The sequence below is a fragment of the Coregonus lavaretus genome (assembly GCF_964263955.1).
Source record: "Coregonus lavaretus genome assembly, chromosome: 27".
Lineage (NCBI taxonomy): Eukaryota > Metazoa > Chordata > Actinopteri > Salmoniformes > Salmonidae > Coregonus > Coregonus lavaretus.
In genome coordinates, this window is record NC_140014.1 from 39,840,052 (window position 1) to 39,911,764 (window position 71,713).

Consider the following 71,713-nt stretch of genomic DNA (forward strand, 5'->3'; position numbering starts at 1 on the left):
ATGAGAGTCTATGAGAGACTCCTGGGCGATTTTCAACCTGACTGAAATCGCCCCAAAAGGGGCGGGGCCATTTGAAGCACGACTTTAGCCTGATTGGACATTTAGTGGCAGATCAGACGTCTAGATTAGAACACTGAAAACTACTGTTGCCGTGATATAATTGATTAGAAAAAAAATCCCTTCCTTTTCCCGTTTGGCAGTGCGTCGCCCATATCGCCCTAATGAACACACCGCCCCTGCTGCCCACTAGTCATTGGCATTGCCATTCAACTAGGTGGGGCGGGTCTTAACCGATGACGCGGTATATTGTGACGCCCGTATGGGTTCTTAGTTACAGTACTGCGGGAATTGGTTGCAGCCATTGCTAGGCCTGACCTTTTCATTTTTTAATGGGAAGTGTTAGGCTCGGCAGGGAGTACTTTTTGGAGCGCTACGCTCCGCCTTAAACCACTTAAACCACTCCCCTATGGGGCGGAGCTCCACGATATAGAACGATTAGTTACCGGAGTGTAACTCCAGTTCTATGAGTGGAGCGGAGCCCCATAGGACTTAAGGCCCTGCCGACCCTCTCTAGTCTCGCTGAAGATAAATATCTCGGGAGGCTGATTGAGGGGAGGCATCCCCTCTTATAGGGACACCTGTGCTCCTATTGGCTGCAGGTGTGTGCATAATTTTGTCTCAGGCTGTTGCTGCCTTAGGGCAGAGGGTAAACCACTAGGAGCAGAGCTCCCCTATGGGGCTCCGCTCCACTCATAGAACTGGAGTTACACTCCGGTAACTAATCGATTCCAGGTGTTTGTGATGCTCGTCATTTGGTCCGACGCAGACAGGGTGGCGTGAGTGGTGAAACAGAAGAGTCATTGTCTGTTCTTTTTAGTTTTGATGTTGATTCTTTGCCCGACAAAGTGAACTTAGGATATTTCAGTTATCCCCTATGAGCTTTTGTTGCCGAATACATTACGTTGTTACAGGTGTGAAGCTTATGGACATGTGGCAGCAGTGAGTAGGAGGGAGGTTCCTAGGTGTGAGAAGTGTGCAGAAGGGCATGAGACAAAGGAATGTGTAGTATTGCGGAAAGAAGCGGTATGTGTTAATTGTAAGGGTGTCCATGGGGCTGGGGATCAAAAATGTCTGGTGCGAGAGAGGCAGGTTAAGGTTACCATGGTTAAAGCAGTGCAGAAGGGTGTCCTATGCCGAGGCAGTGAAGAAAGTAGAAGAAGATGGGTCAAGGGGAGGGATCCTGAGAGGATTCATGTGAGTAGTAGAACTGTGTCAGTACCGAGGGATAGGCCAAAGAGTGATATATGCTACAGTAAGATTGTCTTTTTAGCGTTCATAGCAATGGTTATCATCTGTACCGCAGGGATGGAACATAAGTCATAGAAAATAGAGGTTCTGGTGGCAGCTGCTGAGAAGTATTTGGGTATGCGAGATATGAGGGCAGAAGAGTTACAGGGTGTGTTGAGTGGTGGTGTCCCATCCTTCCAGGCTGTTGGCCTGAGGTAGGACTAGATAGGTTTAGATAATAGAATAGGGTGGTGGGTTTTTAATGAGTGTAGGGTTAGATGTAAGGGTATTTGTTTCTTTATGTTTTCATAAGGGATTTATACATAGCCCGGAAAGTCGTTTGGGGGTGCTGCGATTTGTTTCTTTGACATGCTGCAGAGGGCTATATAAATTAGGTCCTCTAGCACATGACTATTAAAGGTCCAGTGCAGCACCCTCAGCGCCCCTACTTCCCGATGCTATGGATTTATAGCTCAGTCTAGTTGGTGGCCAATTATAGCTCAATTTATTGGATGCCAACTGCGGTTAAACCTCATCAAAGAAGAAGAAGATGACACTCCCGCACAACAGGTGGCGTGTGTCTACATTTGTGTAGTTTGACAAAACGCCTAGTATGTCGAGAAAGAAAACGAGGAAGTTGCCATTGCGTTTGTTTTGGTTCTTATTTTAGAGGAGATATTAGGGCATTAATAGCATTTAAACAGGTAACAATAACTTCAACCAGTCCACAAAAACTATTTTCTGATTCTATTTTTGCGAAACAAGGCCTCCGGTAAGAACGGGTCTGTTGCAGGGCAAATGGCCAGGGAAGGCCTAGCTAACGTTTAATGAGACTCAACTATTAGCTAAAGCTAACAAACAAGGCATTGAGAAACAATGTCGCCACGTAACGTTTTTCACCCCCGCAAGTAACGTTAAGCAACATAGGAAAATATGTAACGTTAGCTACCTACCTAGCTAGCTAAACCAAATATTCTGTAGCTGCTAACCTAGCTAGCTAGATATCGAAATATATTGGCTAAAACCCAAAACCAAAATAGCTAACGTTAGCCAGCTACATTGCAAATGTAGACTTTATTTCGTAGCTTAGCCACCCAAGGCCCGGGACAGGAAACTAAGTTTGCGTTGCAACATTGAATAAATCAGAAAATAAGGGATATGTTTTTTAATCAACGGAGGTGTGTGCTAACTAGCTATATAGCGAGCAAGCCACCAAATGACATAACTGTCCTGCATTTCATACAGACTTTTATTTTACAGGTTGTTTGTCTGAACTTCGTTTTGGAACCGTGAGGATAACGATTCTGCCTCTTTCTACCGCTTCTCCACACTGAGCCCAAGACTATACAGACTGGGTCCTGACTGACAAAGTTCACTTGGCACCGCAGGAGAAATGGCATCAGTGAAAGACAGCAGTCAAACACTCCTGCTGAATATCATCACGAAAGATGAAGAGGAGGAAGTGAAGATTTGGGAATATGATGATTACCCAGGTAAGAGAGCATGTTTTATCAACAGCGGTTAGACCAGTGGTGTTCTGGTCCTCGAGGACCACAGTGCCAGCTGGTTTTCATACTTGCCTTTTAGTCAGAGACATTAATTTCATGATAATTTTTAGGCTGTTGTTGATCGAGCCAGGCAGATTTAAAGTACATACCTGGGTTATTTAGATGCTCGCCAACCACTTTGTTACATGGTTTTAGTATTTATTTTATTCCCTCAAGTCAATGCAAGATGATGTAGTTTCACCGTTTGACATATTTTTATGTCCTCATTCACACAGGAGAGAGTCCAGAGATGGCATCGGTGGAGCCGTCAGACAGCAGTCTGAATGTCATCATAAAAGAAGAAGAGGAGGAGGAAGACATTGGGGAATCAGTTGATGATGGTAAGAAGTGACAGGAAATGTAGCATTATAGTTTCTACCAGAGAAACCTACTTAGCCCCACTTCAATAGTACTCCCCATACACTAGAAGGTTAGTTCTCCATACCCATTTTCAGCACTGCTTTATTGGACACATTTTAATTTTATCCAATGATTATGGATGTGTGCTGCACCTACTCACCTGTTATGTTGTCATTCACCCAGGAGAAACCTCTAACTCCTCTGAGAAAGTTGAGACATTTCCTGCATCAGGGAAGCAACATCAGGAGGGTAGCAAAGCTAAGGGGTCTCACCACTGCCCGCACTGTGAGGAGAGTTTCCCATTCCCATCATATCTTGAAAGACACCTGCGAAAACATTCTGGAGAGAAGCCTTATGCCTGCTCTGTCTGTGGGAAGCGCTTTCCTGCATCACATCATCTAACAGTTCATCATCGAGTGCACACAGGAGAGAAGCCTTACCACTGCTCTGACTGTGGGATGAGTTTCTCTCAACTGAGTGGCTTGAAAGGTCACCAACGAACACACACTGGAGAGAAGCCTCACCACTGCTCTACATGCAGCAAAAGTTTCTCCTATCTGCGAGACTTGCAACGTCATCAGCTGATTCACACAGGACAAAAGCCTTACTCCTGCTCTGACTGTGGGAAGGGTTTCACCTCACCAAGCCATCTAACTGTTCATAAGAGAGTGCACACCGGTGAAAAGCCTTATAATTGTTCTGAATGTGGAGAGAGTTTCTCTTATGTGGGTAGCTTCAAACATCACCAGAGAAGACATACAGGAGAGAAGCCATACACCTGTCCTGACTGTGAGAAGCGCTTCACCTCATCGAATCAGCTAAAGGTTCACCAGAGGGTGCACACGGGAGAGAAACCTTTCTGCTGCTCTGAATGTGGGGACTTTTTCTCTCAACAAAGTAACTTGAAAGCACACCAGCGAACACACAGGAGAGAAGCCTTACCACTGCTCTCACTGTAGAGACCGTTGTTCTCGTCATACTAACTTCAGTCAGACATCACCAGTAGGGAAGCTTTACATATGACTGATGCACATTATTTCAACATTCAAATCATTGTTTAAATGGATCAGTGGGCACAAAGAGAAGCCTTATCTGTAATGCTAGACCTGCAGAGATAAGTCACCCCAAAATGGCATTCATAGAAGAAGTGGGGGACATTCTAAAATGCTTGTGGTGATCTCCAATGGCTTAACCTGACTTAAGGACATTAAATCAAAATGGCAGAATTAGAGAGAGAAAATCCAGGGGTAACTGAGTAATGTTGCTAAAGGTATGTAAAAGGGCAAGAGTAAAATAATACATTAAAGTATTGATACATATTGGAATTATATGTAATAAAGATGCTATATGGAACTCTATAAAGTTTGTTAAATTCTGTAATAATTTGATATGCCTATTTTTTCGTTATGTAGGCCTAACTGTATTGGCTATGAGTTATACTGATAATAAAGTCTTTACCCTGAATTCAGATTTTTCCCTCTTTGATTTAGGATACATTTCAACAGAAAAAAATACTCTTATTAAAGTTGCACTGAAGCTAGTAGTAAATCAATGACACCATTTGTTTATGTGAATAGATCTTTCAGAGTCAGTATGAAATATGTTTTTGTTATGTAACTATTGGATAAGACAACACAGGAGGTTGGTAGCACTTTAACTGGGGAGGATGGGCTTGTGGTAATGGCAGGAGCGGAATCAGTGGAATGGTATCAAACACATGGTTTCTATATGTCTGATGCCATTCCACTTGCTCTGTTCCGGATATTATTATGAGCCGTTCTCCCCTCAGCAGCCTCCACTGGACAACAATAAAGGCTTTACCATTCCATTTAGCTAATTTGATTTTCAATTGGTGGGCATAGTTTAGAGGACTAATTTGTGACGGGAATACAGACTCGTGGTTGGGCAAATTCGTGTGGATCTGGGTTATTAGGAATAAATACTGGCATAAATCAGCGCAGCGAGTAATGAAACCAAAACGGTATTCTCATACACATACAGTTGAAGTCGGAAGTTTACATACACCTTAGCTAAATACAATTAAAACTCAGTTTTTCCCAATTCCTGACATTTAATCCTTGTAAAATTCCCTGTCTTAGGTCAGTTAGGATCACCACTTTATTTTAAGAATGTGAAATGTCAGAATAATAGTAGAGAGAATGATTTATTTCAGCTTTTATTTCTTTCATCACATTCCCAGTGGGTCAGAAGTTTACATACATTCAATTAGCGTTTGGTAGCATTGCCTTTAAATTGTTTCACTTGGGTCAAATGTTTTGGGTAGCCTTCCACAAGCTTCCCACAATAAGTTGGGTGAATTTTGGAACATTCCTCCTGACAGAGCTGGTGTAACTGATTCAGGTTTGTAGGCCTCCTTGCTCGCACACGCTTTTTCAGTTCTGCCCACACATTTTCTATAGGATTGAGGTCAGGGCTTTATGATGGCCACTCCAATACCTTTACTTTGTTGTCCTTAAGCCATTTGCCACAACTCTGGAAGTATGCATTGGTAGGAGCAGGAGCTTGGAGCAGGAGCTTGGAGCTTGGCGTCGGCAAGTGGCTACTGTGCTTGAAAATTAGCAAGCTTGTTGCAACCTGGATAGCTACTTGTAAACAATAGCTGGAACGACCGAGCGAACAGACGCGAACTGGCTGAGTCAATTCAGTGGCTAGCTTTGCACTTGGCTAGCTAACAGTAGCTGCTAGGGGTAAGTCATAACCTACACTTGTGTTTTGTTTTTTACATATTGATAGCCCGAGTCGCTCAAGGAATTCGGGACATGGGTGACTAGTTAACGTTAGTTTGGCTCTCTCTGTGTGTTTGTGCCGTGAAAGGAGGGGTTCTTATTTGTCTGAAAGCAATGACTAGCTAGTTTGCTAACTATTCTAGCTAACTAACTGGCTGAATAAGTTGACGACGGACTCGCTCAAGCTGTCGGGACTAACCCACAACGTTAGACACGAACACGAACGATCTGCTTGTGTGTTGATACACTGGTGGTTGTTGTGGCTGAGTATTGGCGCTAAACCCTGCTGTTGGAGACCGGCATGCTAGCTGGCTGTGGCGTCTTATGACGAGGTGCCCGGATGTTTTTCACGGAATAATACTGCACCTAGTTAGCTAGCTGAATAAACTAGGTTAGTCTATTCCTAGAAAACATTGAACCGCTGTAGTTTACAACAATTATAGTTTCTGAGGTGGAAGTTGGGAGAGTTATATTTGGGAGTTGTGGTGAGGGAGGCCCCGCTCTCTCCTTTCCCAGATGTTTAGTTCATTTTATTCCGATCTCCTCTGCGTTATTGTAGCCATCTGCTGCAGCCTGTCAACTATGCCTCTGCCTATCCCTGTTCTCTCCTCTCCGCACAGGCTACACAAACGCCTCACACCGCGTGGCTGCTGCCTCTCTAACCTGGTGGTCCCTGCACGCACGACCCACGTGGAGTTCCAGGTCTCAGGCAGCCTCTGGAACTGCCATTCTGCTGCCAACAAGGCAGACTTCATCCCAGCCTATGCTACCCTCCAGTCCCTCGACTTCTTGGCGCTGACGGAAACATGGATTACCACTGAAAACACTGCTACTCCTGCTGCTCTCTCCTCATCTGACCATGTGTTCTCGCATACCCCGAGAGCATCTGGTCAGCGGGGTGGTGGCACAGGAATCCTCATCTCTCCCAAGTGGACATTCTCAATTTTTCCCCTGACCCATCTGTCTGTCTCCTCATTTGAATTCCATGCTGTCACAGTCACTAGCCCATTTAAGCTTAATATCCTTGTCATCTATCGCCCTCCAGGTTCCCTTGGAGAGTTCATCAATGAGCTTGACACCTTGATAAGTTCCTTTGCTGAGGATGGCTCACCCCTCACAGTTCTGGGGGATTTCAACCTCCCTACGTCTACATTTGACTCATTTCTCTCTGCCTCCTTCTTTCCACTCCTCTCCTCTTTTGACCTCACCCTCTCACCGTCCCCCCCTACTCACAAGGCAGGCAATACGCTTGACCTCATCTTTACTAGATGCTGTTCTTCTACTAATCTCACTGCAACTCCCCTCCAAGTCTCCGACCACTACTTTGTATCCTTTTCTCTCTCCCTCTCCTCCAACACTACTCACTCTGCCCCTACACAGATGGTAATGCGCCGTCGCAACCTTCGCTCTCTTTCTCCCGCTACTCTCTCCTCTTCCATCCTATCATCTCTTCCCTCTGCTCAATCCTTCTCCCTCCAATCTCCTGATTCTGCCTCCTCAACCCTCCTCTCCTCCCTTTCTGCATCCTTTGACTCTCTATGTCCCTTATCCTCCCGGCCGGCTCGGTCCTCCCCTCCAGCTCCGTGGCTTGATGACTCATTGCGAGCTCACAGAACAGAGCACCGGGCAGCTGAGCGGAAATGGAAGAAAACTAGACTCCCTGCAGACCTGGCATCTTTTCACTCCCTCCTCTCTACATTTTCTTCATCTGTTTCTGCTGCTAAGGCCACTTTCTACCACTCTAAATTCCAAGCATCCGCCTCTAACCCTAGGAAGCTCTTTGCCACATTCTCCTCCCTGCTGAATCCCCCCCCCCCCCCCCTCCTCCTCCCTCTCTGTGGATGACTTCGTCAACCATTTTGAAAAGAAGGTTGACGACATCCGATCCTCGTTTGTTAAGTCAAATGACACTGCTGGTCCTGCTCACACTGCCCTACCCTATGCTTTGACTTCTTTCTCCCCTCTCTCTCCAGATAAAATCTTGCGACTTGTGACAGCAGGCTGCCCAACAACCTGCCCGCTTGACCCTATCCCCTCCTCTCTTCTCCAGACCATCTCCGGTGACCTTCTCCCTTACCTCACCTCGCTGATCAACTCATCCTTGACCGCTGGCTATGTCCCTTCCGTCTTCAAGAGAGCGAGAGTTGCACCCCTTCTCAAAAAACCAACACTCGATCCCTCTGATGTCAACAACTACAGACCAGTATCCCTTCTTTCTTTTCTCTCCAAAACTATTGAGCGTGCCGTCTTTAGCCAACTCTCTTGCTATCTCTCTCAGAATGACCTTCTTGATCCAAACCAGTCAGGTTTCAAGACTGGTCATTCAACTGAGACTGCTCTTCTCTGTGTCACAGAGGCTCTCCGCACTGCTAAAGCTAACTCTCTCTCCTCTGCTCTTGTCCTTCTAGACCTGTCTGCTGCCTTTGATACTGTGAACCATCAGATCCTCCTCTCCACCCTCTCCGAGCTGGGCATCTCCGGCGCGGCTCACTCTTGGATTGCGTCCTACCTGACCGGTCGCTCCTACCAAGTGGCGTGGCGAGAAGCTGTCTCCGCACCACGTGCTCTCACCACTGGTGTCCCCCAGGGCTCAGTTCTAGGCCCTCTCCTATTCTCGCTATACACCAAGTCACTTGGCTCTGTCATTTCCTCACATGGCCTCTCCTATCATTGCTACGCTGACGACACACAACTAATCTTCTCCTTTCCCCCTTCTGATAACCAGGTGGCGAATCGCATCTCTGCATGTCTGGCAGACATATCAGTATGGATGACGGATCACCACCTCAAGCTGAACCTCGGCAAGACGGAGCTGCTCTTCCTCCCGGGGAAGGACTGCCCGTTCCATGATCTCGCCATCACGGTTGACAACTCCGTTGTGTCCTCCTCCCAGAGTGCGAAGAGCCTTGGCGTGACCCTGGACAACACCCTGTCGTTCTCCGCTAACATCAAGGCGGTGACCCGATCCTGTAGGTTCATGCTCTACAACATTCGGAGAGTACGACCCTGCCTTACACAGGAAGCGGCACAGGACCTAATCCAGGCACTTGTCATCTCCCGTCTGGATTACTGCAACTCGCTGTTGGCTGGGCTCCCTGCCTGTGCCATTAAACCCCTACAACTCATCCAGAATGCCGCAGCCCGTCTGGTGTTCAACCTTCCCAAGTTCTCTCACGTCACCCCGCTCCTCCGCACACTCCACTGGCTTCCAGTTGAAGCTCGCATCTGCTACAAGACCATGGTGCTTGCCTACGGAGCTGTGAGGGGAACGGCACCTCCGTACCTTCGGGCTCTGATCAGTCCCTACACCCAAACGAGGGCACTGCGTTCATCCACCTTTGGCCTGCTGGCTCCCCTACCTCTGCGGAAGCATAGTTCCCGCTCAGCCCAGTCAAAACTGTTCGCTGCTCTGGCACCCCAATGGTGGAACAAGCTCCCTCACGACGCCAGGACAGCGGAGTCACTCACCACCTTCCGGAGACATTTGAAACCCCACCTCTTTAAGGAATACCTGGGATAGGATAAAGTAATTTTTGTAAAGTGGTTATCCCACTGGCAATAAGGTGAATGCACCCATTTGTAAGTCGCTCTGGATAAGAGCGTCTGCTAAATTACGTAAATGTAAATGTAAATGTAATGCTTGGGGTCATTGTCCATTTGTAAGACCCATTTGCGACCAAGCTATAACTTCCTGACTGATGTCTTGAGATGTTGCTTCAATATATCCACATAATTTTCCTTCCTCATGATGCCATCTATTTTGTGAAGTGCACCAGTCTCTCCTGCAGCAAAGCACCCCCACAGTATGATGCTGCCAACCCTGTGCTTCATGGTTGATATGGTGTTCTTCGGCTTGCAAGGTACCCCCTTTTTCCTCCAAACATAACGATGGTCATTATGGCCAAACAGTTCTATTTTTGTTTCATCAGACCAGAGGACATTTCTCCAAAAAGTACGATCTTTGTCCCCATGTGCAGATGCAAACCGTAGTCTGTCTTTTTTATGGCCGTTTTGGAGCAGTGGCTTCTTCCTTGCTGAGCGGCCTTTCAGGTTATGTCGATATAGGACTCGTTTTTCTGTGGATATAGATACTTTTGTACCTGTTTCCTCCAGCATCTTCACAAGGTCCTTTGCTGTTGTTCTGGGATTGATTTGCACTTTTCGCACCACAATATGTTCATCTCTAAGAGACAGAAAGCGTCTCCTTCCTGAGCGGTATGACAGCTGCGTGGTCCCATGGTGTTTATACTTGCGTACTATTGATTGGAAATTCCTCCCAAGGATGAAACAGACTTGTGGAGGTCTACAATTTTTTTTTTGAGGTCTTGGCTGATTTATTTTGATTTTCCCATGATGTCAAGCAAAGAGGCACTGAGTTTGAAGGTAGGCCTTGAAATACATCCACAGATACACCTCCAATTGACTCAAATTATGTCAATTAGCCTATCAGAAGCTTCTAAAGCCATGACATCATTTTCTGGAATTCTCCAAGCTGTTTAAAGGCACAGTCAACTTAGTGTATGTAAACTTCTGACCCACTGGAATTGTGATACAGTGAATTATAAGTTAAATAATCTGTCTGTAAACAATTGTTGGAAAAATTACTTGTGTCATGACAAAGTAGATGTCCTAACCGACTTGCCAATATAGTTTGTTAACAAGAAATGTGTGGAGTGGTTGAAAAACAAGTTTTAATGACTCTAACCTAAGTGTATGTAAACTTCTGAAAAAAAGGGGGTGCCTTGCAAGCCGAAGAACACCATCCCAACCGTGAAGCACGGGGGTGGCATTATCATGCTGTGGGGGTGCTTTGCTGCAGGAGGGGCTGGTGCACTTCACAAAATAGATGGCATCATGTGGAAGGAAAACTATGTGGATATATTGAAGCAACATCTCAAGACATCAGTCAGGAAGTTAAAGCTTGGTCGCAAATGGGTCTTCCAAATGGACAATGACCCCAACCATACTTCCAAAGTTGTGGCAAAATGGCTTAAGGACAACAAAGTCAAGGTATTGGTGTGGCCATCACAAAGCCATGACCTCAATCCTATAGAACATTTGTGGGCAGAACTGAAAAAGCGTGTGCGAGCAAGGAGGCCTACAAACCTGATTCAGTTACACCAGCTCTGTCAGGAGGAATGGGCCAAAATTCACCCAACTTATTGTGGGAAGCTTGTGTAAGGCTACCCGAAACGTTTGACCCAAGTTAAACAATTTCAAGGCAATGCTACCAAATGCTAATTGAGTGTATGTAAACTTCTGACCCACTGGGAATGTGATGAAATAAATAAAAGCTGAAATAAATAATTCTCTCTACTATTATTCTGACATTTCACATTCTTAAAATAAAGTGGTGATCCTAATTGACTTAAGACAGGGAATTTCTACAAGGATTAAATGTCAGGAATTGTGAAAAACTGAGTTTAAATGTATTAGACAAAGGTGAATGTAAACTTCCGACTTCAACTGTACATACTATATACATTTTATGGACAGTCAATTTTACAATAATATACATTTGTTTGTTTTTACTCCTGAACTTCCTCTACCCTCAACCTCTCCGATCATTTTCATGATGTCCATCCGGTTTGCTTCTATATGCCAGGAGGCGAGATCAGGTGGACCATTTTAGCCAATGGCCTGTTGTTCAAGCATGTGAACAACAGGCCACAGCGATAAATAGAGTACTCATCTTTGTATCTGTGCCATTACAGCGTCTGTGACAGCATGGGCAGCGCCATTGAGGCCATCTCAATTTTAAAGTTACGAAATAAGCCTCACGTAGCAAATCATCTATTACATTTTTTTGTTGACCAAATTCTACACTAATTGACTTCAAAACAAAAAGTCCTAACTTGGCCTTATTTTTGTGGACAGATTTTGAGCGGAGTAAAACCTCTCGCTTCGCCTCTTTTTCCTCTCTGTAGTAACCCATTCACAGACGCTAACTACCTTTAGCGCCTATTGACAATAGTGTCTTCTGACTGGGGAGTTTTGTTAAGAGCCCCGACGCTCGTTCTGAACCTTGAAACGCATCGCTTGCAGAAACATAAGGAACGTGTCTTTCATATCAGCGAGAAATCATTTTCAAAAAACTACATGTAAAATTCAGGGGTTGGAACGTTCAGGGAATAGAACCGAAAACCGGAAAATTTCATTTTTCAAGGAACAGAATCAGAACCGGGAACGGAAGTGATCTATACTGTTCTGGAACAGAACCATTATTTTAAAAGCAGGGAACTGGTTAATAACTTATTTTAATAATAATAATAATATACCATTTAGCAGACGCTTTTATCCAAAGCGACTTACAGTCATGCGTGCATAATTTTTTTTTGTGTGTATGGGTGGTCCCGGGGATCGAACCCACTACCTTGGCCTTACAAGCGCCGTGCTCTACAGCGGAGCTACAGGCTTCTCCGAGTATGAACTGTAAGGACTGCATAGAAGTTGTGCACAGATGCTACAGATACAATGTGTAAAGTGTGTGAAAAAATTGGCGAGAGAGGATTGGTATCAGAGCAAACTCCATACATGCATCTGTAGTGGCAGGCAGTCAAGTAGTAGAACATACAGCAGAATAGGAATCAACTGTCAGATTTGGTTTATAAAACTATGATTACTTTGACATCACGTTCAGCAGAATATTGTTGATTTCATTTGTTAGAAAAATGATCTACCTTTGTTCATCATTCTCATATATTTGTCAGCATTTATTCCAACCAGGTTTTACAAACGTAACTTGCATATGGGATATCCATTAAGGAATGTAAGGAATAGTGTTTGCAGCTGCACAGTTGCTGTGCATCAGATCAGTGTGACAAGACACCAGTAGGATTAGATTAAACAGTGTTTACCCAGTGATAGTAGACATTAACCAGCTAGTGTCAAATATTATCATAATAATAATAATAAGCCATTTAGCAGACGCTTTTATCCAAAGCGACTTACAGTCATGCGTGCATACATTTTTTTGTGTGTATGGGTGGTCCCAGGGATCGAACCCACTACCTTGGCGTTACAAGCGCCGTGCTCTACCAGCTGAGCTACAGAGGACCACCGTACATGTCCGTGTGGTTGGTCCTATCAGTACTCAGTCAGTGTGACCAAACTCCTTTTCAGTAGAGTAATAGAGTATTAAAGAGTACCATAATAATTACAGTATTAAACAGTACCACAGAGTATTGAAGAGTACCACAGTGTAATTCTGCGTATTAAAGAGCACCATAGTAATTACAGTATAGTAGCATACAATAGAGTACCACAGAGTAATGCTGATATTGAAGAGTACCATAGTGTTTTACTGTTCAGTCCTGTAAGTCAGTCAGTAATATAAGTCAGTCAGTCCTGTAAGTCAGTCAGTAATATAAGTCAGTCAGTCCTGTAAGTCAGTCAGTCCTGTAAATCAGTCAGTCCTGTAAATCAGTCAGTCCTGTAAGTCAGTCAGTCCTGTAAGTCAGTCAGTCCTGTAAATCAGTCAGTCCTGTAAGTCAGTCAGTCCTGTAAATCAGTCAGTCCTGTAAGTCAGTCAGTCCTGTAAGTCAGTCAGTCCTCTAAGTCAGTCAGTCCTGTAAATAAGTCAGTCCTGTAAGTCAGTCAGTCCTGTAAATCAGTCAGTCCTGTAAGTCAGTCAGTCCTGTAAGTCAGTCAGTCCTGTAAGTCAGTCAGTCCTGTAAGTCAGTCAGTCCTGTAAGTCAGTCAGTCCTGTAAGTCAGTCAGTCCTGTAAGTCAGTCAGTCCTGTAAGTCAGTCAGTCCTGTAAGTCAGTCAGTCCTGTAACAGTCAGTCCTGTAAGTCAGTCAGTCCTGTAAGTCAGTCAGTCCTGTAAATCAGTCAGTCCTGTAAGTCAGTCAGTCCTGTAAGTCAGTCAGTCCTGTAAGTCAGTCAGTCCTGTAAGTCAGTCAGTCATGTAAGTCAGTCAGTCCTCTAAGTCAGTCAGTCCTGTAAATCAGTCAGTCCTGTAAGTCAGTCAGTCCTGTAAATCAGTCAGTCCTGTAAGTCAGTCAGTCCTGTAAATCAGTCAGTCCTGTAAATCAGTCAGTCCTGTAAGTCAGTCAGTCCTGTAAGTCAGTCAGTCCTGTAAATCAGTCAGTCCTGTAAGTCAGTCAGTCCTGTAAGTCAGTCAGTCCTCTAAGTCAGTCAGTCCTCTAAGTCAGTCAGTCCTGTAAATCAGTCAGTCCTGTAAATCAGTCAGTCCTGTAAGTCAGTCAGTCCTGTAAGTCAGTCAGTCCTGTAAGTCAGTCAGTGCTGTAAGTCAGTCAGTCCTGTAAATCAGTCAGTCCTGTAAGTCAGTCAGTCCTGTAAGTCAGTCAGTCCTGTAAGTCAGTCAGTCCTGTAAGTCAGTCAGTCCTGTAATCTTTTCCCCTGTGTGTGTGTGTGTGTGTTGGCTACCTGCTGCTCCCCCTCTGAAACATAGGCTATATAAAGTGGGTAAAACAGTATGTAAACATTATTAAAGTGACCAGTGTTCAATGACTATGTACATAGGGCAGCAGTCTCTAAGGTTGAGGGCAGGGTACTGGGTGGAGGCCGGCTAGTAACAGTGACTAAGGTTGAGGGCAGGGTACTGGGTGGAGGCCTACTAGTAACAGTCTCTAAGGTTGAGGGCAGGGTACTGGGTGGAGGCCGACTAGTAACAGTGACTAAGGTTGAGGGCAGGGTACTGGGTGGAGGCCGACTAGTAACAGTCTCTAAGGTTGAGGGCAGGGTACTGGGTGGAGGCCGGCTAGTAACAGTGACTAAGGTTGAGGGCAGGGTACTGGGCGGAGGCCGGCTAGTTAACAGTGACTAAGGTTGAGAGCAGGGTACAGTTTGCCACACTATCTGGTTCCCCTAATTAACATACAGCTGCAGGCTCCACTTTATGCCCCTCACACCACCCAGGACCTCCAAAACAGGAACTCCACTGTCTCCTTCTAACCACAAAATCGACTCTCCCTCCCCCCTGATGGATCAGGCTGCGACACATGCCGCTTCCTTGGTGGTGCCCCTTGCTTAGTGGTGCTGCAGACTCTGGGGCATTTCAGAACAGGTATATATCTATATATATATATACAGTGAGGGAAAAAAGTATTTGATCCCCTGCTGATTTTGTACATTTGCCCACTGACAAATAAATTATCACTCTATAATTTTAATGGTAGGTTTATTTGAACAGTGAGAGACAGAATAACAACAAAAAAATCCACAAAAACGCATGTCAAAAATGTCATAAATTGATTTGCATTTTAATGAGGGAATAAGTATTTGACCACCTCTATATCAGAAAGATTTCTGGCTCCCAGGTATCTTTTATACAGGTAACGAGCTGAGATTAGGAGCACACTCTTAAAGGCAGTGCTGCTAATCTCAGTTTGTTACCTGTATAAAAGACACCTGCCCACAGAAGCAATCAATCAATCAGATTCCAAACTCTCCACCATGGCCAAGACCAAAGAGCTCTCCAAGGATGTCAGGGACAAGATTGTAGACCTACACAAGGCTGGAATGGGCTACAAGACCATCGCCAAGCAGCTTGGTGAGAAGGTGACAACAGTTGGTGTGATTATTCGCAAATGGAAGAAACACAAAATAACTGTCAATCTCCCTTGGCCTGGGGCTCCATGCAAGATCTCACCTCGTGGAGTTGCAATGATCATGAGAACGGTGAGGAATCAGCCCAGAACTACACGGGAGGATCTTGTCAATGATCTCAAGGCAGCTGGGACCAGTCACCAAGAAAACAATTGGTAACACACTACGCCGTGAAGGACTGAAATCCTGCAGCGCCCGCAAGGTCCCCCTGCTCAAGAAAGCACATACACATGCCCGTCTAAAGTTTGCCAATGAACATCTGAATGATTCAGAGGAGAACTGGGTGAAAGTGTTGTGGTCAGATGAGACCAAAATCGAGGTCTTTGGCATCAACTCAACTCGCCGTGTTTGGAGGAGGAGGAATGCTGCCTATGACCCCAAGAACACAATCCCCACCGTCAAACATGGAGGTGGAAACGTTATGCTTTGGGGGTGTTTTTCTGCTAAAGGGACAGGACAACTTCACTGCATCAAAGGGACAATGGACGGGGCCATGTACCGTCAAATCTTGGGTGAGAACCTCCTTCCCTCAGCCAGGGCATTGAAAATAGGTCGTGGATGGGTATTCCAGCATGACAATGACCCAAAACACACGGCCAAGGCAACAAAGGAGTGGCTCAAGAAGAAGCACATTAAGGTCCTGGAGTGGCCTAGCCAGTCTCCAGACCTTAAACCCATAGAAAATCTGTGGAGGGAGCTGAAGGTTCGAGTTGCCAAACGTCAGCCTCGAAACCTTAATGACTTGGAGAAGATCTGCAAAGAGGAGTGGGACAAAATCCCTCCTGAGATGTGTGCAAACCTGGTGGCCAACTACAAGAAACGTCTGACCTCTGTGATTGCCAACAAGGGTTTTACCACCAAGTACTAAGTCATGTTTTGCAGAGGGGTCAAATACTTATTTCCCTCATTAAAATGCAAATCAATTTATAACATTTTTGACATGCGTTTTTCTGGATTTTTTTGTTGTTATTCTGTCTTTCACTGTTCAAATAAACCTACCATTAAAATGATAGACTGATCATGTCTTTGTCAGTGGGCAAACGTACAAAATCAGCAGAGGATCAAATACTTTTTTCCCTCACTGTATTCTACGGGTGGCTACATACAGCCATAGGATATATTCTACGGGTGGCTACGTATAGCCATAGGATGTATTCTACGGGTGGCTACGTACAGCCATAGGATGTATTCTACGGGTGACTACGTACAGCCATAGGATGTATTCTACGGGTGACTACGTACAGCCATAGGATATATTCTACGGGTGGCTACGTACAGCCATAGGATGTATTCTACGGGTGACTACGTACAGCCATAGGATGTATTCTACGGGTGGCTACGTACAGCCATAGGATGTATTCTACGGGTGACTACGTACAGCCGTAGACATATGATGGAAGACTAAGGTATAATAGGCTCCTGTAATTCATTTTTATTTGGAATGCAAGAGGTTTTTGGCAAGCATGCTGTTGGAATTGTTGATTTAAATGAATTAAAGGCCCAACCTTTCTAACAATTAATAGGATAATTTTGCCAATTAGACGGGCATGTCGGTCTGTTAGTGCTTCATCAAAGCCAAACCAGATTTCCATTGTGTCTTTGGCACCATTAAGGCAAGTAAGAAACATGTTCAAGTCTTGTGTGCAGAGCTGCGTGAAGTAGGGGTGCTGAGGGTGCTGCGTGAAGTAGGGGTGCTGAGGGTGCTGCGTGAAGTAGGGGTGCTGAGGGTGCTGCGTGAAGTAGGGGTGCTGAGGGTGCTGCGTGAAGTAGGGGTGCTGAGGGTGCTGCGTGAAGTAGGGGTGCTGAGGGTGCTGCGTGAAGTAGGGGTGCTGAGGGTGCTGCGTGAAGTAGGGATGCTGAGGGTGCTGCATGAAGTAGGGGTGCTGAGGGTGCTGCGTGAAGTAGGGGTGCTGAGGGTGCTGCGTGAATTAGGGGTGCTGAGGGTGCTGCAGGAAGTAGGGGTGCTGAGGGTGCTGCAGGAATTATGGGTGCTGAGGGTGCTGCAGGAAATAGGGGTGCTGAGGGTGCTGCAGGAAGTAGGGGTGCTGAGGGTGCTGCAGGAAGTAGGGGTGCTGAGGGTGCTGAAGGAAGTAGGGGTGCTGAGGGTGCTGCAGGAAGTAGGGGTGCTGAGGGTGCTGCAGGAAGTAGGGGTGCTGAGGGTGCTGCGTGAAGTAGGGGTGCTGAGGGTGCTGCGTGAAGTAGGGGTGCTGAGGGTGCTGCAGGAAGTAGGGGTGCTGAGGGTGCTGCGTGAAGTAGGGTGCTGAGGGTGCTGCGTGAAGTAGGGGTGCTGAGGTTGCTGCGTGAAGTAGGGGTGCTGAGGGTGCTGCGTGAAGTAGGGGTGCTGAGGGTGCTGCGTGAAGTAGGGGTGCTGAGGGTGCTGCGTGAAGTAGGGGTGCTGAGGGTGCTGCGTGAAGTAGGGGTGCTGAGGGTGCTGCAGGAAGTAGGGGTGCTGAGGGTGCTGCAGGAAGTAGGGGTGCTGAGGGTGCTGCAGGAAGTAGGGGTGCTGAGGGTGCTGCAGGAAGTAGGGGTGCTGAGGGTGCTGCATGAAGTAGGGGTGCTGAGGGTGCTGCAGGAAGTAGGGGTGCTGAGGGAGCTGCGTGAAGTAGGGGTGCTGAGGGTGCTGCAGGAAGTAGGGGTGCTGAGGGTGCTGCAGGAAGTAGGGGTGCTGAGGGTGCTGCAGGAAGTAGGGGTGCTGAGGGTGCTGCAGGAAGTAGGGGTGCTGAAGGTGCTGCAGGAAGTAGGGGTGCTGAGGGTGCTGCGTGAAGTAGGGATGCTGAGAGTGCTGCAGCACCCTCTGAAAAATAAAAAATACTTTGTTTAGTGTATATACAGTGGGGAGAACAAGTATTTGATACACTGCTGATTTTGCAGGTTTTCCTACTTACAAAGCATGTAGAGGTCTGTAGTTTTTTATCATAGGTACACTTCAACTGTGAGAGACGGAATCTAAAACAAAAATCCAGAAAATCACATTGTATGATTTTTAAGTAATTAATTTGCATTTTATTGCATGACATAAGTATTTGATACATCAGAAAAGCAGAACTTAATATTTGGTACAGAAACCTTTGTTTGCAATTACAGAGATCATACGTTTCCTGTAGGTCTTGACCAGGTTTGCACACACTGCAGCAGGGATTTTGGTCCACTCCTCCATACAGACCTTCTCCAGATCCTTCAGGTTTCGGGGCAATACGGACTTTCAGCTCCCTCCAAAGATTTTCTATTGGGTTCAGGTCTGGAGACTGGCTAGGCCACTCCAGGACCTTGAGATGCTTCTTACGGAGCCACTCCTTAGTTGCCCTGGCTGTGTGTTGGGACCGCCAACTAATTCGAATGTCACTCAACAACTGTAGGATGACATCAAGTGACCTACAAAAAGAATGGCAAATGGCAGCTGGGGTGAAGTGCATGGCGAGGACGGTTCGAAACAGGCTCCTAGGGGCAGGGCTGAAGTCGTGCAAAGCTAGAAAAAAGCCCTTCATCAATGAGAAGCAAAGAAGAGCCAGGCTGAGGTTTGCAAAATACCATAAGGAATGGACCGTAGAGGACTGGAGTAAGGTAATCTTCTCTGATGAGTCCAATTTTCAGCTTTGCCCAACACCTGGTCGTCTAATGGTTAAATGGAGACCTGGAGAGGCCTACAAGCCACAGTGTTTCGCACCCACTGTGAAATTTGGTGGAGGATCGTGATGATCTGGGGGTGCTTCAGCAAGGCTGGAATTGGGCAGATTTGTCTTTGTGAAGGACGCATGAATCAAGCCACGTAAAAGGATGTCCTGGAAGACAACTTGCTTCCTTTTGCTCTGACATTGTTTCCCAACTCTGAGGATTGTTTTGTCCAGCAGGACAATGCGCCATGCCACACAGCCAGGTCAATCAAGGTGTGGATGGAGGACCACCAGATCAAGACCCTGTCATGGCCAGCCTAATCTCCAGACCTGAACCCCATTGAAAACTTCTGGAATGTGATCAAGAGGAAGATGGAGGGTCACAAGCCATCAAACAAAGTCGAGCTGCTTGAATTTTTGCGCCAGGAGTGGCATAAAGTCACCCAACATCAATATGAAAGAATGGTGGAGAGCATGCCAAGACGCATGAAAGCTGTGATTGAAAATCAGGGTTATTCCACCAAATATTAATTTCTGAACTCTTCCTAAGTTAAAACATTAGTATTGTGTTGTTTAAAAATGAACATTAACTTATTTTCTTTGCATTATTCGAGGTCTGACAACACTGCATATTTTTTGTTATTTTGACCAGTTGTCATTTCTGCAAATAAATGCTCTAAATGACAATCTTTTTATTTGGAATTTGGGAGAAATGTTGTCAGTAGTTTATAGAATAAAACAAAAATGTAATTTTTACCCAAACACATACCTATAAATAGTAAAACCAGAGAAACTGATAATTTTGCAGTGGTCTCTTAATTTTTTCCAGAGCTGTATTTATCAGATGTTATTGCGGGTTTAGCGAAATGCTTGTGTTACTAGCTCCAACAGTGCAGTATATCTAACAATTCACAACAATACACACATCTCAAAGTAAAAGAATGGAATTAAGAAATATATAAATATATATAAAAATGAGCAATGTCGGAGTGGCATTGACTAGAATACAGTATATACAGTGTATTCAGACCCCTTGACTTTTTCCACATTTTGTTATATTACAGCCTTATTCTAAAATGGACTCAATTATTTGTTTAGAAAAAATTAAGAAACGTTTGAAAATTTATAAAAAATAAAAAACATACTGTAGTGTATTAAGATTATGACTTTCTTAATGGTTTTAAGTGGAACCTTTGAGGATGTTTATTTTAGTGTCAAGAGGGAATGTTTTAGTGTGACGCCACATACAAAATACAGGAAGTGTGTGTTGTAGACAGGGGATTGGACAGTAGAGGGAGCCACCCATATCTTGGGAAAATTATATATACTGGGTAAAAGCGAAGAAGAGGTTAGAGCGGCCATTGCAATCTGGGAAGTCGCTCTCCGGGTGGTCATGACATCTGTAAACTTATGCTGGAATCTTGTGATATGAATAAAACTTATGATCAAGGTTCAGTATGAGCGGACTCCTTTGTTACAGCAATGACTAGCAACATTTTACTCGACACAACAGAATGGCGTCACGAAAAGGGACGGTCTGCGTCTCTTCAGTGTTATATTCATGAGCAACGACGTGACTCTCGCTCAAGGCGCTGGCATAAGGTGAGATTTCTCACGGTCTTGTGTGCGTTTCGTTCGTCTGGTTATGGGTATGTGCGCTGGGGAGATGTACCGTGTCAAGGACCGATATGTGCCTTGTGTTGCTTTATTGCTGTTGACTATAAGGGGTCTGGCTTAACCATTCTAAACTTGTTTGCACTGGTAAACAGCGCAAAAGGGGGGAGAGTACCTATAGAGGGTCTATAGAGGGAATTTGCTTGAATAACAGTTCAAGAACAATCGATTGAGAGAGGAATAAGGAATGAGGCCTAGGCAGAAATGTATGTAACTTAGAGCCGCTGTAAATCATGGAAAAGCCCTGGTAGACAGGCGACCTATTAAAGGTGGGCCAGAAAATCCTGATACGCGTTAGATGTGTTTTAGGTGAGTCCTATGGACTGGAGACCGTGGTTTATTGATGATGTATGTTGCCTCTCAGCTGGCGGTTGACGAATGGCTTGTTTGATGCAATCTCTCGTGTCGATTCCACAGATCTCGTGGTAGCATAAATTTAGCTAACAAATGGTATTTTACGGTACGGCGGAGGGAGAAATGCTAACGTGGCCTGCTAATTATGCTTCATGCTACATGCTAATGCTAAATGCTAATGCTAATCATGCTACATGCCAATTTTTGATGCGGGTTATGACTAATATTTCTTCCTATGAGGTGGTCTATAGGAATGGGACGAGCCATCAGAAATGTGTTTAGTTAGCTTGGGCTTGGTGCCTGGTGTCTTGTGAACTGTTAAGTGTTATTGTTTGTCTATAAGGGGTAAAAGAGAGGAGCTATAGCGGAATGCTAACGTTCTGTTGTCTGGAGCTGCTTCCATGGTGAAATCGTGGTGATGAATGTACTGCGCATGCGTGTGATTTTACGACACTAGAGTGACGTAGGGAGCATATGCTTCTGACACAGACGAAGGAACAAAGAGGAGAGATTTGAACACGAATGGAATCTTCTAGTTGTTACATCGGCTGTTGGTTAAAGATGAAACTGTTTTTGTGACCTATTGAATTGATAAATGAGAGAGAGATGTTGACGGAATAAAAATAAAAATAATTAAATAAATAAATAAAATAAAAATGTTTTTGAGCTATCTATAATTATTCCTGAGTTGATTCTTAGAGCGAATGTGACTGGAGGAATATTGAATGGTTGAAGTGACTCAGTGACTGCATAAACTGCTAAATTCTTTTTCTGTGTCTCTGCTCTTTTGTCATATGAGAGGAAATAGGAACGATGGGACGAGAGGACAGAGAGAGAAAGAAAGGGAGGTGCTGACGTATACATCACGTGACAAGGTGTGACGCGACAGAGGATCGAGTCAGATATCAGGCTGGTTCTGTTTACAAAATCTTCCCCTACAGGATATTTGATGTTATGACAATTTCACAGAGGCTTGGCAAAATACTGATTCATTAAAAATTGCATTTTGGAGTTTCTGTGCATGAGTGGGTTTGATTACAGTTCTGTTGGAAATCGAGTACTGACATTCTGTAAAATTAAGATAATTAGGTGCTTATAGAGCAAGGGGGTTTATGGGAATTGTAGTGTTGTAGGATTAGAAGTCTTTGGTTTTTGGGATTGCTCTGAAGTTGACTACTTGCATTTACTTTCCGGATGGGTTGTGGTAAGATAGCCACTAATTGATAAATTGGTAAAATAGGATATAGAAATAAAAAATTGTTTTTGATTATTCATAATTTTTTAATTGATTTTTTAATTGATATTATTTTAATTAAAAATAAATTTTTGAATAAATTCTTTTACTAGAATTTTTTTATATTCATATTTTTGTTGATTGATCAAAAAAAATAAAAATAATTCACAATAAAGGAATATAAAAGAGTTGTTACAATGGGGAAAAACGACATCAAGGCTATGAAGGTAATTACACCTGTTGATATAGGTGAAAATATTAAACATTGCAATACTATTAACTAAAGTATTGCTAGGTTATCCGGCAAATGAAACAAAAGTTGGCCTGACATTGAACAAACCATAGCTAGTAGAGGGAATCTTAACCCTGACGTCATCAACATAATGAAAGTGCTTCTGTCAATTCATAAAGCAGCTCAAAAGAAGGGAAAAAAGGGAACAATGTAAAGAAAAGACACAAAGTTAAGTTGTCCTTCATTCTCAAACAAAAACTGATAAAATATTCCAGCGATAAGATAAACAAAGGTATAGAGAAAATTGTGAAACAAGGAAAGGCGACAGAAAAACTAATGGCAGAAGTTAGTACACCTTTCTCACATACGGATTCAGCAAAAAGACCCCCACCTTATGAGAAGGAAGTAGAGCTTAGGGATGTTTATCCTCAGCTTCCAGTGATCATCCAGGAGGGTGATTATTGCATCAGAGATGAAGATGAACGAATAATAGATAGAGGACAAGCAGAAACGACAATAAAAATGAATCCAAAACTCCAGAAGTAAGAAAAAACCGAGATGTCTGGAAACTAAGAGAAGAATGAGGTTCGGGAAGATAAAGATGAAGATGCAGAAGAGAAGAAAAACTGCTGAGAAAAGAATCCCAAGAATTGGAGGAGAAGAATACATTGAGGCCAAGGAAAGAGAGAAAAGTAAGAAGATGATGGAAGATGATATTTCGAGGACAGAACTTAGAATATAACCTTTTGAAGAATACTGATATGTCAACAACAAGAAAGAACAGGATCAAGAAACTCTCAGAAAACTCAATCAAATACAACTGGTGGAGAAGAAGAAGGAGAAGAAAAGCTTTGGTTGTGAAGAATCAGAGGGAACCAAATCAACAATCACTGCTACAGCTTCAACTGAACAAGGCCAACCGCAATTGTACCAGCCACCAAGGACGGTACCAGTTGTTTCATATCCATAGCCAGTTTCTGGACAGATACAGAATTGGAAAGGAAGAGGACGAGAAGGCTTAGAAGGAGGAGGAAGAGTTCAGCTACACTTCCAGCAACTTTCAGAAGAGTGTTATAATTGTGGACAGATTGGTTACTTTACCTGTGAGTGCAATGCGCCAGGAGGAAACAACAGAGGAAATTTCTACGGAAGATAAAGGAGCAAGTGAAGATCACCTGTTCTCCAGGTGAACCCTTAAAGGAGCAAGGATTCTAGAGTGCCTAGAAGATACGAAGGGGGGTGTCAGCTGATAGCACCGATTAGAGAAGAAGAGAAAATATCTAACAATTGAAGTAAAAACAAAGGACTAGGAGAGGTGAATAGTGGAAAAGCTTTTATCTGTGTTGAGTCTAAAGAGGTTAAACATCTCATTATGTAAAATTAACTAATTAGGATAGGGATTTGGGGTAGTAAAACAGTTGATTACTCTTAAGGAACCAATTGAGCTCTTCTATAAAAAATCAAAGAGAAATTAAAATAGACATACTAATATTAGAACATATACCTATTGCATTGTTGGGAAGAGATGCATTGTGTAAATTCAGCTGTACAATAAGATGTACACTAAACGGCTGTCTGGTAGAAGATTTTAAAAGAATAGGGTTTTTGGGAATCATATTTGCTTGAAAAGATAATATCATAGGAAGGATGATAATCTATTAGACTGCCTATTAGACAATCTGTCTGAAAAATAAAGTTAAAAGGGGTGACTGTTATTCTTGGTTACATTCCTACACCAAGAGGGGAAAAAGATTTCAGACTAGGCTAAAAGATGTTCGATCGTTTGCCAAGTCTGTGTGTAAAGAAGTCAGAAGCAGGTGGGGACTTCCCAATCACATATTCAAAAAATTGGTGGTAAAGGATTTTGTGAATAAATCAGTGGAATACGTTTTTAAAGGTTAGGAGAAAAGATTAGATTAAAAAGTTAAGAAAACTAAGATTGAAGAAACTCTAGGAGAGTAAGCTAAGTTTCAATGTTAGTTAGTAGGAAGAGAGAGAGAACTAGTGGTGATAGATGGAAATACAAGTGAAGAGTTAAGAGTCTTAGGGAGAATGGATGAAGTAACAACAATAACATCAACACTTCAGTCTATTATAACAACAGTGAGAAGCAATTTAACTCTTTCAACATTGATAGTTATTAAAGCCATGAATATATCGCATTTGAGTACAAGGGAACCAATAGCTCCAGCAGCAATTTTAGAGGAAAAGACTGTTATTAGGGTTAAAATAGGAGAGCAGATGGTGGTAGAGAAGAATATAGATTCATCTGAAATAGTGAAGGATACTATCATGGAGGTACAGGATGAGGTCTTTGATTTTAATGACAGACAAGGAGAGGTATCTAATCAGTACCGCTCGTTAGGGAAGAGAGAAACTAAATGGAAGGCATATGGGTTTGATTCTTCTGTTGTGAAAATTAAAGGTTCCATTTTAGAGACGGTCGCTCGACCTCTATCAAGTATGTGTCAATCTTATGCTTTGTCAGGGCTGTTGTATCAGCAACAATCATTAACAGATAAAATAATGTCGTTGTCAAAACATTTGTTTAAGCCTAGGTTTAAGTGTTCTTGGTTAAATGAATTACCCTATGTGAATTTGTTAGATGGGAAGGAAAATCAGGTAACAGCGAACCCTGAAGCATTGGAGGTGAAACCAGTGAGGGCTAAAAGTTGTTTTTGTTCTAATAAAACATATGATGTAAGGGGTATGTTTATGGGAATATCAGATTGTGATGATTATATGATGACTTTGGGTAAGCATGACCTTAAGGGTAGTAATGAGAAATATAATGTTACTTTTTATGTTCCAGGTAGTAAGAACAGCAAGACTTTGATGGTGGAAGATCAGATTTTGCCTGACAATGTGACTATTGGGAATTTTAGAGATATTTGGAGGGTTTGTGGTGATAAAGCATATATATTCTTACCCTATGGATGGACAGGATGTTGTTACATGTCAACGTTGAAGCCTCCAGATGAGGTTTCTACCATTAAAAGAGGGGTAGCACCGGACACAGATAAATCTGAATCTAGGTTTGGAAGTAGGGTGAAAAGAGACATGGCGACATTTCATAGTCTTGAAGCCTATCATTGGAGGATAAGTCTAAGAGAGAAGGGGGGACTTTTTCCATGGTATGGTGTAAAACTTGGGAAGATCATATTGATAATATTACCTATACTTTGATTCCAGATAGTTCAGATAGTATCACTATGCATTGAAGAATATAAGGGATGCATTTGGTAGATCTGAAGAAGCTGAATGGTCAGCGAAGACTTGGCTGCAAGATCAGTTAGGCCCAGTGGGAGCAGTGATGGTTCAGATTTAATAGCAGCTTTGATGGCACTGTATGTGAGGTTTTTCTTTTGTAATTTGTTACTGACCTTTGAGAAAGCTATGATATTGAGATAGGTTGGAGTTGTGATGCCTGGAGACAACGCTCAGATGCCGTTGTTGACTGTTCCTGATCTGGATGAAGATGGACAAGTGGGACTGGATGGAGTATTAATGGATAAATATCCTTTTTGATTATTTGATCATTTTTCAATTTTTTTTCAATATTAGTGTGATTTTAGTATGATGTTATGAATCAAAGGTGGGAAATAGGATAATGTGATTCATACATCATTTATATATCATTTTTTATATTCTTAGTTGATATTGATGTTTAATTTGAAAGTGTTGTTTTGCAAAAGATACTGTTTGGTCTTTTCTTTTCTTCCAGAAGCATATGGGGGAATATGTAGAGATTGAAATACGCAAACAAGGACAATATGAAGGGACAATATGAAAGGAGAATGACTGGAGGAGATGGAACAAGGAAGGTGTGGAAAGATTCCGATTCCATCATCAACGATGCATTGGAAGAGGAGACTACGGAGGAGATGAAGTGTAGTGGACTACATTCCAGTGTCTGCAATGAAATATAGACATATTTGCATGTGTAATACATAATTTGTGTCATATTCTTAGGTATTAATTTTTGTAGAATGATATTTGATGTTATTGGATACATGTGGGGATCTTAGATGTTTTTGTTTATTTCGTGAATGCTTAGGGACAGGGAGTCTAGGCAGGGATAGAGATTTACATTTACATTTACATTTTAGTCATTTAGCAGACGCTCTTATCCAGAGCGACTTACAGTTAGTGAATACATATATATTTTTTTAGTATATATATATATATTTTTTCAAACTGGTCCCCCGTGGGAATCGAACCCACAACCCTGGCGTTGCAAACGCCATGCTCTATCAACTGAGCTACATCCCTGCCGGCCATTCCCTCCCCTACCCTGGACAACGCTAGGCCAATTGTGCGCCGCCCATGAGTCTCCCGGTCGCGGCCGGCTGCGACAGAGCCTGGATTCGAACCAGGATCTCTAGTGGCACAGCTAGCACTGCGATGCAGTGCCTTAGACCACTGCGCCACTCAGGAGATCCACTGTAGGGTCCGATGGGTTGACCAGCCTTAGAGTGGACATTTTGGATAGTATTTTGTTTGCTGGGGCTTTCATGTGTATTTAATTGCATCATAGTTTCAAATGCATTGATAAAGATTTATGAATTCATCGGGAGTACCTAGGTGGTTGCCTGGGGCAGAGGGACCGTGAGAGAATTTTACTGTCTTGATTGATGGATGGATATTTGGAACGAAGGCTGCCAGACAGTTTTTCGCTCTCACACTCCATAAAGATTTGTTCATATTTCATAGTAATGTATTCACACTTCATAAAGATTTGTTCATATTTCATAGAAAGGTATTTACACTCTAGAGGGAAATGTTTTTGGTTTAATGTTAAAGATACTCAATAAGATAAATTGTTACTTGTCATAATCCTATTCTGTTTGTTTTCGAGACTTTTAGTTAGTCTCGAAGGGGGGAATGTAGTGTATTAACATTATGACTTTCTTAATGGTTTTAAGTGGAACCTTTGAGGATGTTTATTTTAGTGTCAAGAGGGAATGTTTTAGTGTGACGCCACATACAAAATACAGGAAGTGTGTGTTGTAGACAGGGGATTGGACAGTAGAGGGAGCCACCCATATCTTGGGAAGATTATATATACTGGGTAAAAGCGAAGAAGAGGTTAGAGCGGCCATTGCAATCTGGGAAGTCGCTCTCCGGGTGGTCATGACATCTGTAAACTTATGCTGGAATCTTGTGATATGAATAAAACTTATGATCAAGGTTCAGTATGAGCGGACTCCTTTGTTACAGCAATGACTAGCAACATTTTACTCGACACAACAATACCTTATTTGCGTAAGTATTCAGACCCTTTGCTATGAGACTCAGGTGCATCCTGTTGCCATTGATCATCCTTGAGATGTTTCTACAACTTGATTGGAGTTCACCTGTAATAAATTCAATTGATTGGACATGATTTGGAAAGGCACACACCTGTCTATATAAGGTCCCACAGTTGACCGTGCATGTCAGAGAAAAAACCAAGCTATTAGGTCGAAGGAATTGTCCGTAGAGGATTGTGTCGAGGCACAGATCTGGGGAAGGGTACCAAAACATTTCTGCAGCATTGAAGGTCCCCAAGAACACAGTGGCCTCCATCATTCTTTAATGGAAGAAGTTTGGAACCACCAAGACTCTTCCTAGAGCTGGCCGCCCTGCCAAACTGAGCAATCAGGGGAGAAGGGCCTTGTCAGGGAGGTGACCAAGAACCCGATGGTCAATCTGACAGAGCTCCAGAGTTCCTCTATGTAGATGGGAGAACCTTCCAGAAGGTAGAGTGGCCAGGCAGAAACCACTCCTCAGTAAAACGCACATGACAGCCCGTTTGGAGTTTTCCAAAAGGCACATAAGGACTCTCAGACTATGAGAAACAAAATTCTCTGGTCTGATGAAACCAAGATTTAACTCTTTGGCCTCAATGCCAAGCGTCATGTCTGGAGGAAACCTGGCCTATCCCTACAGTGAAGCATAGTGGTGGTAGCATCATGCTGTGGGGATGTTTTTCAGCGGCAGGGACTGGGAGACTAGTCAGGATCGAGGGAAAGATTAACAGAGCAAAGTACAGAGAGATCCTTGATGAAAACCTGCTCCAGAGTGCTCAGGACCTCAGACTGGGCCGAAGGTTCACCTTCCAACAGGACAATGACCCTAAGCACACAGCCAAGACAACGCAGGAGTGGCTTCGGGACAAGTCTCTGAATGTACTTGAGTGGCCCAGCCAGAGCCTGGACTTGAACCCGATCGAAAATCTCTGGAGGGACCTGAAAATAGCTGTGCAGCGACACTCCCCATCCAACCTGACAGAGCTTGAGAGGATCTGCAGAGAAGAATACAGGTGTGCCAAGCTTGTAGCGTCATACCCAAGACTCGAGGCTGTAATCGCTTACAAAGGTGCTTCAACAAAGTACTGAGTAAATGGTCTGAATACTTATGTAAATGTGGTGTTTATTTTTTATAAATGTGCATTTTTAAAACTATTTTTGCTTTGTCACTATGGGGTATTCTGTGTAGATTGATTGAGGGGAAAAAACAATGCTTGTGTTCCTAGCTCCAACAGTGCAGTAGTATCTAACACTTCACAACAATACACACAAATCTAAAATTAAAAGAATGGAATTAAGAAATATATAAATATTAGATTGAGCAATGTCGGAGTGTCATTGTCTAAAATACAGTAGAATAGAATACAGTATCTACATATGAGATAGGTAAAGCAGTATGTAAACGTTATTAAAGTGACTAGTTCTCCATTATAAAAGTGGCCAGTGATTCCAAGTCTATGTATATAGGGCAGCAGCCTCTAAGGTGCCGTGTTGCGTAACCAAGTGGAAGCCGGCTAGTGATGGCTATTTAACAGTCTGTTGGCCTTGAGATAGAAGCTGTTTTTTCTCGGTCCCAGCTTTGATGCAACTGTACTGGCCTCGCCTTCTGGATGATAGCGGGGTGAACAGGCCGTTTCTCGGGTGGTTGATGTCCTTGATGATCTTTTTGGCCTTCCTGTGACATCGGGTGCTGTAGGTGTCCTGGAGGACAGGTAGTTTGCCCCGGTGATGAGTTGGTGTCACGAATTCAGCCGAGGCTGCTCCTCCTCCTTGCTCGGGCAGGCTTCGGTATTCGTCATCACCGGAGTACTAGCTGCCACCGATCTATGTTTCTGTGTTCTACTTGTTTTGTCTATATTGCACACACCTGGTTCCAATTACGATAATTTGTTTCCCTATTTTACCCTCTGGTTCCCTCATGGTGTTGTGCGTGATTGTTCGTTGTTTTGTGGTCATTGACATGTGAGTCGGTATTTTCTTCCCTGCTTGGAAGATGTTTATTTACTTGTGACAAGTAAAGTACGTCGTTAACTAAGTTCTGTGTCCTGCGCCTGACTCCATCCTACCACTACACACTGACACATGACAGAATCACACACCTCTATGGAGTCAGCAGGTACATCCATTCCTCCAGGATCAGTGGAGGAACGCATCCAGCAGCACTCGACCATGCTACAGACTCTTGGCACAGCCATGGATTGAGTGGTACAGACTATGGCACGATGGGAGAGGGAGAGTTTTCCTACACCTCCTTCCACTACTATTCACCCCACACCGCTGTCCACCCCTTCACCACCTGGATCCAGTGGGATTCAGCTCTCGCTCCCGAGGGCATATGATGGAACAGCTGCCGGGTGCCAGGGGTTTCTGCTCCAGGTGGAGCTCTACCTGGCAACCATCCACCCGGCTCCCTCGGGATACGAGAGCGTGTCCGCCCTCATCTCCTGTCTGTCGGGGGAAAGCGCTCGAGTGGGCCAACGCTGAGTGGGGAGGAATAGACGCGGCATCGGTGCGCTATGAAGATTTCACCCGCCTATGGGAGGACGTTCGTCGGGAGCTGGCCTGCAGGGACACCACCCTTAACCTGGACCAGCTGGTGGATTTATCGATACGACTGGATAACCTGTTGGCCACCCGCGGACGTCCGGATCAGGGTCCGTCCAGCCCATTTCCCAGCACTTCCGACCCTACACCGATGGAGCTCGGAGGTGCTGATCCAAGGGTGACCGGAAGGGGGGCTGTTTCCTGCACCAACTGTGGCTGCAGAGGACACACTGCTGGTCGGTGCTGGAAAGGGTCCTCAGGGAGTCGAGGCAGCAGGCAGGGCACTGGTGGACCATCCCTGGTGAGTAGGCACCCGACTCACCCAGAGCTCCCTGTTGCGCACATGTGTGTTCACGTAGAATTTCCTGAGTTCTCCCCACATTCCCAGCATAAGGCGCTCGTAGATTCAGGTGCAGCTGGGGAATTTTATGGACTGTCTATTTGCACATAGACTAGGGATCCCTATTGTGCCTGTTGATGTGCCCTTCCCTATACATGTCTTAGATAGTCGCCCTTTAGGGTCAGGGCTGATTAGGGAGGTCACAGCTCCACTCTGGATGAAAACGCAGGAGGGTCATGAGAAGAGAATTAGTCTCTTCCTGATCGATTCTCCTGCGTTTCCCGTGGTGTTGGAGCTTCCCTGGTTAGCCTTTCATGACCCCAATATTTTGTGGCAACAGAGGGCTCTCAAGGGATGGTCCCGTCAGTGCTCGGGGAGGTGTGTAGGTGTTTCCGTAGGTGCAACTACGGTGGAGAGTCCAAACCAGGTCTCCACTATGCACATTCCTCCCGAATATGCCGATTTGGCTCTCGCCCTCTGTAAAAGGAAGTTGACTCAATTACCACCCCATCGACAGGGGGATTTTGCTATAAATCTCTGGGAGGGCGCTACACTTCCTCTGAGTCACGTGTATCGTCTGTCACTGGAAGAGACGGCGGCTCTTCCAGATGTCTCCGAATCTCTGGTACAGGGATACATTCGTCCTTCCACTTCCCCTGCCTCCTCGAGTTAATTTTTTGTGAAGAAGAAGGATGGAGGTTTACGCCCGTGCATTGACTATTGAGGTCTCAATCAGATAACGGTGAAGTACAGTTTTCCACTACCTCTCATTGCTAGTATGATGGAGTCATTGCACGGGGCACACTTCACCAAATTGGATCTCAGGAGCGCGTACAACCTGGTGCGTATCCGGGAAGGGGATGAGTGGAAGACGGCATTTAGTACCACCTCTGGGCACTATGAGTACATCGTTATGCCGTACGGGTTGATGAATGCTCCCTCAGTCTTCCAATCCTTTGTCGATGAGATTTTCAGGGACCTGCATGGACAGGGTGTAGTGGTGTATATAGATGATATTCTCATATACTCCGCTAAACGAGCCGAGCATGTGTCCCTGGTGCGCAAGGTGCTTGGTCGACTGTTGGAACATGACCTGTACGTCAAGGCTGAGAAATGTATGTTCTTTCAACAGTCCGTCGCCTTCTTAGGCTACCGCCTGTCCGGGTCAGGGGTGGAGAGCCAGTATGAAAAATTAAAAAAGAATGTATGCACTCACTAACTGTAAGTCGCTCTGGATAAGAGCGTCTGCTAAATGACTAAAATGTAAATGTAAAAAAGAGATGGAAAATGACCACATTTCAGCTGTGCGTAATTGGCCGACTCCAACCATGGTTAAGGAAGTGCAGCGATTCTTAGGGTTTTCCAACTACTACCGGAGGTTAATCCGGGGCTTTGGTCAGGTAGCAGCTCCCATTACCTCCTTGCTGAAGGGGGGACCGTTGCGCCTGCAGTGGTCAGCTGAGGCGGACAGGGCTTTTGGTCACCTGAAGGCACCGTCACCCTCTTCTGGTCATCCTGGCATCGGTCGGACAGTGCGCTGTGTTAGTGGGAAGTACTGGTGGCCTAGTTTAGCTAAGGACGTGAGGGTTTCTGTTTCCTCCTGCTCGGTGTGCGCCCAGTGCAAGGCACCTAGACACCTGCCCAGAGGGAAATTACAACCCCTACCCGTTCCACAACGGCCGTGGTCACACCTATCGGTGGATTTCGTTATGGACCTCCCCCCGTCACAAGGGAATACCACGATCTTAGTCGTTGTGGATCGGTTTTCTAAGTCCTGCTGTCTCATTCCTTTGCCCGGTCTCCCTACGGCCCTACAGACTGCAGAGGCCCTGTTTACTCACGTCTTCCGGCACTACGGGGTACCTGAGGATATAGTGTCTGATCGGGGTCCCCAGTTCACATCAAGGGTCTGGACGGCGTTCATGGACCATCTGGAGAGTAATGGGCAGGTGGAGAGAGTAAACCAGGATGTGGGCAGGTTTCTGAGGTCCTATTGCCAGGACCGGCCGGGGGATTGGTTGGTTTACATCCCCTGGGCAGAGATGGCCCAAAACTCCCTCCGCCACTCCTCCACTAACCTGTCTCCATTTCAGTGTGTACTAGGCTATCAACCGGTCCTGGCACCATGGCTTCAGAGCCAGATTGAGGCACCTGCGGTGGATGAATGGTTTCGGCGCTCTGAGGAAACCTGGAAAGCTGCCCATGTACGCCTGCAACGGGCTATCAGGCGACAGAAGGTGAGCGCCGACCGCCACCGCAGTGAGGCCCCGGTGTATGCACCGGGGGACCGGGTCTGGCTCTCGACCCGAAATCTGCCCCTTCGCCTGCCCTGCCGGAAGCTGGATCGGCGGTCTGTGGGGCCATTTAAAGTCCTGAGGAGATTGAACGAGGTTTGTTATAGGTTACAGCTCCCTCCTGATTACCGTATTAACCCCTCGTTCCATGTGTCTCTCCTCAGGCCGGTGGTTGCTGGTCCGCTCCAGGAGTCTGAGGTACGGGAGGTCCATCCGCCCCCACTGGACATCGAGGGGGCACCGGCGTACTCGGTCCGTTCCATCCTGGATTCGAGGCGTCGGGTGGGGGGCCTGCAGTATCTCGTGGAGTGGGAGGGGTACGGTCAGGAGGAACGGTGCTCGATCCCTCCCTGTTGAGGGATTTCCACCATCGTCATCCGACTCGCCCTGCTCCGCGTCCTCCTGGCCGTCCCAGAGGCTGTTGTCGGCGCACGGCTGGAGCCGTGCGTCGGGTGGGGGGTGCTGTCACGAATTCAGCCGAGGCTGATCCTCCTCCTTGCTCTGGCAGGCTTCGGCATTTGTCGTCACCGGAGTACTAGCTGCCACCGATCTATGATTCTGTGTTCTACCTGTTTTGTCTATATTGCACACACCTGGTTCCAATTACGATAATTTGTTTCCCTATTTTACCTTCTGGTTCCCTCATGGTGTTGGGCGTTATTGTTCGTTGTTTTGTGGTCATTGACATGTGAGTCTGTATTTTCTTCCCTGCGTGGAAGATATGTTTATTTACTTGTGACAAGTAAAGTACGTCGTTAACTAAGTTCTGTGTCCTGCGCCTGACTCCGTCCTACCGCTACACACTGACGCATGACAGTTGGGCAGACCGCACCACCCTCTGGAGAGCCCTGTGGTTGTGGGCGGTGCAGTTGCCATACCAGGCGGTGATACAGCCTGACAGGATGCTCTCAATTGTGCATCTGTAAAAGTTTTAGGGGCCAAGCCAAATTTCTTCAGCCTCCTGAGGTTGAAGAGGCGCTGTTGCACCTTCTTCACAACACGGTCTATGTGGGTGGTCCATTTCAGATCGTCAGTGATGTGTACGCAGAGGAACTTGAAGCTTTCCACCTTCTCCACTGCGGTCCCGTCGATGTGGATAGGGGCGTGCTCCCTCTGCTGTTTCCTGAAGTCCACGATCAGCTCCTTTGTTTTGTTGACGTTGAGTGAGAGGTTATTTTCCTGGCACAACTCTCCCAGGGCCCTCACCTCCTCCCTGTAGGCTGTCTCGTCATTGTTGGTAATCAGGCCTACTACTGTTGTGTCGTCTGCAAACTTGATGATTGAGTTGGAGGCGTGCGTGGCCACGCAGTCATGGGTGAACAGGGTGTACAGGAGGGGGCTCAGCATGCACCCTTGTGGGGCCCCTGTGTTGAGGATCAGTGAAGTGGAGGTGTTGTTTTATACCTTCACCACCTGGGGGCGGCCCGTCAGGAAGTCCAGGACCCAGTTGCACAGTGCAGGGTTCAGACCCAGGGCCCCGAGCTTAATGATGAGCTTGGAGGGTACTATGGTGTTGAATGCTGAGCTGTAGTGGGTGGAGTAGAAAGTGTTGCTGGGCATGGTGCTGATATGTGTCAACAAAATGTTAACATAAAGCTTCCTAGCTTTTTGTTCAAACACCTGTTTTGTATTCTAGGGACTCTAATGAGTAGACTGGACCCTGGTTTTATGGACATACAATCGATAGATTTTCCTGTACAGTGCTATATGTACCATATAGTATCCAGGCAACCCATTTTAAGCTGTTTGACCACAGTAAAAGGCCAGCAACACTCCATGATTCAAAGCCCCATGAAATGACACCATATATAGATTCTACAGACCCTACTGTGTGCTCCCCACACCACTTTTATGTCTGCACAAAAAATCATTTTTCCTGTACACTGCTATATTTGTACCATATAGTGTCCAGGCATCTTGACCTTGGAACATGTTTTAAAACCCAAAATGTAATGCAAATGTCACTTAAATATGAACAAATATGAGTAATTGTTAATGTTTACACAGTTAATAAATACAGGTTAATGACACTTTTCTACTATTATGTGAGCGACTTTTATTTTGAAAACTTCCGAAATTCCGTGACTCGGAAGTACTTGTTTGTGTTGCTGATGAGAAAAAGGTATGTAAAAAGGTCCGACTTTGATTCATGTCGTGATTTGTTGACTTTTTTAAAAAATACATTGCTAATGTTGCCTTGCTAGGACAAGTCCACTATATTTACAGTCCTGAAAGTAACCTACCAATGAAGAATGCGTGTACGTGGTCAAAACATGTTCATTGTTCGACTAGCAAGCTAGAGAACCTACCTAGCTAGTATTGCTAACAGCTAGCTAGCTATACAGGCAATTGAACCCGAAAACATGATAGCAAATACTTACCCTCTTAGTATGGTAGTTTCACACCGTGTCAAGCTGGTGAGTGAAATAATCATAGCTACTTTCTCGTTTCGGTCTTGTTGCCTCGATTTATACACGGGCACACTAACGTTAACAAGCTAGTATGTGGCTCAAAACAGTAGCGCAGGCAACCCTGGTCCTTAGTGCCACAGGGGCTTCTTGTTTTTCATCTACAGGTAACATATTTGCTTTAGGCCTGGGAGACCAGGTGTGTTGCATTTAGCCAAATAGCCTACTGTTTGATGCGGCGATTGAATTGATGTGGCGCTGGTTGACACAACCCTGCAGTCGGGCCCGGTCCTCGCACTTATGCGCCCCTTGGCAAGCCCAAAATATTGCCGCCCTCCTATCCCCGCAAAAATAGAAAAGTGTAGCCTACAGTGTCGGCCGCAATGCAATTTTACGAATGCCTATCCTTGTCATACAGTTTCTAAAACAGGCAGCTGCGTTAGCCCAGTCCTGATTCCCGACCAAGGTTCAAGACTAATCATTTTGGCTATCTGATCAGCATATCAGCTACCCACGTTTATCAGGAGTTATTTTGACCTTATTTGCAATTTGCAATGAGATTCATTGTGTTTACACAGCAGGAAAAGCAAAGTATTTTCGTTTTTGCTATGATTAGCTCGTAAAAAAAAGTACGAATAGGCCTACAATTGAAATCACTGATTCATTATAATTTACATTTACGTCATTTAGCAGATGCTCTTATCCAGAGCGACTTACAGTTAAGTGAGTGCATACATTTTTCATACTGCCCCCCGTGGGAATCGAACCCACAACCCAGGCGTTGCAAGCGCCATGCTCTACCAACTGAGCTACACGGGACCCTACATATAGCCTCATTTCATTCCACATTGTCCATTTCATTTTGACCTGACCTGTTTTCAGTATATGGTGTTTGTTAACAAGTCATATTCAAATTGAAGCACATTTTTATTTGATAGGGCACCATTTAGGCTATTTGATCAGCAACACAATCATGATGTAAAAAAAAAAAACAGTGTGGCATAACATTGTCATAAATATGGGCTCCAGTCTGTAGGCTACAGAAAAACCACATTCTGCTACTCTTTCTACTACAGGCTACATTATTTATGTTAGATGACTTGAGTGTAGGTGGAGCGCACCCTGGAGAGGCGTGCTGGGCATTGACAAGATCAATATTTTGCGCCCCTGACTGCTAAATAGCTCATATGCCACTGGGTGAGATATGTTTTTATTGTTTTGGGGCAGAATTATGTGAGGTGTTATGCGTTGTTGGAGGTGCGTCTTGGTCAGTTTAGCTCGAAACATTCTGCCCTCGTCAAATGTTCTGCCCTAGGTGGCCACTTTTATCCAGGAACAAATCAATAATGATTGTTTAAAAAGCTGTTATTGTTATGACACTGTGGGTAACAAGTCAACAAGGCACTCTGGAATTTTCATTCCCCTTCTCTGTGTGATTTTATTTCAGGAGAGCAAGGTCCTAGGTACCTTCTGTCTACACTGGAGGCAGCACTCTTGCTTTATTTTCATGTGAGCATCAGCACATATCGCACGAGAGGTGTGCAAAGTGTCCGAGACATTGGAGGAGCTAGCTGGCTAACCAGTCGTGGTTGCCACGTGACTTGAGTAGGACAATATGAGTCGAGAGAGGGAAACGTTGTTGGATGAAATCGAACTGAGTTTATACACTTTAACTGAGGACAATTTACGTTACCTGTGTGAACGTATTGGAATAGGAGGCAAAGATGGATCTGAAGTCAAAGGAAAGAGTCAACGCTCGTTGCGGCGTAGAGTAGGGGAATACTGTGAAAATGTAAATCTGATGGAATCAGATGAGCAGGGAATGTCTCGGTTACTCCAACTGAGGGAAGACATCAAAGGAATACAGGAAGACGCTATGGGTGTGCCCACGAGTCCCAGCCAATCAGTGATCGCAGAGGTGGACAGCTCACAAGTAGGCTGTAATGGAGAACGGAGGAATGAGGAGGGAGGGGCTTGGTTGCCTAGCAACAAGCAGTTGGCGAATCCAGCTCCGGAGTGGCTCATTATACCAGAGCAGAGGGAGTCACTGGGTCCTGATTGTGACGGTGGCACACAGTCTGTACAGCAGGAGGCAACAGTGCTGCTGGAGGACTGCAAGTTTATGCTGGGGCGGAGATTCAGCATCAAAGTGGAAGAGCAGGAGCAGACGATTTCGGTCTTTGCTAATGAAGGTATGAATAGAACATATTGCATTTAAGACACATTGCGTGTGCGATGATGTCACGTTGCGTGTGCGATGATGTCACATTGCATGATATTGCCGATTGTGCTCATGTTCAAAGGTGATCTAGTGGAAAGAAGTGTGTGTGTGTCCAGTGTGTGTGTCTCACTGCTCAACCAACGTGAGTTGAGATGCAACCAAAACATTTTATCATCACTGAGAAGGAAAAAGCGCAACTCTTGCTGACCATTAAAAACATATCGTTGTATTTAAACAACTATTAAGCTTGATGTTTTCAGCCTTCATCAATGGCCTTGATGTTCTGATGAAGGCCCGAAACATCAAGCTTTTAAAGGAAAGATTCACCCCTTTTGAATGTTGTGTGCGATGTTCTATTGATTCCCAGGGTCATTTCATGTTTTCATGTGCATCTGAGCAATTCGCCTTTCAAGCAGGCAGAAATACAGCTGATATTTCTGCCAAAATGGGTGAAATCTTTCCTTTTAATAGTTAAAATAAAATATGTTTTAAATGGTGAGCGGGTGTTGCACCTTTTCAAAGTTGATATAGTTTAACTTGTTGCAACTACTGACATGTTTTTCTGTTGTCATGCCTACTGTTGTCATGCCGACTGTTGTCATGTCTACAGGAGAGGATCCTGAGTCCTCAGACTCATCGGTGGAGACGTTATCTACATCAGCGGCGAAACACCAGGAAGTTGACAAAGCAAAGAGGTCTCACCACAGCCCTCAACGTAAGGAGAGATCCACAAAACGATCACACCTTAAACGGCACCGGCACACACACTCTGGAGAGACGTCTTCCCACTGTTCAGATAGCCATGAAAGTGTATCTTCTGTGAGTTCTTACCAATGCCCTGAATGTAAGAAGAGATTCTCTAGCAATGCAGGTCTTCAAAAACACTTGCGATTACATGGTGGTAATAGGCTTTTCCAGTGCTCACAGTGTGACAAGAGTTTCATAAATAGTAAAAATCTTAATCAACACCTGCCAGTGCACTCTGGAGAGAAGCCTCACCACTGCTCTGACTGTGGGCGAACGTTCTCTACAGCGCGGTATTTAACTAAACACAAGCGGATACATTCAGGGGTTAAGCCTTTCTGTTGCCCCCATTGTGACAAAAGGTACACCAGATCAGATCAGTTGAAAGTTCATATCATGACGCATACTGGGGAGCGGCCTTACCAATGTGGTCAATGTGAGAAGAGTTTTAAAATGAAGGGAAATCTTAAAGAGCACCTGTTATTACATGAGGTAAAGATGTCTCACCACTGCCCTGACTGTGATCAGAGGTTCTCCACTGAGGAAACTTTAAAGGAACACATGCAGTTACACACGGGAGAGAAACCTTTCCACTGTCTGCAATGTGAGAAGGCGTACAGTACTTCAGATGAGTTGAAAGAACACATGATGACTCATACTGAAGAGCTGCCTGATTCTCAGCCTGGTTCTGAGAATAGATCACCAAGTTCCAGAAATGTAGAACAATGTCAGGAGACGGCCCATACTGTTGACAAACCTGACCTCAGCTCTGACTGTGGAACAGATTTTGCCCAACAAGACAAGCTGGCAAAACACCAGCAAACACACACTGGGGAAAGCTCAACACACACTGCCGAAAAGCCAACGCACACTGGGAAAAAGACTCACTACTGCCCTGAATGTGGAAAAAAATACCATAGCACTTCACACTTCAAAGAACACCTGCGTTCACACACTGGTGAGAGACCTTACCAGTGTTCTCAGTGTGAGAAGAGTTTCACAAAACAAATACATCTTAAGCGACATATGTACTCACACACTGGAGAGAAACTATACCATTGTGGAGATTGCAATTTATATTTCCTTAATGCAATAGAATTTAAGAGACACAAGCACACTGGAGAGAAGCATCACCAATGCTCTGTCTGTAGTGTTCATTTCCCTTTATTAGAAGATCTAAAAGCACATGAAAGGATTCATACAGGAGAGAATCCTCACCACTGCTCTGATTGCGGGCAAAATTTTGCTACAGCGGGATGTCTAAAGAAACACAAGCTGTTGCATTCAGGAGAGAAACCTTTCCACTGCCCACAGTGCGATAAGAAGTACACCAGAGCAGACCAGTTAAAAGATCATATGAAGATACATTCTGAAGAGAAGCCTTACCAATGCCCTGTTTGTGCAAAAAAATTCCATGATTCTAGGCAATTAAAAGTTCACCAGAGAGCAGTGCATGCAGCATCCTCTTACATTTGCTCTGACTGTGGAAAGAGCTTTGGTCTACTGGGAAACCTTAATGCCCACCAGCGAACGCACACTGGGGAAAAGCCTCACCAGTGCCCCGTCTGTGAAAAGAGGTACTCAAAACGATCACATCTTAAAGAACACATGCGTATACACACTGGTGAGAAACCTTACCAGTGCTCTCAGTGTGAGAAGAGTTTCACAACTCAAACAGGTCTTAATCATCACCTGTACACACACACTGGAGAGAAGCCCCGCCACCACTGTCCAGACTGTAATGAAAGTTATACGTCTTGGATACCCTTTAAGAGACATAAACAACAACATACTGGAGAGAAGCCTCACCTCTGCTCTAACTGTGGTCTTAGTTTCCTTATAGAAGAGGACTTAAAAGCACATGAAAAGAGTCACACTGGAGAGAACTCTCACCACTGCCCTGACTGCGAAAAAAGTTTCTCTTCAGCAGGTAATTTGAAAAAACACAAGCGGTTACATACGGGAGAGAAGCCTTTCCACTGCGAGCATTGTGATGAGAAATTTACAAGATCAGATCGGTTGAAAGTTCATATGATGTCACATACGGGAGAGAAACCTTACCAATGTCCTGAATGTGATAAAAGCTACAATAATTCGACCCAATTGAAAAATCACCAGAGAATAATACATAGGGGCGAAAAACCGTACCTTTGCTCTGACTGTGGAAAGAGCTTTGGCAAACTAGGTAACCTTACAGAACACCAGCGAACACACACTGGGGAAAAGCCTTATGTCTGCCCCGAGTGTGGAAAGCAGTTTACCCATGCAAAACACTTAAAGAGACATCAGCGGGAACATACGGGAGAAAAACCGTATCAATGCCCTGACTGTGAGAAATGTTTCGCCCGGGTAGATTATCTAAAAACACACCAGGTAACACACAGGCCTCCTCACATGCGCTCTGCTGGAGATAAACCCTATGGCTGCTCTGACTGTGGGAAGCGTTTCGGGCAGATCTCTGGCCTTAGAGCGCATCAGCAGATCCACACTGGAGAGACACCTTATGACTATACTGGGTATGGAAAGAGTTTTGTAAACCTGTAAAATCGATAAGTTGCACAATCAATTGGATGCTGGTGAGAAGTCATACCACTGCTCTGACAGTGGGATGAACGTTAATTGGGTGGGAACCTCTGAGGCACCGGGTTCCACATGAATAGCCTGATATGAAGGCCTGACCATTGGCAAGGAGTGGTGCGTGTCATTTTACATTTTACATTTTAGTCATTTAGCAGACGCTCTTATCCAGAGCGACCTACAATTAGTGCATTCATCTTAAGATAGCTAGGTGAGACAACCACATATCACAGTCGTAGTAAGTACATTTTCCCTCAAAGTAGTTATCAGCAAAGTCAGTGCTAGTAGGAAAAGAGGGGGGTGGGGGGCGATAATCTTTCAGACGTTTTCGGAATATGGGCAGTGACTCCGCTTTCCTGACATTAGCTGGAAGCTCCTACCACCTTTGGGGTGCCAGGACAGACCAGAGCGATCACTGTGCTGCCATATACAGTGGGGGAAAAAAGTATTTAGTCAGCCACCAATTGTGCAAGTTCTCCCACTTAAAAAGATGAGAGAGGCCTGTAATTTTCATCATAGGTACACGTCAACTATGACAGACAAAATGAGAAAAAAAAATCCAGAAAATCACATTGTAGGATTTTTAATGAATTTATTTGCAAATTATGGTGGAAAATAAGTATTTGGTCAATAACAAAAGTTTCTCAATACTTTGTTATATACCCTTTGTTGGCAATGACACAGGTCAAATGTTTTCTGTAAGTCTTCACAAGGTTTTCACACACTGTTGCTGGTATTTTGGCCCATTCCTCCATGCAGATCTCCTCTAGAGCAGTGACGTTTTGGGGCTGTCGCTGGGCAACACGGACTTTCAACTCCCTCCAAAGATTTTCTATGGGGTTGAGATCTGGAGACTGGCTAGGCCACTCCAGGACCTTGAAATGCTTCTTACGAAGCCACTCCTTCGTTGCCCGGGCGGTGTGTTTGGGATCATTGTCATGCTGAAAGACCCAGCCACGTTTCATCTTCAATGCCCTTGCTGATGGAAGGAGGTTTTCACTCAAAATCTCATGATACATGGCCCCATTCATTCTTTCCTTTACACGGATCAGTCGTCCTGGTCCCTTTGCAGAAAAACAGCCCCAAAGCATGATGTTTCCACCCCCATGCTTCACAGTAGGTATGGTGTTCTTTGGATGCAACTCAGCATTCTTTGTCCTCCAAACACGACGAGTTGAGTTTTTACCAAAAAGTTCTATTTTGGTTTCATCTGACCATATGACATTCTCCCAATCCTCTTCTGGATCATCCAAATGCACTCTAGCAAACTTCAGACGGGCCTGGACATGTACTGGCTTAAGCAGGGGGACACGTCTGGCACTGCAGGATTTGAGTCCCTGGCTGCGTAGTGTGTTACTGATGGTAGGCTTTGTTACTTTGGTCCCAGCTCTCTGCAGGTCATTCACTAGGTCCCCCTGTGTGATTCTGGGATTTTTGCTCACCGTGCTTGTGATCATTTTGACCCCACGGGGTGAGATCTTGCGTGGAGCCCCAGATCGAGGGAGATTATCAGTGGTCTTGTATGTCTTCCATTTCCTAATAATTGCTCCCACAGTTGATTTCTTCAAACCAAGCTGCTTACCTATTGCAGATTCAGTCTTCCCAGCCTGGTGCAGGTCTACAATTTTGTTTCTGGTGTCCTTTGACAGCTCTTTGGTCTTGGCCATAGTGGAGTTTGGAGTGTGACTGTTTGAGGTTGTGGACAGGTGTCTTTTATACTGATAACAAGTTCAAACAGGTGCCATTAATACAGGTAACGAGTGGAGGACAGAGGAGCCTCTTAAAGAAGAAGTTACAGGTCTGTGAGAGCCAGAAATCTTGCTTGTTTGTAGGTGACCAAATACTTATTTTCCACCATAATTTGCAAATAAATTCATTAAAAATCCTACAATGTGATTTTCTGGTTATTTTTTTCTCAATTTGTCTGTCATAGTTGACGTGTACCTATGATGCAAATTACAGGCCTCTCTCATCTTTTTAAGTGGGAGAACTTGCACAATTGGTGGCTGACTAAATACTTTTTTTCCCCATTGTATGGACTTCTACTTTTCTACCTTTTGTATATATGGATTTTTTTTTATTTATCACCTTTTGTAGTTAGCATGTGAAGAGACTGTTTAGTTAGCGTAGGATGATGCGCAACCACAATACAGAAAGCTACAAGTCTCCTACTCAACTGCAACTCATCTGGTCACTCTAACCAACAAAACATAAACAGTGAAGTGTTTTTGTGTTGTCGTGGTAACAACAAGGATTTGAGTCTTGTTGTAAATGTCTGTTTGGTCAATTATTCAAATATCAGATAATAAAGACACTTTTCCATTGACTCCCATCCTTTATTACTTGGTCCATCAGAAGGTGTTGCCTTCAGACTCTGCACACAATGTAGTAATGGTACCAGTATGAGCCGAGGAAAGCAGAGCTGTGCTGCACTGGCCTGGTTACACATCCATTATAGTTGCTGGAAAGGACTATGTGGAAATGAAATGTCAGAGCCAGTACAGTTCGGGGCGGGCTCTAGTGTGCTCATCCTATTGCTAAATATTAGCCGAGCCGACTTGTACACTCATCTCAACTGAATCAGGCTCTTTGGCTGTGTTTAGACAGGCAGACCAATTCTGATCTTTTTTTTCACTAATTGGTCTTGACCAATCAGATCTGAAAAAGGTCTGATGTGAAAAGATCTGACGTTAGACGCTTTAAGTGTAAATCATATGCCACACACGCAGAGATGGGGTGGTCTGCCGTCCCATTGTGACATAGCTATGCGGCTCTGAGACCATCATCCACGGGGGGAGAATTAAAGTAGGAAATTCGAAAAGTATGAAAGCCAATCAGTCCAATATTCTAGAACACTGCTGTGCTTACACGTTTTGGACAATGATATTACTGTCTGGTCAAATGTCTCTAAGAAGCCTGTAATTTTGACCACCAGATGGCAGTGTTGACTGTAGCTGTGACAAACCAAGTCATCTGACCATATCCTCCCACCCTGACTGAAAACAGGTCAGTGTGGGCTGCAAGCGTCATTTAATGAGTTTACTCAATGGATGTCAGGGTCCAGGCTCTAGCTTTCTCTCCCTAGGACTTTGAGCTTGAATTATAAACAAACTCTTTATAATAAAAAAAAAAGTGAAACAAGGACACTGTAAAACAACTCTCCAGACAGTTTATCTCAATCCACAGCCAATTTTGTAGTTACCATACAATCACATTTACATTTTCGTCATTTAGCATACACTCTTATCCAGAGCGACTTACAAATTGGTGCATTCACCTTATGATAGCCAGTGGGACAACCACTTTACAATATTATTTTTTTTAATTGTATTTTAAATTGTATTTTTATCTATTTAAAAAAAAGTATTTTTTAATATTATTATTATTTTAAAAAATTATCTTTGGGGTGGGGTAAGGGGGGGTAGAAGGATTACTTTATCCTATCCCAGGTATTCCTTAAAGAGGTAGGGTTTCAAGTGTCTCCGGAAGGTGGTGAGTGACTCCGCTGTCCTGGCGTCGTGAGGGAGCTTGTTCCACCATTGGGGTGCAAGAGCAGCGAACAGTTTTGACTGGGCTGAACAGGAACTGTGCTTCCGCAGAGGTAGGGGGGCCAGCAGTTCAGAGGTGGATGAACGCAATGCCCTTGTTTGGGTGTAGGGACTGATCAGAGCCTGAAGATACGGAGGTGCCGTTCCCCTCACAGCTCCGTAGGCAAGCACCATGGTCTTGTAGCAGATGCGAGCTTCAACTGGAAGCCAGTGGAGTGTGCGGAGGAGCGGGGTGACGTGAGAGAACTTGGGAAGGTTGAACACCAGACGGGCTGCGGCGTTCTGGATGAGTTGTAGGGGTTTAATGGCACAGGCAGGGAGCCCTACCAACAGCGAGTTGCAGTAATCCAGACGGGAGATGACAAGTGCCTGGATTAGGACCTGTGCCGCTTCCTGTGTAAGGCAGGGTCGTACTCTGCGAATGTTGTAGAGCATGAACCTACAGGATCGGGTCACCGCCTTGATGTTAGCGGAGAACGACAGGGTGTTGTCCAGGGTCACACTGCAACTCGCTGTTGGCTGGGCTCCCTGCCTGTGCCATTAAACCCCTACAAGTTATCCAGAATGCTGCAGCACGTCTGGTGTTCGACCTTCCCAAGTTCTCTCATGTCACCCCGCTCCTCTGCACACTCCACTGGCTTCCAGTTGAGGCTCGCATCTACTACAAGACCATGGTGCTTGCCTACGGAGCTGTGAGGGGAACGGCACCTCCTTACCTTCAGGCTCTGATCAGACCCTACACCCAAACGAGGGCACTGCGTTCATCCACCTCTGGCCTGCTAGCTCCCCTACCTCTACGGAAGCACAGTTCCCGCTCAGCCCAGTCAAAGCTATTTGCTGCTCTGGCACCCCAATGGTGGAACAAGCTTCCCCATGATGCCAGGACAGCGGAGTCACTGACCACCTTCCGGAGACAATTGAAACCCTACCTCTTTAAGGAATACCTGGAATAGTATGAAGTAATCCTTCCACCCCCCCCCCCACCATCACCCTGACAGTTATAACTGCCTCCCTCCAGATCAGCTGATGGAAGACAGTAAGTCACCCTGACAGTTCTAACTGCCTCCCTCCAGATCAGCTGATGGAAGACAGTAAGTCACCCTGACAGTTCTAACTGCCTCCCTCCAGATCAGCTGATGGAAGACAGTAAGTCTGATGGAAGACAGTAAGTCACCCTGACAGTTCTAACTGCCTCCCTCCAGATCAGCTGATGGAAGACAGTAAGTCTGATGGAAGACAGTAAGCCACCCTGACAGTTCTAACTGCCTCCCTCCAGATCAGCTGATGGAAGACAGTAAGTCACCCTGACAGTTCTAACTGCCTCCCTCCAGATCAGCTGATGGAAGACAGTAAGTCACCCTGACAGTTCTAACTGCCTCCCTCCAGATCAGCTGATGGAAGACAGTAAGTCTGATGGAAGACAGTAAGCCACCCTGACAGTTCTAACTGCCTCCCTCCAGATCAGCTGATGGAAGACAGTAAGTCACCCTGACAGTTCTAACTGCCTCCCTCCAGATCAGCTGATGGAAGACAGTAAGTCTGATGGAAGACAGTAAATCTGATGGAAGACAGTAAGCCACCCTGACAGTTCTAACTGCCTCCCTCCAGATCAGCTGATGGAAGACAGTAAGTCACCCTGACAGTTCTAACTGCCTCCCTCCAGATCAGCTGATGGAAGACAGTAAGTCACCCTGACAGTTCTAACTGCCTCCCTCCAGATCAGCTGATGGAAGACAGTAAGTCACCCTGACAGTTCTAACTGCCTCCCTCCAGATCAGCTGATGGAAGACAGTAAGTCACCCTGACAGTTCTAACTGCCTCCCTCCAGATCAGCTGATGGAAGACAGTAAGTCTGATGGAAGACAGTAAGTCACCCTGACAGTTCTAATTGCCTCCCTCCAGATCAGCTGATGGAAGACAGTAAGTCTGATGGAGGACAGTAAGTCACCCTGACAGTTCCAACTGCCTCCCTCCAGATCAGCTGATGGAAGACAGTAAGTCTGATGGAGGACAGTAAGTCACCCTGACAGTTCTAACTGCCTCCCTCCAGATCAGCTGATGGAAGACAGTAAGTCTGATGGAGGACAGTAAGTCACCCTGACAGTTCTAACTGCCTCCCTCCAGATCAGCTGATGGAAGACAGTAAGTCTGATGGAGGACAATAAGTCACCCTGACAGTTCTAACTGCCTCCCTCCAGATCAGCTGATGGAAGACAGTAAGCCACCCTGACAGTTCTAACTGCCTCCCTCCAGATCAGCTGATGGAAGACAGTAAGTCACCCTGACAGTTCTAACTGCCTCCCTCCAGATCAGCTGATGGAAGACAGGAAGTCTGATGGAAGACAGTAAGTCACCCTGACGGTTCTAACTGCCTCCCTCCAGATCAGCTGATGGAAGACAGTAAGTCACCCTGACAGTTCTAACTGCCTCCCTCCAGATCAGCTGATGGAAGACAGTAAGTCTGATGGAGGACAGTAAGTCACCCTGACAGTTCTAACTGCCTCCCTCCAGATCAGCTGATGGAAGACAGTAAGTCTGATGGAAGACAGTAAGTCACCCTGACGGTTCTAACTGCCTCCCTCCAGATCAGCTGATGGAAGACAGTAAGTCACCCTGACAGTTCTAACTGCCTCCCTCCAGATCAGCTGATGGAAGACAGTAAGTCACCCTGACAGTTCTAACTGCCTCCCTCCAGATCAGCTGATGGAAGACAGGAAGTCTGATGGAAGACAGTAAGTCACCCTGACGGTTCTAACTGCCTCCCTCCAGATCAGCTGATGGAAGACAGTAAGTCACCCTGACAGTTCTAACTGCCTCCCTTCAGATCAGCTGATGGAAGACAGTAATTCACCCTGACAGTTCTAACTGCCTCCCTCCAGATCAGCTGATGGAAGACAGGAAGTCTGATGGAAGACAGTAAGTCACACTGACAGTTCTAACTGCCTCCCTCCAGATCAGCTGATGGAAGACAGTAAGTCACCCTGACAGTTCTAACTGCCTCCCTCCAGATCAGCTGATGGAAGACAGTAAGTCACCCTGACAGTTCTAACTGCCTCCCTCCAGATCAGCTGATGGAAGACAGTAAGCCACCCTGACAGTTCTAACTGCCTCCATCCAGATCAGCTGATGGAAGACAGTAAGTCTGATGGAGGACAGTAAGTCACCCTGACAGTTCTAACTGCCTCCCTCCAGATCAGCTGATGGAAGACAGTAAGTCTGATGGAAGACAGTAAGTCACCCTGACAGTTCTAACTGCCTCCCTCCAGATCAGCTGATGGAAGACAGTAAGTCTGATGGAAGACAGTAAGTCACCCTGACGGTTCTAACTGCCTCCCTCCAGATCAGCTGATGGAAGACAGTAAGTCACCCTGACAGTTCTAACTGCCTCCCTCCATATCAGCTGATGGAAGACAATAAGTCTGATGGAAGACAGTAAGTCACCCTGACAGTTCTAACTGCCTCCCTCCAGATCAGTTGATGGAAGACAGTAAGTCACCCTGACAGTTCTGACTGCCTCCCTCCAGATCAGCTGATGGAAGACAGTAAGTCTGATGGAAGACAGTAAGTCACCCTGACAGTTCTAACTGCCTCCCTCCAGATCAGCTGATGGAAGACAGTAAGTCACCCTGACAGTTCTAACTGCCTCCCTCCAGATCAGCTGATGGAAGACAGTAAGTCACCCTGACAGTTCTAACTGCCTCCCTCCAGATCAGCTGATGGAAGACAGTAAGTCTGATGGAAGACAGTAAGTCACCCTGACAGTTCTAACTGCCTCCCTCCAGATCAGCTGATGGAAGACAGTAAGTCTGATGGAAGACAGTAAGTCACCCTGACAGTTCTAACTGCCTCCTTCCAGATCAGCTGATGGAAGACAGTAAGTCACCCTGACAGTTCTAACTGCCTCCCTCCAGATCAGCTGATGGAAGACAGTAAGTCACCCTGACAGATCTAACTGCCTCCCTCCAGATCAGCTGATGGAAGACAGTAAGTCACCCTGACAGTTCTAACTGCCTCCCTCCAGATCAGCTGATGGAGGACAGTAAGTCACCCTTACAGTTCTAACTGCCTCCCTCCAGATCAGCTGATGGAAGACAGTAAGTCACTCTGACAGTTCTAACTGCCTCCCTCCAGATCAGCTGATGGAAGACAGTAAGTCTGATGGAAGACAGTAAGTCACCCTTACAGTTCTAACTGCCTCCCTCCAGATCAGCTGATGGAAGACAGTAAGTCACCCTGACAGTTCTAACTGCCTCCCTCCAGATCAGCTGATGGAGGACAGTAAGTCAACCTGACAGTTCTAACTGCCTCCCTCCAGATCAGCTGATGGAGGACAGTAAGTCAACCTGACAGTTCTAACTGCCTCCCTCCAGATCAGCTGATGGAAGACAGTAAGTCACCCTGACAGTTCTAACTGCCTCCCTCCAGATCAGCTGATGGAAGACAGTAAGTCACCCTGACAGTTCTACCTGCCTCCCTCCAGATCAGCTGATGGAAGACAGTAAGTCACCCTGACAGTTCTAACTGCCTCCCTCCAGATCAGCTGATGGAAGACAGTAAGTCACTCTGACAGTTCTAACTGCCTCCCTCCAGATCAGCTGATGGAAGACAGTAAGTCTGATGGAAGACAGTAAGTCAGCCTGACAGTTCTAACTGCCTCCCTCCAGATCAGCTGATGGAAGACAGTAAGTCACCCTGACAGTTCTAACTGCCTCCCTCCAGATCAGCTGATGGAAGACAGTAAGTCTGATGGAAGACAGTAAGTCACCCTGACAGTTCTAACTGCCTCCCTCCAGATCAGCTGATGGAAGACAGTAAGTCACCCTGACAGTTCTAACTGCCTCCCTCCAGATCAGCTGATGGAAGACAGTAAGTCACCCTGACAGTTCTAACTGCCTCCCTCCAGATCAGCTGATGGATGACAGTAAGTCACCCTGACAGTTCTAACTGCCTCCCTCCAGATCAGCTGATGGAAGACAATAAGTCACCCTGACAGTTCTAACTGCCTCCCTCCAGATCAGCTGATGGAAGACAGTAAGTCACCCTGACAGTTCTAACTGCCTCCCTCCAGATCAGCTGATGGAAGACAGTAAGTCTGATGGAAGACAGTAAGTCACCTTGACAGTTCTAACTGCCTCCCTCAAGATCAGCTGATGGAAGACAGTAAGTCAGATGGAAGACAGTAAGTCACCTTGACAGTTCTAACTGCCTCCCTCCAGATCAGCTGATGGAAGACAGTAAGTCTGATGGAAGACAGTAAGTCACCTTGACAGTTCTAACTGCCTCCCTCCAGATCAGCTGATGGAAGACAGTAAGTCACCCTGACAGTTCTAACTGCCTCCCTCCAGATCAGCTGATGGAAGACATTAAGTCACCCTGACAGTTCTAACTGCCTCCCTCCAGATCAGCTGATGGAAGACAGTTAGTCACCCTGACAGTTCTAACTGCCTCCCTCCAGATCAGCTGATGGAAGACAGTAAGTCACCCTGACAATTCTAACTGCCTCCCTCCAGATCAGCTGATGGAAGTCAGTAAGTCACCCTGACAGTTCTAACTGCCTCCCTCCAGATCAGCTGATGGAAGACAGTAAGTCTGATGGAAGACAGTAAGTCACCCTGACAGTTCTAACTGCCTCCCTCCAGATCAGCTGATGGAAGACAGTAAGTCACCCTGACAGTTCTAACTGCCTCCCTCCAGATCAGATGATGGAAGACAGTAAGTCACCCTGACAGTTCTAACTGCCTCCCTCCAGATCAGCTGATGGATGACAGTAAGTCACCCTGACAGTTCTAACTGCCTCCCTCCAGATCAGCTGATGGAAGACAATAAGTCACCCTGACAGTTCTAACTGCCTCCCTCCAGATCAGCTGATGGAAGACAGTAAGTCACCCTGACAGTTCTAACTGCCTCCCTCCAGATCAGCTGATGGAAGACAGTAAGTCTGATGGAAGACAGTAAGTCACCTTGACAGTTCTAACTGCCTCCCTCAAGATCAGCTGATGGAAGACAGTAAGTCAGATGGAAGACAGTAAGTCACCTTGACAGTTCTAACTGCCTCCCTCCAGATCAGCTGATGGAAGACAGTAAGTCACCCTGACAGTTCTAACTGCCTCCCTCCAGATCAGCTGATGGAAGACAGTAAGTCACCCTGACAGTTCTAACTGCCTCCCTCCAGATCAGCTGATGGAAGACAGTAAGTCACCCTGACAGTTCTAACTGCCTCCCTCCAGATCAGCTGATGGAAGACAGTAAGTCACCCTGACAATTCTAACTGCCTCCCTCCAGATCAGCTGATGGAAGTCAGTAAGTCACCCTGACAGTTCTAACTGCCTCCCTCCAGATCAGCTGATGGAAGACAGTAAGTCTGATGGAAGACAGTAAGTCACCCTGACAGTTCTAACTGCCTCCCTCCAGATCAGCTGATGGAAGACAGTAAGTCACCCTGACAGTTCTAACTGCCTCCCTCCAGATCAGCTGATGGAAGACAGTAAGTCACCCTGACAGTTCTAACTGCCTCCCTCCAGATCAGCTGATGGATGACAGTAAGTCACCCTGACAGTTCTAACTGCCTCCCTCCAGATCAGCTGATGGAAGACAATAAGTCACCCTGACAGTTCTAACTGCCTCCCTCCAGATCAGCTGATGGAAGACAGTAAGTCACCCTGACAGTTCTAACTGCCTCCCTCCAGATCAGCTGATGGAAGACAGTAAGTCTGATGGAAGACAGTAAGTCACCTTGACAGTTCTAACTGCCTCCCTCAAGATCAGCTGATGGAAGACAGTAAGTCAGATGGAAGACAGTAAGTCACCTTGACAGTTCTAACTGCCTCCCTCCAGATCAGCTGATGGAAGACAGTAAGTCTGATGGAAGACAGTAAGTCACCTTGACAGTTCTAACTGCCTCCCTCCAGATCAGCTGATGGAAGACAGTAAGTCACCCTGACAGTTCTAACTGCCTCCCTCCAGATCAGCTGATGGAAGACAGTAAGTCACCCTGACAGTTCTAACTGCCTCCCTCCAGATCAGCTGATGGAAGACAGTAAGTCACCCTGACAGTTCTAACTGCCTCCCTCCAGATCAGCTGATGGAAGACAGTAAGTCACCCTGACAATTCTAACTGCCTCCCTCCAGATCAGCTGATGGAAGTCAGTAAGTCACCCTGACAGTTCTAACTGCCTCCCTCCAGATCAGCTGATGGAAGACAGTAAGTCTGATGGAAGACAGTAAGTCACCCTGACAGTTCTAACTGCCTCCCTCCAGATCAGCTGATGGAAGACAGTAAGTCACCCTGACAGTTCTAACTGCCTCCCTCCAGATCAGCTGATGGAAGACAGTAAGTCACCCTGACAGTTCTAACTGCCTCCCTCCAGATCAGCTGATGGAAGACAGTAAGTCACCCTGACAGATCTAACTGCCTCCCTCCAGATCAGCTGATGGAAGACAGTAAGTCACCCTGACAGTTCTAACTGCCTCCCTCCAGATCAGCTGATGGAAGACAGTAAGTCACCCTGACAGTTCTAACTGCCTCCCTCCAGATCAGCTGATGGAAGACAGTAAGTCTGATGGAGGACAGTAAGTCACCCTGACAGTTCTAACTGCCTCCCTCCAGATCAGCTGATGGAAGACAGTAAGTCTGATGGAAGACAGTAAGTCACCCTTACAGTTCTAACTGCCTCCCTCCAGATCAGCTGATGGAAGACAGTAAGTCACCCTGACAGTTCTAACTGCCTCCCTCCAGATCAGCTGATGGAGGACAGTAAGTCAACCTGACAGTTCTAACTGCCTCCCTCCAGATCAGCTGATGGAGGACAGTAAGTCAACCTGACAGTTCTAACTGCCTCCCTCCAGATCAGCTGATGGAAGACAGTAAGTCTGATGGAAGACAGTAAGTCACCCTGACAGTTCTAACTGCCTCCCTCCAGATCAGCTGATGGAAGACAGTAAGTCACCCTGACAGTTCTAACTGCCTCCCTCCAGATCAGCTGATGGAAGACAGTAAGTCACCCTGACAGTTCTAACTGCCTCCCTCCAGATCAGCTGATGGAAGACAGTAAGTCACCCTGACAGTTCTAACTGCCTCCCTCCAGATCAGCTGATGGAAGACAGTAAGTCACCCTGACAGTTCTAACTGCCTCCCTCCAGATCAGCTGATGGAAGACAGTAAGTCACTCTGACAGTTCTAACTGCCTCCCTCCAGATCAGCTGATGGAAGACAGTAAGTCTGATGGAAGACAGTAAGTCAGCCTGACAGTTCTAACTGCCTCCCTCCAGATCAGCTGATGGAAGACAGTAAGTCACCCTGACAGTTCTAACTGCCTCCCTCCAGATCAGCTGATGGAAGACAGTAAGTCTGATGGAAGACAGTAAGTCACCCTGACAGTTCTAACTGCCTCCCTCCAGATCAGCTGATGGAAGACAGTAAGTCACCCTGACAGTTCTAACTGCCTCCCTCCAGATCAGCTGATGGAAGACAGTAAGTCACCCTGACAGTTCTAACTGCCTCCCTCCAGATCAGCTGATGGATGACAGTAAGTCACCCTGACAGTTCTAACTGCCTCCCTCCAGATCAGCTGATGGAAGACAATAAGTCACCCTGACAGTTCGAACTGCCTCCCTCCAGATCAGCTGATGGAAGACAGTAAGTCACTCTGACAGTTCTAACTGCCTCCCTCCAGATCAGCTGATGGAAGACAGTAAGTCTGATGGAAGACAGTAAGTCACCCTGACAGTTCTAACTGCCTCCCTCCAGATCAGCTGATGGAAGACAGTAAGTCACCCTGACAGTTCTAACTGCCTCCCTCCAGATCAGCTGATGGAAGACAGTAAGTCTGATGGAAGACAGTAAGTCACCCTGACAGTTCTAACTGCCTCCCTCCAGATCAGCTGATGGAAGACAGTAAGTCTGATGGAAGACAGTAAGTCACCCTGACAGTTCTAACTGCCTCCCTCCAGATCAGCTGATGGAAGACAGTAAGTCTGATGGAAGACAGTAAGTCACCCTGACGGTTCTAACTGCCTCCCTCCAGATCAGCTGATGGAAGACAGTAAGTCACCCTGACAGTTCTAACTGCCTCCCTCCAGATCAGCTGATGGAAGACAGTAAGTCACCCTGACGGTTCTAACTGCCTCCCTCCAGATCAGCTGATGGAAGACAGTAAGTCTGTTGGAAGACAGTAAGTCACCCTGACAGTTCTAACTGCCTCCCTCAAGATCAGCTGATGGAAGACAGTAAGTCTGATGGAAGACAGTAAGTCACCCTGACAGTTCTAACTGCCTCCCTCCAGATCAGCTGATGGAAGACAGTAAGTCACCCTGACAGTTCTAACTGCCTCTCTCCAGATCAGCTGATGGAAGACAGTAAGTCACCCTGACGGTTCTAACTGCCTCCCTCCAGATCAGCTGATGGAAGACAGTAAGTCTGATGGAAGACAGTAAGTCACCCTGACAGTTCTAACTGCCTCCCTCCAGATCAGCTGATGGAAGACAGTAAGTCACCCTGACAGTTCTAACTGCCTCCCTCCAGATCAGCTGATGGAAGACAGTAAGTCTGATGGAAGACAGTAAGTCACCCTGACGGTTCTAACTGCCTCCCTCCAGATCAGCTGATGGAAGACAGTAAGTCACCCTGACAGTTCTAACTGCCTCCCTCCAGATCAGCTGATGGAGGACAGTAAGTCACCCTGACAGTTCTAACTGCCTCCCTCCAGATCAGCTGATGGAGGACAGTAAGTCACCCTGACATGTCTAACTGCCTCCCTCCAGATCAGCTGATGGAAGACAGTAAGTCTGATGGAAGACAGTAAGTCACCCTGACAGTTCTAACTGCCTCCCTCCAGATCAGCTGATGGAAGACAGTAAGTCACCCTGACAGTTCTAACTGCCTCCCTCCAGATCAGCTGATGGAAGACAGTAAGTCTGATGGAAGACAGTAAGTCACCCTGACAGTTCTAACTGCCTCCCTCCAGATCAGCTGATGGAAGACAGTAAGTCTGATGGAAGACAGTAAGTCACCCTGACAGTTCTAACTGCCTCCCTCCAGATCAGCTGATGGAAGTCAGTAAGTCACCCTGACAGTTCTAACTGCCTCCCTCCAGATCAGCTGATGGAAGACAGTAAGTCTGATGGAAGACAGTAAGTCACCCTGACAGTTCTAACTGCCTCCCTCCAGATCAGCTGATGGAAGACAGTAAGTCACCCTGACAGTTCTAACTGCCTCCCTCCAGATCAGCTGATGGAAGACAGTAAGTCACCCTGACAGTTCTAACTGCCTACCTCCAGATCAGCTGATGGAAGACAGTAAGTCACCCTGACAGTTCTTACTGCCTCCCTCCAGATCAGCTGATGGAAGACAGTAAGTCACCCTGACAGTTCTAACTGCCTCCCTCCAGATCAGCTGATGGAAGACAGTAAGTCTGATGGAAGACAGTAAGTCACCCTGACAGTTCTAACTGCCTCCCTCCAGATCAGCTGATGGAAGACAGTAAGTCACCCTGACAGTTCTAACTGCCTCCCTCCAGATCAGCTGATGGAAGACAGTAAGTCACCCTGACAGTTCTAACTGCCTCCCTCCAGATCAGCTGATGGATGACAGTAAGTCACCCTGACAGTTCTAACCGCCTCCCTCCAGATCAGCTGATGGAAGACAATAAGTCACCCTGACAGTTCTAACTGCCTCCCTCCAGATCAGCTGATGGAAGACAGTAAGTCACTCTGACAGTTCTAACTGCCTCCCTCCAGATCAGCTGATGGAAGACAGTAAGTCACCCTGACAGTTCTAACTGCCTCCCTCCAGATTAGCTGATGGAAGACAGTAAGTCTGATGGAAGACAGTAAGTCACCCTGACAGTTCTAACTGCCTCCCTCCAGATCAGCTGATGGAAGACAGTAAGTCTGATGGAAGACAGTAAGTCACCCTGACAGTTCTAACTGCCTCCCTCCAGATCAGCTGATGGAAGACAGTAAGTCTGATGGAAGACAGTAAGTCACCCTGACGGTTCTAACTGCCTCCCTCCAGATCAGCTGATGGAAGACAGTAAGTCACCCTGACAGTTCTAACTGCCTCCCTCCAGATCAGCTGATGGAAGACAGTAAGTCACTCTGACAGTTCTAACTGCCTCCCTCCAGATCAGCTGATGGAAGACAGTAAGTCTGATGGAAGACAGTAAGTCACCCTGACAGTTCTAACTGCCTCCCTCCAGATCAGCTGATGGAAGTCAGTAAGTCACCCTGACAGTTCTAACTGCCTCCCTCCAGATCAGCTGATGGAAGACAGTAAGTCTGATGGAAGACAGTAAGTCACCCTGACAGTTCTAACTGCCTCCCTCCAGATCAGCTGATGGAAGACAGTAAGTCACCCTGACAGTTCTAACTGCCTCCCTCCAGATCAGCTGATGGAAGACAGTAAGTCACCCTGACAGTTCTAACTGCCTACCTCCAGATCAGCTGATGGAAGACAGTAAGTCACCCTGACAGTTCTTACTGCCTCCCTCCAGATCAGCTGATGGAAGACAGTAAGTCACCCTGACAGTTCTAACTGCCTCCCTCCAGATCAGCTGATGGAAGACAGTAAGTCTGATGGAAGACAGTAAGTCACCCTGACAGTTCTAACTGCCTCCCTCCAGATCAGCTGATGGAAGACAGTAAGTCACCCTGACAGTTCTAACTGCCTCCCTCCAGATCAGCTGATGGAAGACAGTAAGTCACCCTGACAGTTCTAACTGCCTCCCTCCAGATCAGCTGATGGATGACAGTAAGTCACCCTGACAGTTCTAACCGCCTCCCTCCAGATCAGCTGATGGAAGACAATAAGTCACCCTGACAGTTCTAACTGCCTCCCTCCAGATCAGCTGATGGAAGACAGTAAGTCACTCTGACAGTTCTAACTGCCTCCCTCCAGATCAGCTGATGGAAGACAGTAAGTCACCCTGACAGTTCTAACTGCCTCCCTCCAGATTAGCTGATGGAAGACAGTAAGTCTGATGGAAGACAGTAAGTCACCCTGACAGTTCTAACTGCCTCCCTCCAGATCAGCTGATGGAAGACAGTAAGTCTGATGGAAGACAGTAAGTCACCCTGACAGTTCTAACTGCCTCCCTCCAGATCAGCTGATGGAAGACAGTAAGTCTGATGGAAGACAGTAAGTCACCCTGACGGTTCTAACTGCCTCCCTCCAGATCAGCTGATGGAAGACAGTAAGTCACCCTGACAGTTCTAACTGCCTCCCTCCAGATCAGCTGATGGAAGACAGTAAGTCACTCTGACAGTTCTAACTGCCTCCCTCCAGATCAGCTGATGGAAGACAGTAAGTCTGATGGAAGACAGTAAGTCACCCTGACAGTTCTAACTTCCTCCCTCCAGATCAGCTGATGGAAGACAGTAAGTTACCCTGACAGTTCTAACTGCCTCCCTCCAGATCAGCTGATGGAGGACAGTAAGTCACCCTGACAGTTCTAACTGCCTCCCTCCAGATCAGCTGATGGAAGACAGTAAGTCACCCTGACAGTTCTAACTGCCTCCCTCCAGATCAGCTGATGGAGGACAGTAAGTCACCCTGACAGTTCTAACTGCCTCCCTCCAGATCAGCTGATGGAAGACAGTAAGTCTGATGGAAGACAGTAAGTCACCCTGACGGTTCTAACTGCCTCCCTCCAGATCAGCTGATGGAAGACAGTAAGTCACTCTGACAGTTCTAACTGCCTCCCTCCAGATCAGCTGATGGAAGACAGTAAGTCTGATGGAAGACAGTAAGTCACTCTGACAGTTCTAACTGCCTCCCTCCAGATCAGCTGATGGAAGACAGTAAGTCTGATGGAAGACAGTAAGTCACCCTGACAGTTCTAACTGCCTCCCTCCAGATCAGCTGATGGAAGACAGTAAGTTACCCTGACAGTTCTAACTGCCTCCCTCCAGATCAGCTGATGGAAGACAGTAAGTCACCCTGACAGTTCTAACTGCCTCCCTCCAGATCAGCTGATGGAAAAAAGTAAGTCTGATGGAAGACAGTAAGTCACCCTGACAGTTCTAACTGCCTCCCTCCAGATCAGCTGATGGAAGACAGTAAGTCTGATGGAAGACAGTAAGTCACCCTGACAGTTCTAACTGCCTCCCTCCAGATCAGCTGATGGAAGACAGTAAGTCACCCTGACAGTTCTAACTGCCTCCCTCCAGATCAGCTGATGGAAGACAGTAAGTCTGATGGAAGACAGTAAGTCACCCTGACGGTTCTAACTGCCTCCCTCCAGATCAGCTGATGGAAGACAGTAAGTCACTCTGACAGTTCTAACTGCCTCCCTCCAGATCAGCTGATGGAAGACAGTAAGTCTGATGGAAGACAGTAAGTCACCCTGACAGTTCTAACTGCCTCCCTCCAGATCAGCTGATGGAAGACAGTAAGTCACCCTGACAGTTCTAACTGCCTCCCTCCAGATCAGCTGATGGAAAAAAGTAAGTCTGATGGAAGACAGTAAGTCACCCTGACAGTTCTAACTGCCTCCCTCCAGATCAGCTGATGGAAGACAGTAAGTCTGATGGAAGACAGTAAGTCACCCTGACAGTTCTAACTGCCTCCCTCCAGATCAGCTGATGGAAGACAGTAAGTCTGATGGAAGACAGTAAGTCACCCTGACAGTTCTAACTGCCTCCCTCCAGATCAGCTGATGGAAGACAGTAAGTCTGATGGAAGACAGTAAGTCACCCTGACGGTTCTAACTGCCTCCCTCCAGATCAGCTGATGGAAGACAGTAAGTCACCCTGACAGTTCTAACTGCCTCCCTCCAGATCAGCTGATGGAAGACAGTAAGTCACTCTGACAGTTCTAACTGCCTCCCTCCAGATCAGCTGATGGAAGACAGTAAGTCTGATGGAAGACAGTAAGTCACCCTGACAGTTCTAACTGCCTCCCTCCAGATCAGCTGATGGAAGACAGTAAGTCACCCTGACAGTTCTAACTGCCTCCCTCCAGATCAGCTGATGGATGACAGTAAGTCACCCTGACAGTTCTAACTGCCTCCCTCCAGATCAGCTGATGGAAGACAATAAGTCACCCTGACAGTTCTAACTGCCTCCCTCCAGATCAGCTGATGGAAGACAGTAAGTCACTCTGACAGTTCTAACTGCCTCCCTCCAGATCAGCTGATGGAAGACAGTAAGTCTGATGGAAGACAGTAAGTCACCCTGACAGTTCTAACTGCCTCCCTCCAGATCAGCTGATGGAAGACAGTAAGTCACCCTGACAGTTCTAACTGCCTCCCTCCAGATCAGCTGATGGAAGACAGTAAGTCTGATGGAAGACAGTAAGTCACCCTGACAGTTCTAACTGCCTCCCTCCAGATCAGCTGATGGAAGACAGTAAGTCTGATGGAAGACAGTAAGTCACCCTGACAGTTCTAACTGCCTCCCTCCAGATCAGCTGATGGAAGACAGTAAGTCTGATGGAAGACAGTAAGTCACCCTGACGGTTCTAACTGCCTCCCTCCAGATCAGCTGATGGAAGACAGTAAGTCACCCTGACAGTTCTAACTGCCTCCGTCCAGATCAGCTGATGGAAGACAGTAAGTCACCCTGACGATTCTAACTGCCTCCCTCCAGATCAGCTGATGGAAGACAGTAAGTCTGTTGGAAGACAGTAAGTCACCCTGACAGTTCTAACTGCCTCCCTCAAGATCAGCTGATGGAAGACAGTAAGTCTGATGGAAGACAGTAAGTCACCCTGACAGTTCTAACTGCCTCCCTCCAGATCAGCTGATGGAAGACAGTAAGTCACCCTGACAGTTCTAACTGCCTCTCTCCAGATCAGCTGATGGAAGACAGTAAGTCACCCTGACAGTTCTAACTGCCTCCCTCCAGATCAGCTGATGGAAGACAGTAAGTCTGATGGAAGACAGTAAGTCACCCTGACAGTTCTAACTGCCTCCCTCCAGATCAGCTGATGGAAGACAGTAAGTCACCCTGACAGTTCTAACTGCCTCCCTCCAGATCAGCTGATGGAAGACAGTAAGTCTGATGGAAGACAGTAAGTCACCCTGACGGTTCTAACTGCCTCCCTCCAGATCAGCTGATGGAAGACAGTAAGTCACCCTGACAGTTCTAACTGCCTCCCTCCAGATCAGCTGATGGAGGACAGTAAGTCACCCTGACAGTTCTAACTGCCTCCCTCCAGATCAGCTGATGGAGGACAGTAAGTCACCCTGACAGTTCTAACTGCCTCCCTCCAGATCAGCTGATGGAAGACAGTAAGTCTGATGGAAGACAGTAAGTCACCCTGACAGTTCTAACTGCCTCCCTCCAGATCAGCTGATGGAAGACAGTAAGTCACCCTGACAGTTCTAACTGCCTCCCTCCAGATCAGCTGATGGAAGACAGTAAGTCTGATGGAAGACAGTAAGTCACCCTGACAGTTCTAACTGCCTCCCTCCAGATCAGCTGATGGAAGACAGTAAGTCTGATGGAAGACAGTAAGTCACCCTGACAGTTCTAACTGCCTCCCTCCAGATCAGCTGATGGAAGTCAGTAAGTCACCCTGACAGTTCTAACTGCCTCCCTCCAGATCAGCTGATGGAAGACAGTAAGTCTGATGGAAGACAGTAAGTCACCCTGACAGTTCTAACTGCCTCCCTCCAGATCAGCTGATGGAAGACAGTAAGTCACCCTGACAGTTCTAACTGCCTCCCTCCAGATCAGCTGATGGAAGACAGTAAGTCACCCTGACAGTTCTAACTGCCTCCCTCCAGATCAGCTGATGGAAGACAGTAAGTCACCCTGACAGTTCTTACTGCCTCCCTCCAGATCAGCTGATGGAAGACAGTAAGTCACCCTGACAGTTCTAACTGCCTCCCTCCAGATCAGCTGATGGAAGACAATAAGTCACCCTGACAGTTCTAACTGCCTCCCTCCAGATCAGCTGATGGAAGACAGTAAGTCACTCTGACAGTTCTAACTGCCTCCCTCCAGATCAGCTGATGGAAGACAGTAAGTCTGATGGAAGACAGTAAGTCACCCTGACAGTTCTAACTGCCTCCCTCCAGATCAGCTGATGGAAGACAGTAAGTCACCCTGACAGTTCTAACTGCCTCCCTCCAGATCAGCTGATGGAAGACAGTAAGTCTGATGGAAGACAGTAAGTCACCCTGACAGTTCTAACTGCCTCCCTCCAGATCAGCTGATGGAAGACAGTAAGTCTGATGGAAGACAGTAAGTCACCCTGACGGTTCTAACTGCCTCCCTCCAGATCAGCTGATGGAAGACAGTAAGTCACCCTGACAGTTCTAACTGCCTCCGTCCAGATCAGCTGATGGAAGACAGTAAGTCACCCTGACGGTTCTAACTGCCTCCCTCCAGATCAGCTGATGGAAGACAGTAAGTCTGTTGGAAGACAGTAAGTCACCCTGACAGTTCTAACTGCCTCCCTCAAGATCAGCTGATGGAAGACAGTAAGTCTGATGGAAGACAGTAAGTCACCCTGACAGTTCTAACTGCCTCCCTCCAGATCAGCTGATGGAAGACAGTAAGTCACCCTGACAGTTCTAACTGCCTCTCTCCAGATCAGCTGATGGAAGACAGTAAGTCACCCTGACAGTTCTAACTGCCTCCCTCCAGATCAGCTGATGGAAGACAGTAAGTCTGATGGAAGACAGTAAGTCACCCTGACAGTTCTAACTGCCTCCCTCCAGATCAGCTGATGGAAGACAGTAAGTCACCCTGACAGTTCTAACTGCCTCCCTCCAGATCAGCTGATGGAAGACAGTAAGTCTGATGGAAGACAGTAAGTCACCCTGACGGTTCTAACTGCCTCCCTCCAGATCAGCTGATGGAAGACAGTAAGTCACCCTGACAGTTCTAACTGCCTCCCTCCAGATCAGCTGATGGAGGACAGTAAGTCACCCTGACAGTTCTAACTGCCTCCCTCCAGATCAGCTGATGGAGGACAGTAAGTCACCCTGACAGTTCTAACTGCCTCCCTCCAGATCAGCTGATGGAAGACAGTAAGTCTGATGGAAGACAGTAAGTCACCCTGACAGTTCTAACTGCCTCCCTCCAGATCAGCTGATGGAAGACAGTAAGTCACCCTGACAGTTCTAACTGCCTCCCTCCAGATCAGCTGATGGAAGACAGTAAGTCTGATGGAAGACAGTAAGTCACCCTGACAGTTCTAACTGCCTCCCTCCAGATCAGCTGATGGAAGACAGTAAGTCTGATGGAAGACAGTAAGTCACCCTGACAGTTCTAACTGCCTCCCTCCAGATCAGCTGATGGAAGTCAGTAAGTCACCCTGACAGTTCTAACTGCCTCCCTCCAGATCAGCTGATGGAAGACAGTAAGTCTGATGGAAGACAGTAAGTCACCCTGACAGTTCTAACTGCCTCCCTCCAGATCAGCTGATGGAAGACAGTAAGTCACCCTGACAGTTCTAACTGCCTCCCTCCAGATCAGCTGATGGAAGACAGTAAGTCACCCTGACAGTTCTAACTGCCTCCCTCCAGATCAGCTGATGGAAGACAGTAAGTCACCCTGACAGTTCTTACTGCCTCCCTCCAGATCAGCTGATGGAAGACAGTAAGTCACCCTGACAGTTCTAACTGCCTCCCTCCAGATCAGCTGATGGAAGACAGTAAGTCTGATGGAAGACAGTAAGTCACCCTGACAGTTCTAACTGCCTCCCTCCAGATCAGCTGATGGAAGACAGTAAGTCACCCTGACAGTTCTAACTTCCTCCCTCCAGATCAGCTGATGGATGACAGTAAGTCACCCTGACAGTTCTAACCGCCTCCCTCCAGATCAGCTGATGGAAGACAATAAGTCACCCTGACAGTTCTAACTGCCTCCCTCCAGATCAGCTGATGGAAGACAGTAAGTCACTCTGACAGTTCTAACTGCCTCCCTCCAGATCAGCTGATGGAAGACAGTAAGTCTGATGGAAGACAGTAAGTCACCCTGACAGTTCTAACTGCCTCCCTCCAGATCAGCTGATGGAAGACAGTAAGTCTGATGGAAGACAGTAAGTCACCCTGACGGTTCTAACTGCCTCCCTCCAGATCAGCTGATGGAAGACAGTAAGTCACCCTGACAGTTCTAACTGCCTCCCTCCAGATCAGCTGATGGAAGACAGTAAGTCTGATGGAAGACAGTAAGTCACCCTGACAGTTCTAACTTCCTCCCTCCAGATCAGCTGATGGAAGACAGTATGTTACCCTGACAGTTCTAACTGCCTCCCTCCAGATCAGCTGATGGAGGACAGTAAGTCACCCTGACAGTTCTAACTGCCTCCCTCCAGATCAGCTGATGGAAGACAGTAAGTCTGATGGAAGACAGTAAGTCACCCTGACAGTTCTAACTGCCTCCCTCCAGATCAGCTGATGGAAGACAGTAAGTCACCCTGACAGTTCTAACTGCCTCCCTCCAGATCAGCTGATGGAAGACAGTAAGTCTGATGGAAGACAGTAAGTCACCCTGACAGTTCTAACTGCCTCCCTCCAGATCAGCTGATGGAAGACAGTAAGTCTGATGGAAGACAGTAAGTCACCCTGACAGTTCTAACTGCCTCCCTCCAGATCAGCTGATGGAAGACAGTAAGTCACCCTGACAGTTCTAACTGCCTCCCTCCAGATCAGCTGATGGAGGACAGTAAGTCACCCTGACAGTTCTAACTGCCTCCCTCCAGATCAGCTGATGGAGGACAGTAAGTCACCCTGACAGTTCTAACTGCCTCCCTCCAGATCAGCTGATGGAAGACAGTAAGTCTGATGGAAGACAGTAAGTCACCCTGACAGTTCTAACTGCCTCCCTCCAGATCAGCTGATGGAAGACAGTAAGTCACCCTGACAGTTCTAACTGCCTCCCTCCAGATCAGCTGATGGAAGACAGTAAGTCTGTTGGAAGACAGTAAGTCACCCTGACAGTTCTAACTGCCTCCCTCAAGATCAGCTGATGGAAGACAGTAAGTCTGATGGAAGACAGTAAGTCACCCTGACAGTTCTAACTGCCTCCCTCCAGATCAGCTGATGGAAGACAGTAAGTCACCCTGACAGTTCTAACTGCCTCTCTCCAGATCAGCTGATGGAAGACAGTAAGTCACCCTGACAGTTCTAACTGCCTCCCTCCAGATCAACTGATGGAAGACAGTAAGTCACCCTGACGGTTCTAACTGCCTCCCTCCAGATCAGCTGATGGAAGACAGTAAGTCACCCTGACAGTTCTAACTGCCTCCCTCCAGATCAGCTGATGGAGGACAGTAAGTCACCCTGACAGTTCTAACTGCCTCCCTCCAGATCAGCTGATGGAGGACAGTAAGTCACCCTGACAGTTCTAACTGCCTCCCTCCAGATCAGCTGATGGAAGACAGTAAGTCTGATGGAAGACAGTAAGTCACCCTGACAGTTCTAACTGCCTCCCTCCAGATCAGCTGATGGAAGACAGTAAGTCTGATGGAAGACAGTAAGTCACCCTGACAGTTCTAACTGCCTCCCTCCAGATCAGCTGATGGAAGTCAGTAAGTCACCCTGACAGTTCTAACTGCCTCCCTCCAGATCAGCTGATGGAAGACAGTAAGTCTGATGGAAGACAGTAAGTCACCCTGACAGTTCTAACTGCCTCCCTCCAGATCAGCTGATGGAAGACAGTAAGTCACCCTGACAGTTCTAACTGCCTCCCTCCAGATCAGCTGATGGAAGACAGTAAGTCACCCTGACAGTTCTAACTGCCTCCCTCCAGATCAGCTGATGGAAGACAGTAAGTCACCCTGACAGTTCTTACTGCCTCCCTCCAGATCAGCTGATGGAAGACAGTAAGTCACCCTGACAGTTCTAACTGCCTCCCTCCAGATCAGCTGATGGAAGACAGTAAGTCTGATGGAAGACAGTAAGTCACCCTGACAGTTCTAACTGCCTCCCTCCAGATCAGCTGATGGAAGACAGTAAGTCACCCTGACAGTTCTAACTTCCTCCCTCCAGATCAGCTGATGGATGACAGTAAGTCACCCTGACAGTTCTAACCGCCTCCCTCCAGATCAGCTGATGGAAGACAATAAGTCACCCTGACAGTTCTAACTGCCTCCCTCCAGATCAGCTGATGGAAGACAGTAAGTCACTCTGACAGTTCTAACTGCCTCCCTCCAGATCAGCTGATGGAAGACAGTAAGTCTGATGGAAGACAGTAAGTCACCCTGACAGTTCTAACTGCCTCCCTCCAGATCAGCTGATGGAAGACAGTAAGTCTGATGGAAGACAGTAAGTCACCCTGACGGTTCTAACTGCCTCCCTCCAGATCAGCTGATGGAAGACAGTAAGTCACCCTGACAGTTCTAACTGCCTCCCTCCAGATCAGCTGATGGAAGACAGTAAGTCACTCTGACAGTTCTAACTGCCTCCCTCCAGATCAGCTGATGGAAGACAGTAAGTCTGATGGAAGACAGTAAGTCACCCTGACAGTTCTAACTTCCTCCCTCCAGATCAGCTGATGGAAGACAGTATGTTACCCTGACAGTTCTAACTGCCTCCCTCCAGATCAGCTGATGGAGGACAGTAAGTCACCCTGACAGTTCTAACTGCCTCCCTCCAGATCAGCTGATGGAAGACAGTAAGTCTGATGGAAGACAGTAAGTCACCCTGACAGTTCTAACTGCCTCCCTCCAGATCAGCTGATGGAAGACAGTAAGTCACCCTGACAGTTCTAACTGCCTCCCTCCAGATCAGCTGATGGAAGACAGTAAGTCTGATGGAAGACAGTAAGTCACCCTGACAGTTCTAACTGCCTCCCTCCAGATCAGCTGATGGAAGACAGTAAGTCTGATGGAAGACAGTAAGTCACCCTGACAGTTCTAACTGCCTCCCTCCAGATCAGCTGATGGAAGACAGTAAGTCACCCTGACAGTTCTAACTGCCTCCCTCCAGATCAGCTGATGGAGGACAGTAAGTCACCCTGACAGTTCTAACTGCCTCCCTCCAGATCAGCTGATGGAGGACAGTAAGTCACCCTGACAGTTCTAACTGCCTCCCTCCAGATCAGCTGATGGAAGACAGTAAGTCTGATGGAAGACAGTAAGTCACCCTGACAGTTCTAACTGCCTCCCTCCAGATCAGCTGATGGAAGACAGTAAGTCACCCTGACAGTTCTAACTGCCTCCCTCCAGATCAGCTGATGGAAGACAGTAAGTCTGATGGAAGACAGTAAGTCACTCTGACAGTTCTAACTGCCTCCCTCCAGATCAGCTGATGGAAGACAGTAAGTCTGATGGAAGACAGTAAGTCACCCTGACAGTTCTAACTGCCTCCCTCCAGATCAGCTGATGGAAGACAGTAAGTTACCCTGACAGTTCTAACTGCCTCCCTCCAGATCAGCTGATGGAAGACAGTAAGTCACCCTGACAGTTCTAACTGCCTCCCTCCAGATCAGCTGATGGAAGACAGTAAGTCTGATGGAAGACAGTAAGTCACCCTGACAGTTCTAACTGCCTCCCTCCAGATCAGCTGATGGAAGACAGTAAGTCTGATGGAAGACAGTAAGTCACCCTGACAGTTCTAACTGCCTCCCTCCAGATCAGCTGATGGAAGACAGTAAGTCTGATGGAAGACAGTAAGTCACCCTGACAGTTCTAACTGCCTCCCTCCAGATCAGCTGATGGAAGACAGTAAGTCTGATGGAAGACAGTAAGTCACCCTGACGGTTCTAACTGCCTCCCTCCAGATCAGCTGATGGAAGACAGTAAGTCACCCTGACAGTTCTAACTGCCTCCCTCCAGATCAGCTGATGGAAGACAGTAAGTCACTCTGACAGTTCTAACTGCCTCCCTCCAGATCAGCTGATGGAAGACAGTAAGTCTGATGGAAGACAGTAAGTCACCCTGACAGTTCTAACTGCCTCCCTCCAGATCAGCTGATGGAAGACAGTAAGTCACCCTGACAGTTCTAACTGCCTCCCTCCAGATCAGCTGATGGATGACAGTAAGTCACCCTGACAGTTCTAACTGCCTCCCTCCAGATCAGCTGATGGAAGACAATAAGTCACCCTGACAGTTCTAACTGCCTCCCTCCAGATCAGCTGATGGAAGACAGTAAGTCACTCTGACAGTTCTAACTGCCTCCCTCCAGATCAGCTGATGGAAGACAGTAAGTCTGATGGAAGACAGTAAGTCACCCTGACAGTTCTAACTGCCTCCTTCCTGATCAGCTGATGGAAGACAGTAAGTCACCCTGACAGTTCTAACTGCCTCCCTCCAGATCAGCTGATGGAAGACAGTAAGTCTGATGGAAGACAGTAAGTCACCCTGACAGTTCTAACTGCCTCCCTCCAGATCAGCTGATGGAAGACAGTAAGTCTGATGGAAGACAGTAAGTCACCCTGACAGTTCTAACTGCCTCCCTCCAGATCAGCTGATGGAAGACAGTAAGTCACCCTGACAGTTCTAACTGCCTCCCTCCAGATCAGCTGATGGAAGACAGTAAGTCTGATGGAAGACAGTAAGTCACCCTGACAGTTCTAACTGCCTCCCTCCAGATCAGCTGATGGAAGACAGTAAGTCTGATGGAAGACAGTAAGTCACCCTGACAGTTCTAACTGCCTCCCTCCAGATCAGCTGATGGAAGACAGTAAGTCACCCTGACAGTTCTAACTGCCTCCCTCCAGATCAGCTGATGGAGGACAGTAAGTCACCCTGACAGTTCTAACTGCCTCCCTCCAGATCAGCTGATGGAGGACAGTAAGTCACCCTGACAGTTCTAACTGCCTCCCTCCAGATCAGCTGATGGAAGACAGTAAGTCTGATGGAAGACAGTAAGTCACCCTGACAGTTCTAACTGCCTCCCTCCAGATCAGCTGATGGAAGACAGTAAGTCACCCTGACAGTTCTAACTGCCTCCCTCCAGATCAGCTGATGGAAGACAGTAAGTCTGATGGAAGACAGTAAGTCACTCTGACAGTTCTAACTGCCTCCCTCCAGATCAGCTGATGGAAGACAGTAAGTCTGATGGAAGACAGTAAGTCACCCTGACAGTTCTAACTGCCTCCCTCCAGATCAGCTGATGGAAGACAGTAAGTTACCCTGACAGTTCTAACTGCCTCCCTCCAGATCAGCTGATGGAAGACAGTAAGTCACCCTGACAGTTCTAACTGCCTCCCTCCAGATCAGCTGATGGAAGACAGTAAGTCTGATGGAAGACAGTAAGTCACCCTGACAGTTCTAACTGCCTCCCTCCAGATCAGCTGATGGAAGACAGTAAGTCTGATGGAAGACAGTAAGTCACCCTGACAGTTCTAACTGCCTCCCTCCAGATCAGCTGATGGAAGACAGTAAGTCTGATGGAAGACAGTAAGTCACCCTGACAGTTCTAACTGCCTCCCTCCATATCAGCTGATGGAAGACAGTAAGTCTGATGGAAGACAGTAAGTCACCCTGACGGTTCTAACTGCCTCCCTCCAGATCAGCTGATGGAAGACAGTAAGTCACCCTGACAGTTCTAACTGCCTCCCTCCAGATCAGCTGATGGAAGACAGTAAGTCACTCTGACAGTTCTAACTGCCTCCCTCCAGATCAGCTGATGGAAGACAGTAAGTCTGATGGAAGACAGTAAGTCACCCTGACAGTTCTAACTGCCTCCCTCCAGATCAGCTGATGGAAGACAGTAAGTCACCCTGACAGTTCTAACTGCCTCCCTCCAGATCAGCTGATGGATGACAGTAAGTCACCCTGACAGTTCTAACTGCCTCCCTCCAGATCAGCTGATGGAAGACAATAAGTCACCCTGACAGTTCTAACTGCCTCCCTCCAGATCAGCTGATGGAAGACAGTAAGTCACTCTGACAGTTCTAACTGCCTCCCTCCAGATCAGCTGATGGAAGACAGTAAGTCTGATGGAAGACAGTAAGTCACCCTGACAGTTCTAACTGCCTCCCTCCAGATCAGCTGATGGAAGACAGTAAGTCACCCTGACAGTTCTAACTGCCTCCCTCCAGATCAGCTGATGGAAGACAGTAAGTCTGATGGAAGACAGTAAGTCACCCTGACAGTTCTAACTGCCTCCCTCCAGATCAGCTGATGGAAGACAGTAAGTCTGATGGAAGACAGTAAGTCACCCTGACAGTTCTAACTGCCTCCCTCCAGATCAGCTGATGGAAGACAGTAAGTCTGATGGAAGACAGTAAGTCACCCTGACGGTTCTAACTGCCTCCCTCCAGATCAGCTGATGGAAGACAGTAAGTCACCCTGACAGTTCTAACTGCCTCCCTCCAGATCAGCTGATGGAAGACAGTAAGTCACCCTGACGGTTCTAACTGCCTCCCTCCAGATCAGCTGATGGAAGACAGTAAGTCTGATGGAAGACAGTAAGTCACCCTGACAGTTCTAACTGCCTCCCTCCAGATCAGCTGATGGAAGACAGTAAGTCTGATGGAAGACAGTAAGTCACCCTGACAGTTCTAACTGCCTCCCTCCAGATCAGCTGATGGAAGACAGTAAGTCTGATGGAAGACAGTAAGTCACCCTGACGGTTCTAACTGCCTCCTCCAGATCAGCTGATGGAAGACAGTAAGTCACTCTGACAGTTCTAACTGCCTCCCTCCAGATCAGCTGATGGAAGACAGTAAGTCTGATGGAAGACAGTAAGTCACCCTGACAGTTCTAACTGCCTCCCTCCAGATCAGCTGATGGAAGACAGTAAGTCTGATGGAAGACAGTAAGTCACCCTGACGGTTCTAACTGCCTCCCTCCAGATCAGCTGATGGAAGACAGTAAGTCACCCTGACAGTTCTAACTGCCTCCCTCCAGATCAGCTGATGGAAGACAGTAAGTCACCCTGACGGTTCTAACTGCCTCCCTCCAGATCAGCTGATGGAAGACAGTAAGTCTGATGGAAGACAGTAAGTCACCCTGACAGTTCTAACTGCCTCCCTCCAGATCAGCTGATGGAAGACAGTAAGTCTGATGGAAGACAGTAAGTCACCCTGACAGTTCTAACTGCCTCCCTCCAGATCAGCTGATGGAAGACAGTAAGTCTGATGGAAGACAGTAAGTCACCCTGACGTTTCTAACTGCCTCCTCCAGATCAGCTGATGGAAGACAGTAAGTCACTCTGACAGTTCTAACTGCCTCCCTCCAGATCAGCTGATGGAAGACAGTAAGTCTGATGGAAGACAGTAAGTCACCCTGACAGTTCTAACTGCCTCCCTCCAGATCAGCTGATGGAAGACAGTAAGTCACCCTGACAGTTCTAACTGCCTCCCTCCAGATCAGCTGATGGAAGACAGTAAGTCTGATGGAAGACAGTAAGTCACCCTGACGGTTCTAACTGCCTCCCTCCAGATCAGCTGATGGAAGACAGTAAGTCACTCTGACAGTTCTAACTGCCTCCCTCCAGATCAGCTGATGGAAGACAGTAAGTCTGATGGAAGACAGTAAGTCACCCTGACAGTTCTAACTGCCTCCCTCCAGATCAGCTAATGGAAGACAGTAAGTCACCCTGACAGTTCTAACTGCCTCCCTCCAGATCAGCTGATGGAAGACAGTAAGTCTGATGGAAGACAGTAAGTCACCCTGACAGTTCTAACTGCCTCCCTCCAGATCAGCTGATGGAAGACAGTAAGTCTGATGGAAGACAGTAAGTCACCCTGACAGTTCTAACTGCCTCCCTCCAGATCAGCTGATGGAAGACAGTAAGTCTGATGGAAGACAGTAAGTCACCCTGACGGTTCTAACTGCCTCCCTCCAGATCAGCTGATGGAAGACAGTAAGTCTGATGGAAGACAGTAAGTCACCCTGACAGTTCTAACTGCCTCCCTCCAGATCAGCTGATGGAAGACAGTAAGTCACCCTGACAGTTCTAACTGCCTCCCTCCAGATCAGCTGATGGAAGACAGTAAGTCTGATGGAAGACAGTAAGTCACCCTGACAGTTCTAACTGCCTCCCTCCAGATCAGCTGATGGAAGACAGTAAGTCTGATGGAAGACAGTAAGTCACCCTGACAGTTCTAACTGCCTCCCTCCAGATCAGCTGATGGAAGACAGTAAGTCTGATGGAAGACAGTAAGTCACCCTGACGGTTCTAACTGCCTCCCTCCAGATCAGCTGATGGAAGACAGTAAGTCACCCTGACAGTTCTAACTGCCTCCCTCCAGATCAGCTGATGGAAGACAGTAAGTCTGATGGAAGACAGTAAGTCACCCTGACAGTTCTAACTGCCTCCCTCCAGATCAGCTGATGGAAGACAGTAAGTCTGATGGAAGACAGTAAGTCACCCTGACGGTTCTAACTGCCTCCCTCCAGATCAGCTGATGGAAGACAGTAAGTCACCCTGACAGTTCTAACTGCCTCCCTCCAGATCAGCTGATGGAAGACAGTAAGTCACCCTGACGGTTCTAACTGCCTCCCTCCAGATCAGCTGATGGAAGACAGTAAGTCTGATGGAAGACAGTAAGTCACCCTGACAGTTCTAACTGCCTCCCTCCAGATCAGCTGATGGAAGACAGTAAGTCTGATGGAAGACAGTAAGTCACCCTGACAGTTCTAACTGCCTCCCTCCAGATCAGCTGATGGAAGACAGTAAGTCTGATGGAAGACAGTAAGTCACCCTGACGGTTCTAACTGCCTCCTCCAGATCAGCTGATGGAAGACAGTAAGTCACTCTGACAGTTCTAACTGCCTCCCTCCAGATCAGCTGATGGAAGACAGTAAGTCTGATGGAAGACAGTAAGTCACCCTGACAGTTCTAACTGCCTCCCTCCAGATCAGCTGATGGAAGACAGTAAGTCTGATGGAAGACAGTAAGTCACCCTGACGGTTCTAACTGCCTCCCTCCAGATCAGCTGATGGAAGACAGTAAGTCACCCTGACAGTTCTAACTGCCTCCCTCCAGATCAGCTGATGGAAGACAGTAAGTCACCCTGACGGTTCTAACTGCCTCCCTCCAGATCAGCTGATGGAAGACAGTAAGTCTGATGGAAGACAGTAAGTCACCCTGACAGTTCTAACTGCCTCCCTCCAGATCAGCTGATGGAAGACAGTAAGTCTGATGGAAGACAGTAAGTCACCCTGACAGTTCTAACTGCCTCCCTCCAGATCAGCTGATGGAAGACAGTAAGTCTGATGGAAGACAGTAAGTCACCCTGACGTTTCTAACTGCCTCCTCCAGATCAGCTGATGGAAGACAGTA

General features: G+C 46.6%; 2 protein-coding genes across 3 annotated transcripts; both read left to right on the forward strand.

Annotated features, from left to right (window-relative positions):
- The first annotated feature begins 1,900 nt into the window (after positions 1 to 1,900).
- LOC311102814 (uncharacterized protein) lies at positions 1,901 to 4,656 on the forward strand. 2 transcript variants are annotated; one of them, XM_084144238.1, is made up of 4 exons: positions 1,901 to 2,059; positions 2,548 to 2,780; positions 3,071 to 3,175; positions 3,378 to 4,656. In XM_084144238.1, the coding sequence occupies exons 2-4, from the start codon at positions 2,681 to 2,683 to the stop codon at positions 4,151 to 4,153; spliced, it is 981 nt and encodes a 326-aa protein (XP_084000364.1). In that variant the 5' UTR covers positions 1,901 to 2,059; positions 2,548 to 2,680; the 3' UTR covers positions 4,154 to 4,656. The 2 variants fall into 2 exon arrangements, with proteins under 2 accessions (XP_084000364.1, XP_084000365.1); XM_084144239.1 differs by having other exon boundaries at positions 1,901 to 1,991.
- Positions 4,657 to 35,320: 30,664 nt separating this feature from the next.
- On the forward strand, positions 35,321 to 41,553 carry LOC311102484 (uncharacterized protein). The gene is made up of 3 exons (XM_084143841.1): positions 35,321 to 35,345; positions 36,943 to 37,687; positions 38,327 to 41,553. Exons 2-3 carry the CDS (start codon positions 37,111 to 37,113, stop codon positions 41,002 to 41,004), a joined length of 3,255 nt encoding a protein of 1,084 aa, XP_083999967.1. The 5' UTR covers positions 35,321 to 35,345; positions 36,943 to 37,110; the 3' UTR covers positions 41,005 to 41,553.
- Positions 41,554 to 71,713: the final 30,160 nt, after the last annotated feature.

Coding starts and splice junctions, on each gene's coding strand:
- LOC311102814 (XM_084144238.1), top strand. CDS start 2,681: ATGGCATCAGTGAAAGACAGCAGTCAAACACTCCTGCTGAATATCATC. Junction 2,781..3,070: donor GGAATATGATGATTACCCAG/GTAAGAGAGCAT, acceptor TCATTCACACAG/GAGAGAGTCCAGAGATGGCA. Junction 3,176..3,377: donor TGGGGAATCAGTTGATGATG/GTAAGAAGTGAC, acceptor TCATTCACCCAG/GAGAAACCTCTAACTCCTCT.
- LOC311102484 (XM_084143841.1), top strand. CDS start 37,111: ATGAGTCGAGAGAGGGAAACGTTGTTGGATGAAATCGAACTGAGTTTA. Junction 37,688..38,326: donor TTCGGTCTTTGCTAATGAAG/GTATGAATAGAA, acceptor TCATGTCTACAG/GAGAGGATCCTGAGTCCTCA.